Here is a 72,089-nt window from a genome sequence, read left to right as displayed (position 1 = left end):
TTCACTATAAAACTGAAAAATATTCATTAAGATTACAAAAATTGAAAGTACTGGCCTACTAGTGCCATACTAGTTTCAAGTAGGGAGAAAATCTAGAGTAGGAAACTTACAATGCACCTCCTCCTGCTGGACCAGCTGCTTTGAAAAGAGACATTCCAGTCATGGCAATGCCATTAGCAGCTCCTCTTTGGTGTTGATCCTGTTGTTCCATATTTCACCATATTAGGTTGAGATGTATTTCTATTGAAAGAAGAATATTTAGTAGATATTGAAATGAGGAATTTAAACTATGTGAACCCAGAGTGAAGATTTACCACAGCTCGATTTTGCAGAATGAATAATCCAGTTATGATTGACACCTAGTTGTGCAGAAAGACTTAAACAGTTAGAACAGCAGATAAGTTCAAAACAGATGCTTCATAAGACTTAAACTTTGATAATATCGTGTCTGATAAAATTTGAAGTACTACAGAAATCTAAAAGTTAAATGATCAAATCTAATAACAAGTTCATGAAAATTTTTGGTTTCATTCAGCCTCATTATTGATGAATAATCTTTCTCTAAGTACACATGTATCCATGCAAAAAGCCTCTCATCAGTCAGCCAGTTCTTCTAGGATAGTGAGACCAGCTTGCTAGGAGTGGTTTACCTTATGGCCTTTCATATTAAGCAAAACATTCACATTCTTTAATAGCTTAACTATCTGAAAATAAAGTTCTAAGTATATTCACTTACCGATAAAACGTTCTTCAAGATAGATGCACAATTTAATACCAAGCTAAGAGTGAACCCTGACAGCAGGGCTATGTAAGAATAACTTTGTAACAGTGGTATAGTTAAGACCTGCAAGTAGGAAATTATGAACCAGAACAAATAAGATAATATATACTAACAAAATTTAACAAAAAGTAGACAAAAGAGGTAAAGTATACTAATTGTTACAAGGTTTTGGGAACTTACACTTGCAATACGAGACACCATTACAGGTCCAAGAATCCTCTCAACAGTTGGGTATACGGAAAGTTGAAAGACTAGAAGGCTGAAACCTGGAAGTTGAAGAATTGATCAAATGTACAGCTCTACTCTATAGGAAAGACATGGTTTATTTGGACATGATATGATCCAAAGGAAATTGCTAATACAACAGGTAATGAAGTAAAGATTACATAATACTATCTCCTCATCATCTACTATCCATCTTTAACTGCACACTCCTACCCTTGCATTAAAATTACAAAATATAAACATAAATACTATAAAATTTTACTGTGAGCATTAAACTGAAAACCTCTTGATAATAGGTGGAGACGGGAGAGGCTCAGACTATAAATTCAAAGACACAAGAAACCTTAAAGTCAATTGATGTGAGATAACACCGCTTAACAAATTTAATCATGTACTGACATATTTGAGATTGCGGAAGCTGTTTGTACTTTTAATTAATCAAGACTTGGTAGCTGACAGCTTATACATGAAAGTGAAAAAGAGAGGATACTTGCAGGAAAAAGTATTACTATGACACCTCAAATGCACAGAATTGTAGACAGGGTCCTTCATTTTAATCCTAAAAAGGCATGCCAACTTCTAAAGACTGCATAAATAAACAAGATTGTTGAATATGAATTTATGAGGTTGTTACAAGCATATGAACGTGGCTGTTGCACTTGTTATCAGTTGAAGAATGTGCTTTACTTAAAGCCTGGGAATTCCAAACCTAAGAGGTGTATGTGTGTTTTTGTGTTATATGGTGGGGGAAGGAGGAGGGGTGGTGGTGGACTTATGCAAAATAACCTGATTAATCGAAATACCTGAGATTGCAAGAACTTCTCCAACATCCTTTGTGGAATAACTCAAACCTCCAAACTTTCTAGGGCTAACGGCCCATAATGAAAATATCTGCAGAGGCAAGATAATTAATCACAACATATGCAGTCTGATTGGTAGACTTATTAAACCATGACGATATGGTTAGTACCTCTGTGTAGGCCATATCATGAAGGGAGAAAACACAATAAACAATGATAGATGACATCAAAGGCCAATTCTTAAGGAGGCTCTGCTTAGAAGTGGATTCTCTTCCTTCATCTTCTTCTGTTATTTCTTTTGAGCTAGACTCATGAGGTGCAGCTTCCAAAGCATCATACGAATCATCACTTGATCTATCGTTGTCATTGTGTTTATGGAGTGTTTCCTGCAACAATCAGATTTTTTAGAATCTGCAATGGAGTAAATAGCCAACCATGTCAAGCTATTACGACGAAAGGCAAATAGTTTCCTTTCCAGTAATGATTCTAGAAACTCATAACTAAGTTGCGAGTTAATTTTCAAGAAAATTTCTGTTATCTGGTGATAAGCTTAAAAGACTATACAATAAACAAATCTGAAAACAAAAACTTAAACAACTGGGGTATGGGAGATGGCCAAGTTGTTATGTAGCACAGGCAGAGAGTTGGTGTCATGGATCAAATCTCAGAAAATAAAGGCTCTCTGCAGGCATGTACAGGACAGTTTTTGTTAAATTGAATGTCAAATTGGAGCTTGTAAAAACAAGGACAATCGTTCCCTTCACTAACACCTTGTATTCTTCAATTTCAAGTACTAGATATTTAGGTCCACTTTCAAATGGGAAATGCCATTTAAAGAGAAAGAGAAGATAGAATTCATCCATTTGTTTAAGAAATATCATGCACAATTAATGCAGAAACTGCTGCTTATAGATAGAAAAGCATTTTATCCAATGAAGTTACTTGGTGTAACTAGGTAAAATATGAGATGATTACCACACAGGTTCAGTAAGCAGAAACAGTGGCCAAACTGGAGATATTAGTTGACATGTCAAATAATGATTAATTCCTAACAGAGATGATTTGTTTGGAAGACAGATTTGGTATAAAGTAGGAAGAAAAATAATTAGGATATGTACCGGAAGCCAGAAAGTAGCTATGGTTACTCCCAGGGCAAAAAGTGATATAGCGAGGCAAGGTAAGAAATATGGAAATCTGCAACAAGGAATAACATCATTTTAAACAACATAGAAAAATGAACATTGCAAAGTTCTTACATCTAACAGAGTGGGAGAATAAGCAGAAATTCACCTTCCAAACAGAGAATCTTTGGAAAAGATATTCGGGTACTTCTCTGCTGGCTGAATTACAAAATTTTAAGAACATCAAATGCATACTTTGAAGTGAAGAGTGTTACAGATATCAAAATCAGGTTAAATGCAAGTGTATATAGAAGCATTTTTCCAGATAACTAAATTATGTATTTGATACAGATTCAACTGGATACTTGGGTGCTAACTTTTTGTTTCTCTTCTCCGGTATGATGAAGTGATTATAGAAGATCTCTTATAATATCTCAGACAACAACTGATTTACATTGGAAGCCATAAGGGTGAAACTTTGTACATTTTCCTACTAGTTGACTCTATTCAGAACACGTTACTTTGGTCTTGAAGCACATAAGAGAAGAAAGAAATGGAAGTACCTGAGCTAGAAAACCTCCCAGAGCAGGGCCAATAATCAGTCCTATGCCCCATGATGTGCTAACCTGAAATTTAGAAATACTGCTCAAATTGATGTTGAAGTAAAATCTCAAAGAACTCAAAGCATATAAAGGTTGGTAAAGGCTCACAGTTGATAGGCCTAAGGCTTGGTGTTCTTCTCGAAAGATTTCAACTGCATATGCCTGGAGATTGTGCAAGTTAACTATATATGTGAATGGTAAAATTTAATAACATATAGCAATTAGCAAGAGAAGATGTTGGATAGTATTCCAGAAACAAATGAAGGAAGAATCAGAATTTGATTCAACTTGGGATTACGAACCTTTATTGGTCCAAGTAAGCCATTCAAACTTCCAAGAAGAAATCTTGTAGTTACAGCCATGTAAAAATTTACACTGAGGCCAAAGAGAGTGTTGAAAACAACCCTGACAGACATTGGCAGTTATAACAAAGAAATACAGACATGAGAAGTTGAATAAGATTTTAATATTATTTTGGGAATATCAACTAGAAGTTTGAACTTAGGTACGGTTTTCACTCACACTGTAATAGTTCCCATGATTATAACAGGCTTTCGACCATAACGATCAGCAATTATTCCCCATAATACAGATGTCGAAGCTCTTCCAAGCATAAATGCAGATCCTTCAGATATTTAAGCATTGTGTTAGGATTCAGTTCTCAAAGGGATAAGTTTGCTATGATTGAAGAAGACATAAGCTCACCCACATAACCAGCATAGTAGCCAATATCTTCCTCCCTTTTCGAAATATGAAAATCCCTAATCTGCAAGCAGAACAATCAAAGGAAGGAAGACTGCTGGAATAAGCAAAGCATGTTTTAAGTATTCATGGGGAGAATCTCAAATCAGGTTTCTATGAAAAGGAGAAATAGAAAATCAGAAAGGTTTCCATGTGGAAGATTCAGTTGAAAGATAGAGGCAGAGGACTGTGAATTCTAGTATCAGTAACTAGGTAAATTGAGCTAAGTATTGAATACACAAAGAATGCAACCAAGTGATGAATATTAGGAGAAACATAAGAAGGTTTCTTTATGAGGACTAATTACCAAGGCACAGTGTAGGGAATTGTAACAATCAGAGTATCAATTTTTCAGGAGTTCTGCATAAGGCCATGTAGTTTGATGGTTTACCGTTCTTTACAACTGATTTCTTGTTTTCAATGAGTCGTATCGCATAGGCAACCATAGAATTATGAAAATAATTCCCTTTCCAACTAAACAAAGGATTCAAGGAAATTCACTGCAAATTCTAGTAGTTGCCGATATTATATATCAGGCTTTCATCATAGTTTGACACCTCTTATGGACTCTAAGATGATACATCTCTCCGAGGATATTGTTCACTTAAACAGTACAGAGATGGGCTTGAACTGGGTTTGGCTTTGCACATGATGCTGCAGCAATCAAGATGTACATAATCTCGTCACAATATAAAGCATGCCCAGGGTTGGTATTTTGGGGAGAAAACTTCAGTATGCTTCTTTGAATCCTGAAGAAGCTCAGAAATACATCTTCATCGCAAAGACTCAAGTTACTTGCTTGAAGAAGGCAGACCACAGAGCCATTAGAATGTCGGATCTATTTTAAATGGTTTAGACACCGAAACATGTGCTATCTTTGTCAAAGATCATCAGCCTATGTCCAAGTCTTAGTCCTAATCATAAGGTGGAAAAGGTTGCTGCATTAGCACTCAATGTGCTACAGGACATATGCCTTAATCAATCGACTATAAGAAATAAACACCAAAGTAGATATTTATGTCTTGCATGGAAACCAACAACCAGGCTAGCATTTGGGATAATGAAGAACAGGCAGATTAATAAGAATCTTAAACGTTAATAATATGGAGATGGCTTCATATCTAAAATACCTATGATTAACAAGAAGTTAACTCCTCTGTTAAGAGTCAGGGCTGAAGGTGCAGAATCATAAATTTGTTGCATATATAAACTTACAGAAAGGATAAAAACCATAAAGAAGAATTTGTCTGAACTCACCATGAAGTATAGGAATGGAAAGAGAGATGATATCGGCAGAGCTGAAAACATTTAACAGTGGGAAATTAGGACCAATACAGATGAAGGACATCAACGAAAGAGGGCGTTGAGCATAAAGTATTCTTGAAACAATAGCTGTACAAAGCCAATAAGGAGATAACCATGCTACCATAAAAAAGAAATGTGTAATTTTCTTTACCAGCGCATAGCACAACAATCCATATGGAAACGAGTTGGCGAAGCGGTAAGCCTCGCTGCAACTCCTTCATTTGATCAACCTTACATCCAGGGCAGTTCTCATGGTACTTCTTCTTTAACAGCGGCTCTCTATACTCTTGTGCCATGCTTCTTATTGAGCTGAACAGATAATGAGCCCAATAAGCTCTGTCTTCCCCTTTGAAATACGAGTATCCAACCCCTTAAACTTGATCAACAAAAACAATCAATCAAAAAATAAAGAAACAATAGGTATAGGAGTATGACAGAATACAATCCAAGTGCTCTCTAATCAATCATCCGATAAAATATAAAGACGTGCTGCTGCCATGTGGGTGGAGAACAACACAAAAACGCGGGTTTATTTTGATAAGATTCTTCTAATAATTGACCATTGAGCTAGCTCAACAAGCTCCCTTCCCACTTTGAAATACTTGAAAACAAGCAATCAGAAGAAGGCGAGTTAAATCCATGTGTTGTCTGAAAGAAAATCATAAAAAGGGAATATCTATCATTCTCTAGGGGACAAGATGATTAGACTCATTTATGCCTCAAGTCATTTAATAAAATAAACTTGGAAATATTTAGAATATTCAATTCATTCAAGACGCAAAAGAAGAGCTTTGCTTTGACTTAAATTTCTATCTTTAAAGGGCAGCAGCCATGTATCTAAGGCAGGCATCATTGCGCACGTCAAAGTAATGAAGACGACAATAGCTTTTAGATTAACAAATGAACGATTAGCAGACAAAATCATGCAACCTTCGTTTTCTAGTACACTAAAACCAATGCCAAGAATAAAAAACAAGAAAGCTCAGGAATCAAAATAAGAACAGGACTCCTGAAATAAAAGTCCTAACACAAAGATGATTTGTCATTTGTCAGACATAAGTTACGTGCATTGATTTGCAACACTACAAATTTAGAGAAGACAAAAAGGCTTGACTGTATTATTGGAACTAAAATAGGGGTCCAAATCATCTACCCCAGTTGGTGTCCCATCCTGTTTGCCTTCCCGTGAATTATGAATTTGTATATCAGCCTCAAATTCAATATTTAACTTGGTAAAGTACATGTATTTATTGGTTTCCAACTCAGATATACATCCCCACATTTACAGCCAAGCATTGCCAATAAAAAAGAAAAAGAAAAGTTTAAGAAGAAACGTAAACTGTGTGGTTGTTAGATTATGATGATTCCATTTGAACATACCTTACAGTTGTATCCCAGAAACCGAATTCAGCAATTGCCATTCCTGGCATGTAAGAATATATGTTACTTTTCACAATCATCTTTGTTTGCTATTATTATGTTTGCCATCAAATTTAGCAATTCTGAAAAAACGCAGCTTCAATCATAATGTCAAAACAAACTCGAAATTTACTCGTAAATTTAGCAATTCAGCGTCACTTCAGCGTCATGTCATCTTCACCTAAATATAAAATGATAAGTTATATTTTGATTAATTATAATTAGTTTAATATTAATTACAAAAACTTATTAGATAAAAATAAAAAAATATAAGAATTTAATTGATAATAATTAAATAATAAAAATTTATATAAAATTTTTTAAATAATTCAAAAATTTTTTCGAGTATAATGCCAAATAAAGAGAAAACTCTTAACGGAATTTTACAAAGTGCTAAAAATGTTGCAATAATGTATTGCTCGTGTATGTCTAGTTGAATAATTTACCCAAAAGCACGAGTGCGTTGGGGCATGTGACTGCGACGTCAATCGCCATTCACCAATATATATAAAGCATTAAGAATTTAACCCAACAAGGGTTGATGCGGAAGAATCGTTTGCTTTAATTATTTCGGACACATGCAAAACATGCATGTTTGGACCCGTCCACCTATCCACCCAAAGTTCTGTAAACTTTTAGTATTACGTTTCAACCGTAAACAAATTTATAATTTAGTTGCCGTTTGACTTTGCCTTTTTTTTTCTTGGAAAAAAATATATAATTTTTAGTATTTACTATAAATAATTTTATATGAAATGATTTAAAATTATATTTTACTATTATTATTATTATTATTATTATTATTATTATTATTACATGAGAAAACTTAAACTTAGGGATGTGTAGTGGTCGGTTTCAATTGGTTTCAATTCGATTTTGGGAGAAATCAAAACTGTCAGCTTTGGCGGTCCCTTATGATTGACCAAAACTGACCGGTCATAAAGAAAAACCGGTCAATCAAATTATACGATTGGAAATTCATGTTGAGTTTGGGGGTGTGATAATTCTATTTTATAGAACTATTTTACTCCAATTTTGTTATTAAATATTATTTAAGTCCTCAATTTTCAATTATAATTTAGTTATTTCTAATTGTTTTTATAATTAGTTTATTTTTTTAGTAAGTTATTTAAATTTTATGTTATTCCTTTAATTTGATTATTATTTATTAGTTTTTATATTTTTTGAAGGATTAAAAGTGATTGGGCTTAATTTTGAAAAGTAAAGTGTTGAAAGATCCAAAATCTACTTGCATATGCTTCAGTATTTTAGCCATATCTCAAGCTACAAAACTCCAAATAATGTAATTTTTAGACCATTGGAAAGTTGAGAGATAGAGCTACAACTTTTATGAAGATCACTTTACCCATTCCTGCATCGAAGATAGAGAAAATCGTATCGATAAATGGCCGGACGTACTGTGTCAGGAATAAAAATTTGTAAAGACTGAAAATTGATTTTTTGGACCTCTCATTACACTTTTAAGCCCAGTTAAATCCTAGGTCAACTTAAGGAGGTATAGGTCAAGTTGTTATTATAAATAGGATGTGTTTAACAACTTTTGAGAGACAACCTTTGGAGATTCAAGAAGTTAGAAGTTGAGGCTGAAACTTGGAGATCAAGGCAACAAATATTGTTTTGTTTTCTTCCTTGGCTTTTATTGTTCTTGTTACTTTCAATGGCTGAATTTTATACAATGTTATTTTATTTTGCAATTATGAGTAGCTAATTTTCTTTTTCTAGGATTGCAATTGAATTTACATGTAATCTAAGTTTTTAATCTCTTTCTTACTTATTTTTAATGGGATTTGAATTATTTATTCCAATTTGTTCTTAATGCTTTTAATTGCTTGGTCACCAATTAAATTGATCTAAGAACCTAAACAAACTTGGGAAAGGGAGTTTAGAGTAGATTAAAATTGGGATAGCATATGATCATATTAATTGATTTGCGTATAGGATAGGGATATACTTATAGTCCATATGTAGCCAGATTAGAGCCTGCACTTAATGAATTTGTTTTAATTTCAATTCACATTGGGATATAGTATTTTGGTTAAAATAGATATTTTTATAAAATGAGTCGGGAGACCCTTATAAATAATTTAGGACTCTAGGTTAGCAATACACCCCATTGAAATAAGTTAAGGAAAAGAGGTAAGATTAAGATGAAGTGTGAGGGATATTGTAATCCTAGACTTCTTTGATTTGATATTTTTTTCAAGTTATTATTATTTTGATTTTTCTTTTTAGTCTAAATTTTGGTTAATTAGTTTTAGTTAATAAATTAATTTTGATTGTTTGGATAAAATTAAATTGTTCTAATTTTAATACTTAGTAAAGTTTTAGATCAATTCCCTGTGGGATCGATACTCTGCTTGCTAATATATTATCTATTCGATACGTATACTTACGTAATAGGATTTTAACTAACAGTTTAAATGGTCCAAAACTAATAGAACCATGAAACATTTATGTTGAGTTTGGACTTAAATTTGTGTCAAGCTCATATTTTAAATTGAAATCAAGTCCATATTGTTTAAATAAGTAGTCCAACTCATATGATTTATTTTTAAATAAGAACTACATAATTATTTTTTTAGTAAAAAATATTTTCTTAAGCTTAAGTAGACTTTACTTGGTCACTTGTCAAATTGTATCATTACGCAAAATATTCAACAAACGAAGGAAAGAGTTTAGCACAATCTCAAACACTTCCAAAATCATTATTAATCAAATTTCATCACATCGCAAATTAAGTGAGACAAACTATCAAATGACTGATAAGCTAAATTCATAAAAAATGAGAATTATAATCATATCCAAAATGACAGATATTTAAATGAAATAATCATATTCCCATTTGAGTGGACTATGTCTGTGTGGAAACTTCAGAATTCCAACATTGAAAATAAACTACAGCAAACTAACACACATACATATCCACAAAGACCACAACTTAGCTAAAAAATAAACATAGCAGATGAATCAATCAAATGACCCAAAAACACAACAATAGAGTAGCAGATGGGTAAAGAAGATGGCATAATAGCTAACACCAAAATCAAAATTTACCAACCAAACCAAACCTTGAAGATAAATGGTGGTTACGGAAGAAAATAGAGGAGGTTGGCAAGTGCAGCGACAAGTGGGAGCAGCAAATGTAGGTGTAATGGCAAGTGAATGAAGAACTAATGAGAAAGGGGCTAAGTGGAGGTTTTAAATTTAGGGTTTTAAACTTTCAATTCAATCGGGAATGAGGAATGAGGATTAATAAGAAAAGGGGCAATCGGGGAAATGAAGGGAAGGAAAAGGTAAATAGGAGAAGGAAAAGGCTAAGAAGGGATTAATGCGACCCATATTTAGAATTTCAACCCCTTTGATTTTTCGATCTGTTCAATTGGGTAAGAATTATCCCCAATGAGTAAATCATAGTGGCTGAGCAACTGTTGGTTGCAATCAGTGCCACAACTGGCATTGAATAATCGAGTCACTTGTGGCCGTCGGCATCGGTTTTAATCGATTGCAATTGACCTGTAACGACAGCTCCTCATTCGTTATCGACATCGGAGTCTTGCAGGAGAACCCGCCAAGTCCCGAACAAGCCTTAATTGAAACTTTTGTTAATCCGTTATATTCATTCCACCAATTTATATAATTGCTTGGAACTGTATAACTCTTTATAATATGACTTGAACAAAAGTCGTAATAAATTGACTTAACCTTTATTCCACATAATTATAAAAATACATCAAGGTTTATAATTTTTAAATTATACACTTTCACATTTATACAAATGACTATTTACAAACAAATACACTATAATCGACTTGATCTCTAGCAGTGGAGCAACTTGGAATAAAGTGCTATGAGATGCCTTCACCTATCTGTGGTGGACAATATTTGTCGATGAATGCACACTAGGCCGATCAATTATCTGCAAAAGGGGAGATAAAGGGGTGAGTCTCACAAACTCAGTGATTATTGGCTCCGTGAGCAGAGTGTAGATGGGAAACAAGCTTCGAGCAGAACTTTTTGAACAATAAAACCCGAGTATAAAATGACAACCTTATAAAACCAAATAAAGTCCTTATGCTTTGTAAAAATGCCATGTAAATCACAGTGCAAGACTTTCATTAGCAAACAATGCCGAAAACTAGTGCATAATAAAATAGATTTCAATTCACAAAATTGTTCAATATTTGCATAAACACAAATGGGAATATGTAAACACGCACACTCTTAAAAGGTGTGGCATGTAAAATACTTGAGTACATTCACATAAAATAATCCGTAATAAATATGTTAAGCACCGAAAGCTATTGATTAAAAAGGGGAGCTGCGGATAAAGCAGTATCTCTCTATCATGTAAAAGAGTACGAGTTTAAAGACTCTCGAGTAGGTAATCAGCTCGTGGTAATGACATCCGCGAGGCCCCCTTCCACCGGATTCTCTAAGCCATGGCAGTCTTGACGATATTGGCCGACATTGGAGAAATTATGTGGTCACAACCACGTATATCAACTAGTGGCCTAGCCATGTATAACAACTCGTGACCTTGCCACGCATAACAACCCGTGACCTTGCCACGCATAACAACCCGTGACCTTGCCTCGTATAATCACAGACTATGGCTTAACCACGTCTAACAGCCCGTCGGCAACCCAAAAGGTTCTCTAACTAGAGCTCACTTGTACACAAGGGTCACACTATCCCGATGTGACATTCGACCTACTCTCGATGCTCTCAGTTTGTCAAAATTGTTTTCAAAACTGAATCAATATTTTCAAGAGTTTTTCTTTAAATAATTTGAAAACAAGGTTTGATAACTTTTCAAAATTATTTTTCACATTAAAATGCATGATGTAAACATTTGCATAAAGTTCAGACTAAAACCGACTCACAAGAGTTTGCATTTAAGCCATTTATCAAGTGCAATTAACTATGCACATCACACAAAGATACAAGGTGCAGTTTTGATGCAAAACATTACAAAAAGGCTTGTTTCTCGGTTTCTAAAACACTTTACATATATCATATATATATATATATATAGTATACACAAAACACCTTCAAACTCAATTTGCATTCACATATGCCTCTTGTTTCTACCAGCTTATGCTTTCCACAAAAGCAATGTATAATTCATTCCAAACCATGTATTCAAATCACTTGTCATTTTCTAACAACTCATGCTTTCCACAAAGGCATTGAATAATACTATACATATACTTTGATATAGCGTAGAATCTTTTAAAATTGACACCCTTCCTTACCTTACGATGGTGGGATGTTACTTCGCCACTTAGCCAGTTATGTTTCAAATTAAATTAGCTTGCCGGTCACCCCGTTTCTTCCTCCAGTTAATTACCACGGTAATCCTTTTCCACTTGCACACTTCCTAGCAATAAATCAAGCTTAATATACTTAGTGTTAATCATTCCAATTCAGCTCACATTTGCTGCCCTATGTACCACATTCTTAGTTCCTTTCATTTTCAAGAACTCTTCACATTTCAAATAATTTATTTCTCACTATAACCGACCTCACACATTATTTCCAATTTCATGCACATACACAATTATATATGAGCAGCATCTTAACCAAGAATCCTTAATCAATATCCACATTACTGTATTACTTGTTACGATCATGTGCACTTGTACGTAGTCTTTGCTTGTATTTTGTAATTAATTCTGAGTACATTTCACATCACACGAGCAAAGTAGCACAATAACTTTTTTGGCACCATTGTCGAGGATCAAACCTAGGTCACCTGCGTGACAGGCGGGAATACTCACCACTATCACACAACAAGTATGTGGAATCATCATCACATATAATACAACTTAGCATACTTGCATTTCATACATATCTTATTGAAGTAGTGGTTTAGTTTAAATCACATGAAAGGACTTGTCCCCTATTGTTAAAAACTAATACATAGTAAAATATTTACATATACATATGAGTTTAAAAACTTTTTCAAAACTTGGATTCAACTACAAAAATATTTTCACCTTTACAAATAGTAAGAGAAATTATACCAACCAAGTTACTTATCAAATCATGCTTTACATACTAAAATAATTTGGAAATGGTGTATCTATTCCCCTATTTAAAGACTGGAGCTCTATGAATGATCAAGACTTCACTACAGTGAGTCCCTCATAGTTTCCACAACAACTAAAGCAATCAATAATCATTGTAATTAGTAGTTAGACTAAGAATCACATAATAATCCTTCTAAGCTCTTTTTAAGACTACTTGAGTTCATAACTAATTTTCTAGATCAAACCCACTGTTCCATAAGCTTTCAAATTCATAAATCCATCATCCTTACCTTATGTAAGCTTTGATGCTAAAAAAAATACAAAACCTTAGGGATTTAAGATTCAAAATGAATTTGGACATATAAACAATAATTTTTAGTTCTGGAAATCATGGATTAAAGATTTGAAAGTTTGAAAAATATCACATTTTTTTGATAAAACTCCAAAACCAAGCATCAGTCTTCCAAAAAAGATGATTTTTGATAAACATGGCTTAGAGTGGTTGTGAGTTGAGAGAAAATTGAGGAAAAATGACTAGATAAAAGAAACTATCAAAAAATGTGTCTTATTTATACTAGGGCTTGAAAATCCTTTTTTACCTTTTTTATTCTTGAAATCTAATGCTGAAGTATTGATAACATGGGCCTAAGTATCGATACCTTTGAAACAAAATGGTCTTTTCTCAAAAGCCATGATAAAAAGTATCAATACTTCAGATAAAGATATCAATATTTGTTTGGAAAGTCACATGTCTCGATAGCACATGAACAAGTCTTGAGACTTGTTCATTAGAAACCTTTTGGGTTTCAAGTATCAATACCTATGATGAAGAATTGATACCTTTGGTCTAGAACTTTATTTTTAAGTTAAAAGTTAAACCTTTTAGCCTTCTTTAAGCCTCAACTTTTTATTAAACTCATTTGAGAATACATTATGCATTTTTCTATGTTTTAAAACACTTAAACTTATACTTAGAAACTTATATTTTTAGCTCACCTAAGGATTTTCTCAATTTAATATCTTATGTGAGTAGGGGTTTTCACATTTTTGAACCCTGTTAGGTGCTTGAGAACCTTTTGAACTTTGTTAGGTGCCTTTGCACCTTTTGATCTTTGTTAGGTGCCTTAGCACCTATAGAGCTTTGTAAGGTGCCTTAGCACCTATAGAGCTTTGTAAGGTGCACTTTCTGAACTTTGTTAGGTGCCTTAGCACCATTTGACTTTATTAGGTGCCTTAGCACCTTTGGACTTTGTAGGTGCCATAGCACCTATGGATTTTGGCCATGAGCCTTAGCACGAACAAACATGTGCCTTATTACATTTTGATATTGGATAAGTGCATAATCATATTTAGATCATTTGTATTACATGTTTTTTTCATATGTTATGCTTGTTCACATGCCTATTTGGAATGCACACATTATCATGATTGTGTTATATGTTTATAAAGTATGCTTGGAAATTTGATTGTTGAATTGATAGGATTAAATTTCTCAGTTGAAATATGTTTGGTTCACCAAATGTAGAATCATGGTATTTTGGAACTTTTGATCTGAGGGATTGGAAAAGATCATTCATCATGAGGTAAATGAAGTGAATTTGGAAGGGTTTAAGACTGGATTTTGGAAAACTGGAAGTGTAGCCCTAAGGACCAAAAGTCAACCCTTAGCTAGCAAAGCACACAAGGAAGTGTTCTATTTTGGAAGGATTGACCGTTCATCAAGGAAAGGTCGATTACTGCAGTTAAAAGTACATTGTTTATGGCATTTTGACCCTGTTTAAGGAGCTTCTTTAGGCAACTTACACTAGGTTTCTAAGGTACTTTGAATATGATTTTTAACATTTTAAAGGATATATAATTATCCCTTTTTAAGTGCATTTGATCAGATCTTGGACTTTGAATTGGAAAGTGGCATGTTTATTACAAATATGTTTATTCAAAACTTCTATGTTTTGCTTGTTCCATCTCTTGTATTTGCTCATGGGGATTTTATATCTCACCTTAAGAAATATCTATTTTTGTTTTCAGATAGATAGATCTTTGGTTGGCTTATCAAGGGGGGTCACTTCTTTGATAATACTTGGTAAGTGGACTTCAAGGACTCAAGTTGAGGTTTTTGACCTTCTTTTGAGTTGCTTTGCTGAGTCCGAGTCATACTTTGTTTAGTTAAAAACTTTGATAAATGTTTATACATGGCCATTGGTTGGCACATTTTATGTTGGTATCTAAATTTGTAAATTCTTTGGTTTTGATGGTTTTACACATACACGTGTTTGGAAAATGTTATAAAATTTCCAATGAAATATATTCTTTTAGTATAATTGTACGTGTATGCATATTAAATGAGATAAGGAACTCTCTCAAATGTCATATTTGTTTATCCTAATGCAATTTGTATTTGAAGCTTTTTTTGGTCGAGTGGGCTTGCTTACTTGGCCTTTGCGTCAATCATGGCCTAGGGATGGGTTGTGACAATTGATAACTTTATGATATAGAGTTATTTGGTCTTAATTTTAGTTATTAAGTTGCTAGGTTCTTGAGTTTTAGCATAGATTTTAAGTGTTTTTAGTTATTTATTTAATTATAGTAAATTATATTGGGTCAATTGAAATTAGATTATTTTAGGCTAAGTTAAATGTTAAATTGCCTAAGAAAAGTTGCTATTGATTAAATTGTTCTTTTGTAGGTGTGCTTTGAAGAAGGACCTTTAATTGGACTAGGAGAGTGCATTTTAGGTGTAGACTTTCTCTACACATGTTTTGGTTTTTCGAGCCTATATCCTAGTACAAAAGTCCAAATGACATGATTCTTGGACCATTGGAAATCTAAAAGGCAGAGATACAACTTTCATGTTTACCACTTTGCCTAGTTTTGTATTGAAGAAGGAGAACAATGCATCACAAGTCGACGTCGTGGCGGTAGAAAGCCAGTGCCACAGTGCTATGGGTTTGTAAAGAAGCCTTTTAGAAGATGGGAGTCTGAATTAGACCAAAATTATGTTTCTGAGCCCTATAAATGCATCCTTATAAAGCCAAATTGAAGGGAGGTTAGAGGGAATCAATTTTAGGTTATTTTAGGAGGAGATTAACCACCAAGAACTCAAGAAAAACAAGATCAATCATAAAAGAATGAAGATTACTAATCTCTAGTTTTCTTTCTCTCTCTAGTTTTCTTGTTTCTTTTGTTTGAGATGGTTAACCTCTATGATTTTATGTTCTTTATTTTCAATTATGAGTAGCTAATTTCTTTTCTTTAGGATTGCAATTGAACTCACATGTAGTTTAAATTTTTAATCTCTTTCTTGCTTATTTTCAATGGTATTAGATTGTTTACTTCATTCTGTTCTTAATGCTTTTAATTGCTTAACTACCAATTAAATTGATTTGTAAACCTAAACATAACTTAAGAAAGGGAGTTTAGAGTAGGTTAAAATTGGAATACCATATGATCATAATTAGTTGCTTGGATGAATAAATTGATTTGTGAATAAGATAGATATATACCTATATCCTATATGTAGCTAGTATTAGAGTTTGAACCTAATGAGTTTGTTTTAATTTCAGTATAGATAAAGATATAATGTTTTGATTAAAATAAATACTTTTATAAGAGTTTTAAGAAAGCCTTATAAATAATTAAAGACTTTAGGTTAGCAATTCAACTTATTGGAATAAGTTAAGAGAGAGGGGTAAGATTTAGATGAAGTATGAGGGATATTGTAATCTTAGGCTTGTTTGAATTGATTTTTAACCAATTTTATTACTGCTTTGATTTTTTACTTTAAATTCTTGTTAATTAGATTTAGTTAATTTATAATTTATTTAGTTACTTGATTTTATTTGTTTGGATAAGACTGAATTGTGTTAATTTAAGAATTTAGTGAAATTTTATATCAATTCTCTATGGGATCAACACTCTACTTGCCATTAGATTATTTATTCGATATGTATACTTGCGTCGATAGAAAGTTAAACGAAAATAGTCCTGGGATTTGAGTTTTTTTTTTTTTTTGTATTTTTTTACCTAATGTTATTTTCATCATGAACTTCATGCTTTTAATGATGAACTTTTTAGCAAGTCTAGATTAGTTATTTTTATTCTAACACTTTTCACACATACGACAATGTAATTCTTTTTTTTAAGTGCAGGGCATCCTCCAAACCAATCCATTGAGAGAACGACAACTTGACTGCACACTTTTTGCCTACCTGCTCATACTAACAAGCTGTGGAATTTCATTCATAGTTGTATAGCACATTGTCCTATATTTTTGGCGTAGAGGTAGCATGATCAATTTTACACTTTGATCATGATTTTTGTATAGCATTAACATGTTCGCACAACATTGACAAAGTTGTTTAACAACTCTACATACTTTTTCTAATAGCAATCGCACTATGAATTCTAAATTAATCTCAACACATGACACTAGAAGGTGTGTGCTACAAAAGAGCTCTAGAAAAGCAAGCCTCAAAAACAAATACAAGAGCAAATCATTTGTGCAACTTTGCCAAAGAATTATGGTATTTTTTTCGGGATACACATTTTGTTAGCTAGGTGGGGATGAATGTACAAAATTATAAAGCACAAAATTGCCTTCTGTTTTACCTTTTAAATTACAACAACTTTTGTTTATAAATATTTCCGCAAATACTTGTGGCAAAAAATTTATTCCTTGAACAAAATACACAAAGATTTATTTCACCCAAGCACAACACGTGGCGTAACTTATAGTTTATTAATGAAAAGAGTCCATCAATCACAGAAATAAAGAAAAATGTCCTTCTGACCTTATCTTATTAGAATAAAATACAAAAATTGATGCACCTTAAAAATAAGTAAAAAATAAAATTTCAGAGCCAAGAAAAATAATTAACCAGAAATTTTTAGTTGATACTAAAAAATACATAAAAAAGCAAAGAAATTGTTTATATATAAAAGCTAGTAAAACAAAAATGTGTTCAGCTAGAAAATCTTTCCTAGTTCTTCATTTCCTTACTAGTAGCAAGAAACTGACTTGATCTTGGCATTCACAAGTAGAGTTATGAAACTAGGCTCATCTTCTCTTCAAGCCTCTTAATTCTTATTTCATCTTTAGAAGAAATTAAAATAATTACTGTACCTTACTTTTTTCTAATGTATGTTCGAAGGTTTCCCATCAGCATTCATTTGTTTTCCTTCAGAATTGCCAAAGAAATATTGTCTACGTACCTGAAAAATGCTTAATAATTTATAGTAATTACCTCACGATTAATTCCAACAAACAAATAGTTAATTTCAGTAATTAAGATTGAAACTCACCAATGGATATTCATTTGGATTGCATTTATTTTCCTTCTACCTTTTCCTTGGATCAACTTCATATAATATAAAATTCATTACTTCCTTAACTGATCGGAATGACTTCTTGGAAATCTCATGTGTATAATACTGCACATATATAATTCATCATCATTTTAAACCAAAATCATAATAAAAAAGAGGAAAAACTAAAACCACAAGATCTTATATTAATTTATAACATTTTTTTAAAACTTCATTAATTATAAATGATCGTTTAATTTGATATGTAATAGATGTATAGCCCTTTAATCAAACATACTAAACTTCATCCTTTCATTCGATTTTATAACAGTTTCAAATGACAATAATAATAATAATTCTAAAATAGTTTCAAATGATTTAGCAGTTTTGAAAATTCTGCATTTTTTGAAACAATTATGTATAGAAAACTTGAAACAAGAAGTTAAATATAATTACCATATCAAGCAATTTCCCAGTTGCCCGTTTCTTACAATCAATTTTCCATCCATCTAATCTCTCGATGAGAAGCTACTTGAACTCCTTTTCTTTGCCATCAAGTGACATTTGAAAATGCTGCATTTTTTCAAATAATTATTTCAAATAATTAGTTACCTCGCAACTAACTTTGCTTTTCCCCTTTTCTTTTTCATTGTTGGCTCTGAAATATTCAACTACATTGCCAAGTATTACAGTATTAATAATCGCCATGAAAATGCAAAAACCTCTCAATTACACATTTAAAATCATTTCTCAAGGAATGTTATTCATAGAAGAAAGAAACATATCAGTGGGGTTTGGATAAGGGGTGATCCTCCCAAGATTGATTGCAATATGCATTAAGAAATTAGATTATCATGTTTGGTAGGAAGTTGGTCATGATCATCTTAAACTTTTTTCATTTTTAAAACACACCTAATAATTTTATTTTTACTTTTTATATTTCAAAATTATTTTTCATGATTTTATTTTTACTTTTGACATTGAAAATCATAAATTATTGACTTAATAAAAAACATTTAGTATTGTTTGTAAAATACACAAAAAAAGATGGTGAAATAATCAATTTGGATATGGTAAAAACAGCAATGGCCATAAAGTGAGTTATGGTGAGATTGAAAAATAACCATTAAGAATATTAACCTAAAAAAATACTAATTAATGATTTTCATTCATATTATGATTTTATTTAACATTCTTTTATTTTTAATTTTTTATTTATTTAAAAATACTAACAAGTAATATTATTTTATAGTAAAATTAATTAATATATTAAATACTAAAAATATGTATCTTTACAAGTAATAAATATAAAATTACAGTTTACATATATATGAATTATTAGATATTAACTTCTCTACTACTTTCTTTGGTTATTTACTTTATTACTACTAGATTTGGACGCAACCATCACAAGAGTGGAAGAGAAAAAATAAGTGCAAAGAAATGAAAGAAGTGAGCACATATAGGTGGAAGAAAGAGAAGTTTCATAACCATAAAAATGAGTAGTTATTTTTCCAATTCCATGTATGAAAAATTAAAAAATTATCCAAATCCCCATTTTATAGGAATATTGATTGAAATTTATAACCTTCATCCTATTTATTTACTTTGATGTAATTTATTTATTTTTAGTAAATTCTTAATTATGTTGATGAATTTGATTGATGACACCAAACTAAATTTGTGACTTTATGTCTAGTATATATAACATTGGCGAAAAGGAAAAGTACTTTTCAAATCAAGGGGGTATTTTTTGGTCACATCTATATAAATTCAAGGGAAAATAACAAATATAAATGATTAGTTGGGGAGTTATGGACTTGGTACACCATAGTGAGTCTATTGGACCCTTGATCACCTAGTCAACGAAAGTGCAATGCGACCTTTGCATCAAAGGCTACTTACCAAACACTAATGTGCAGCACGATCAGCCTGAAAAAAGAAAGCCCAAATTGGACTAACATTGTGTAAGTGAATAACCTCTAAGAACCAAATATCATGATAAAAAATCATTACTGAGAAAATCACTGTAGATCACGAAAGGAAAACAAAGCTACCATTATGATTAATAAAACCACTAATTTGGTAATCAATATTGTAATTACCTTGCTCCTCGATGGTGTACTAGTGTTGCAGGATATAAGTGTATTCTTCGTTCTATTAATGGGATAAAGACCAAGATTTAATGACTCCGCGCTTTCCTCTTTTGCCTTTGTTTTCACCATTTTAGCCTCTCGCTAGTGCAAGAAATGTACAAGTAAAATCGTTAATGTGTAGGTTTTGAAAATTAGAAATGCCTGAATGCAAGCCATATATATGATCTTGAAAGGAATAAATGGTTAGGATAAGTGAAGAGCGAAAAGCCTTACATGAATTACGTCTTTCAAATCCGTAATGAATGATTAAAAATTTGGAGCAAGATTTTCTCTATTGATTGGAACTTGAGACATTGGTGCTACTGTTTCCATCTCAATAAACTTCAAAGAGGTTATCAAATCAAACAATAAATTATTCAAAAAGCTTAAGTTGAAACATGATAAGAAAAAGAACAATTTTCATATTAAGTATTATCCCCGTAGAATTCGAGGTTGGTTATCATACCTTTTCAACCCTAATTATGGTATTTAGTTTAGTTAATTATCATCCAAATTAGGGTACAACATGCCTATTCATATTTTGAATTGTCTTCCTTACCAACTTCCCATATATAGGATCCATGTAAAAGAACTCTCTACATCTTGAAACTTTTTTGATGACTCATTAAGGTGAAGCTAAGCTACCTTGTAAATGAACTCATGATTGTGGGATCCTTAATTCGAGACTTCATGGAAGAGTTTCATTCGCACTAAAATCTTGGGTTTAGTCATTTAGACTATGTTTGGTAGAAAGAAAGATGATGAAAGAAAGAGAGTGGAAAGAACATAGTATTTTCTTCCTTTCCTTTCTTTCATAAGAAAGAAATAGGAGGAGATAAGGAAAATGCTTGAATTTGCTCTTATTTCTTCCTTTTAAATTTAATTCTTTTCAATTGAGGGGAAAACATTTCTTCTCTTTAATTTAATCATTTTATTTGTAATGCTACCATTAATTGTCCATATTTAGGCAAAACACAATCCTCCCTCTCCTTTTCCCTTTCCTAACTACCATTCATATGTTTATGACAATGACAACTCTTTTTACACAAACATTAGTATTTTAGCTATCGAAAGAAGGAAATATTAATTTCATTCTCTTGTTTTATATCTGTAATTATTATGTGTAAAGGGTTAATTTATGTTTGTAATCAATGGTTTTATTTTTAATGATTTTTTGGATCAATCTTGAATTATTTCTTTATTAATCATGATGTTTTATTGTGGTATATTTTGCAAATTCTCGTTGAGATTGGTTAATGAATTTCGTCTTGTTAGTTCGGTTGGTGGTAAATATAAAATTGTGTCAAAGCTTCTTGTAAACAAGCTTACAGTAGTGTTTAGAGAGGTGATTGCCAATTATCAATTTGCTTTTATTAAGGGTAGACAGAGTACTGATGTGCTCTAATAGCTAATGAAATGGTTGTTTTAGCTAAGAAAATGTTGGATGGTGGTTTAAAACTTAAAGTAAACTTTTAGAAGGCTTATGATTGTATTAGTTGGGAGTTTTGGGATTTAGTTATGAAGAATATGGGCGTTAGAGATACATTGAGGAGTTGGATAAAGGAGTATGTTACCACAGCAAATGTGTCAGTTCTTTTTAGTGGGTGACCAACTTTATTGATTAAATTCAAGAGGGGTTTTAGATGAAGATCCCTTCTTTCACTCTTTCTATTTAGCATGGCGGTAGAGGCTTTGAGTGTATTTGCAGTACGGGTTGTAAAAGTAAACTTGTGTTAAGGATTCCTAGTGGGTATCAATGGGAGACAAATCACTCACTTACAGTTTGGGGATCATACGATGTTATTTTGTATGGCAAAACTAGATGACCTTCTTAATATTAGGGTGCTTAGGTGTATTCAGATGGCCTTAAGTTTTAGAATTATTTTTTAAGAGCTATTTGTATGGAGTTGGTCTTGATTGAGCTGTACTTAATTCTTAGGGGGAGGTTATTCGATGTAGTTGGAGAATTCCCTACTACGTATTTAGGATTACCACTTGGTGCTAATCCTAGATGAGTTAAAACTTGGAAACCAATGTTGGATAGAGTGGAGGCTAGATTAGCTAGGTGGAAATCCAAATTATTATCCATAAAAGATAAGGTAACAATTTTAAGATTAGTGTTTTCCAATTTTTAGCTGCATTACATGTATCTTTTTCTGATCCCACAAGAGGTGATTAAGAAAATAGAGAAGATTAAGAGGAGATTTCTATCGAGTGCAGAAGCATTAAAGTCGAGGATGCATTTGGTGGATTAGGGAACCATATGTATTTATTGTGAGCATGATAGGCTTAGTTTACTTAGTTTTGAGCTTAAGAATAAAGCATTGTTAAGTAAATGGTTGTGGAGATATGGGGGTGAGAAAGGATGCTTGTAGAGGGAGATTGCTGAGGGAAAGGTTGGCGTTGATCCTTTAGCATTACTGTCGAACCTTGTTGTTAATTGAAATTGCTCTATGTTGTGGGCCAATATTATAAGTCCCTTTTTCCTACTAACAAATTTTTTATACAACTAACATCAGGCTTTGGATTTATTGTGGGTGATGGCAAAGTATATCTTCTTGGGAAGATAAGTGGATTGAGGGGCATATATTAAGAGAGCATTTTGCTAAAATGTATGGTTTTTTGGTTAATCAAAAAGGAAAACTGTGTGAGTATGGGAAACTGGATGGGAATAAATGGGTATGGAATATTGAGTTGCATCAAAGAGATTTTCAGTGGGAAATGAGTCATAGAGATATTCTTGTCAGCTTACTTAATGAGTGTCCATTGGAAATAGTTTGAAAGATAAGCTAGTGTCCAAACATGAAACTAGTGCAAAAGTTTCTACAAAATAGGGCAGTGTTGAAAAAGAGTAATGAGAGTGATGAAGTGTGGAAGATAGTTTGGAGTGGGCAAGTACCACATAAAGTAGAAATTTTTAGATGGCAGTAAGGTTGTAGTGAAATGTGAATTAATTAAAAGAAAGTTATTGAGTTGAAGCATGATTATGTGTGTTTTATGTAATGCAAAGTTAAATAGTGTTAAGCATTTGATTCATACTTGTTATGACACTTGGAAATTATGGGGGTTGTGGTTCAACTTATGTGGTTTCTAATGGTTGTATCCAAGGGATGCTATGACTTTTCTAATTGCTTTGGAAGACGGTTTTGATCAAAAAAATAGGAAAAGAGTTACGAGACATGTCTTTTTTTTTTTTTACATTATTTAGTGTGTGTGGTTGATTAGGAAAAAGATAGTATTTAGAGGGAAGCTTTGGGCACTTGATCAAGTATGTGATTTAGAAAAGGTGCTTGTAGCTTATTGGGCTTGTGCTAGATGGCTCAGAATTGCTACCTTTATTATTGATATTTGGCTATGTCCAAATCTTACAAAAGTAACTGGTACGAAACTTAAACCTGAGGGTGGATGAAATTTAACGGTGATGGTTCTACTAGGGCAATATGGGGAGGCTAGTATCAATGGGGTTATGAGGAATGATTTCTCTAAAATTATGGTTATGTTTTCAAAATCTGTAAAGGTACATGAAGCAAACTTTTCAAAACTTAGGGTAGTACTTGAAGCATTTATCATCTTTGAATCTTTTAAATGGTAGCCTTCCCATTCCGAGATAATGAAAGTGATTCTGCTAATGTTGCTAAATGCGTTAGGGATGCAAATAAAGTGCCATGAAAATATTGACTGTGGATTCTTATAATAGAGTCTTTAGAAAGAAAAATGAAGAGTTGAAATGTTATTTGTATGTTGAGAAGTGCAAATGAGGTTGTCGACCAACTAGCTAAATATTGGGTGTTATTAGAGAATGATTTTATTCATATTTCTCCTTAAGGATGGTGCTTTCATTTCTTTCAAGATTTAATTTGAATGGGAATTTGCTTGTCTTGTACATGTGCTACTAGTTGATTTTCTCAATTTCTAGGAGGTGTTGGTAACTGCTAACGACAAGGTTCTCAACTTTCACAATTAAGCCATCACTAAACCGATTACTGGCAATATTTATGGCATGTGGCTATGTGCTTGGTTGTAAGTAGTGCTACTATGTAGCAGGGAAAGTGATTATTGTGGTTTATGTTGTATTCAACTTTGGTAATTGGTGGTTGTGTTCATTGATTTAATATTTCAGGTATTGAAAGACTGATGGTTACTATGTTATCTTTGGTTGATCATTTTAATGATAGACTTCATTTTTGTAATGAGGATACCCCTTTCATTATATGAATGAATAACTTTAAAAAAAAAATTAATTGACGTTGACTAATGTTCAATTGGTTTATTCAGTTTTCGTAGTTTTTCATCATTTTTTCAATAACTTTTAACAAAAATTTTCAACAACATTTTTGACAAAAAAACTGATTAAAAATCTCGCATATAAAAAATGTTTAAACATAAAAAATCAACTAGTTCAATCAGGATTACTTGATATTGTTAAACATTTTATGATAGTTAATTAGATTTTGAGAAATTGGAATTAAAAAGACTATAATCAACTCAAAAGAACTAACATTACATTCAAAGGACTTAACTTGTACATTCAGCGAACCAAAGATAAATGAACCTATTTAAAAGAGAGAGAGAGAGAGAGAGAGAGAGAGAGAGAGAGAGAGAGAGAGAGAGGCATTGCGAACTTATTGATTTTAGGTGTCGGTGGCTTATGGCAATTTGCAAAGAATCGGTGATGAGGTAAAGGTGATGATGGGAAGAATAGAGATGAATCTATTTCTTCGAGTCGTTGACAGGCTTGGTGATTTAGGTGAATTGGTGGTTTTTGAGTGGCTTTTGGCAAATATTCAGATGGTGGGTAATGGTGGTGGAGTGGGATTGTGTAATCGTGGAGTTGGGTTTTTTGGGTATGAGGCAAATAAGGTGGGAATTATGGGGCTCAAGGGAACAAGGGCAAAACTAATATACAAGAATGCAAAATTTTAAATTTAATAATATAAAAAAACTTAAAATAATACATATATTTAAAAAAGTTAAGCTTTTATTATCCATAAGAGATAGGGTAACAATTTTATAATCGGTGTTTGCCAATTTGCTACCGCATTACATGTCTCCTTTCGGATCCCACAAGGGGTGACTAAGGAAATAGAGAAAATTGAGAAGAGATTTCTATGGAATGGAGGACGACCAAAGTCGAGGATGCAGTTAGTGGATTTGGGAACCATATGTATCTATCGTGAGAATGATGGGCTTGGTTTACTTAGTTATGAGCTTAAGAATAAAGCATTGTTAAGTAAATGGGTGTGGACATATGGGGGTGAGAAAGGATGTTTGTGGATGGAAAGGTTGGCGTTGATCCTTTAGCATTGTTGTTGAACCTTGTTGTCAATCGAAACTGCTCCATTTTGTGGAGCGATATTATAAGTCCTTTTTCCCTATTAACAATTTTTTTATACAACTATCATTAGGCTTTGGATTTATTGTGGGTGATGGCAAAGTATATCTTTTTGGGAAGATGAGTGGATTAAGGGGTATATATTAAGAAAGAGTTTTGTTAGAATGTATGCTCTTGCGATTAATCAAAAAGGAAAATTATGTGAGTTTGGGAAAGTGGTTGCGAATAAATGGGTATGGAATATTGAGTTGCATCAGAGAGCTTTTCAGTGGGAAATAAGTCATAGAGATAATCTTTTCAACTTACTTAATGAAGGTCCACTGGGTAATAGTTTGAAAGATAAGCTAGAGTCCCAACATGAACTAGTACAAAACTTTCTACAAAATAGGGCAGTGTTGAAAAAGAGTAATGAGAGTGATGAAGTGTGGAAGATAGTTTGGAGTGGGCAAGTACCACATATGTCAAACCCTGTTCTATAAAATAATTACGACGTCATTTACATGCTCAATAGAATGTTTGCATGTTTAGGAAGTTCAAGGAATCGTTAAAAGACGATATTGCCCCTAATGGTACCATTAAGTCGATTAAGCCTCGAACAAGTTCAAATAGGAATTTTGAGGTGAAATTAAGAGTTTCACAGTTCAGGGATGACTCAAAATGGTAATTCAGAGTTTGAGGATCAATTTAGAGTCAAACTGAAATTTTTACTATCTAGGGGCAAAATGGTCATTTGCCACTTAGGGACAAAATGGAAATTTTGAGAAAAGATTTTTTTGGCCCCATTTAACTTATTGGAGTATGATTTGAGTATTGGAGTATAATCTGAGGGTTTGGTAGTGAAAAAGTTTAATTTCGGTTATTTCTGGAGTGTAGGGGTAAAATCGTAATTTTTCCACCTACAAACAAAATTTGAGATTTTGAGAGAATTTAGATCAAATTTGATAAATTGGAGAATGGTATGAGTATAAGGGATGAAAAATATGTCTATGGGCAATTTTTCAGTTTTTGGGGTAAAAATGTAATTTTTGACTTTCACGGGGGTAAAAGTATAATTTTAAAAAAAATTACTCTACCAAGACTTTGGATAAGTCTGAGAATTTTATCTAAGCTATGGATATGTGGGACAAGTGTATGGTGAAAATTTGGAAATAAATGGATGGCTAGAATTTAAGGAATTAAGAAAACAAAAAAAATGAATAAAATAATATTATATTATTTTAGCCTTTAAAAATGTCAAAATTCCAGAATTCTCATCTTCTTCAGCTGTCCAAACCAGGAGAGAAAAAGGGGGAAAAGAAATAAAAACCCTAGCCGAAAAAATTTGGGGAAAATCAAGAGAAATCAAGAAATCAAGCATTAAAAAGGTAAATTTCATTGATTTTCCTTGTGATTTTCACTACCCATGCATTTTTTTTCTCATTTCCATACAAAATTAGAAAGTGGGTATGGACACCCATGCTGGCCAAACCTCCATGGATGAGTTTTGAGCTTGAGTTTTGGTTGATTTTAATTGAATTAAGTGATTTTAGTTAGGTTATATTGAAATATAGCAAAAATAAGCTAGAGAAATAATTTTCTCCCATTGAAACCCATTATGCCGAATTTTCTAGGGGAATATTGGCTGCTGATCTTGATGTTTATTTAAGGAATTTTGATGAATAATGATGAATTATGAGCCTAGAAAAATAATGGGAATTTTCAGAGCAAAAATATGAATTTTTACTCACTAGGGGTATTTTCATAATTTGCTATCGGGACTGATAATTTGTCAAGCCCGACCTTATAAAATACTTTCCATGTCATTCATATGATTGACAATATGCTTGCATACTTGGAAAGCCCTGAAAGAAAAATCGTTAAAAGACGACAATGTACCAAATGGTACAATTAAGTTAATTTAAGTCTCGAACTAGATCAAATAGAGAATTTAAAATGAAATTAAGAATATTAAAGTCCCAGAATGGTTTAATATGGTGATTTGGAGTTCGAGGATCAATTTGAAGTCAAACTAGAATTTTTACTGTCCAGGGGCAAAATGGTCATTTGCCACCCAAGGACACAATGGGAATTTTTAGAAAAGAATTTTTTTAGCCCCATTTGACTTATTGGAGTATGATTTGAGTATTGGAGTATAATTTGAGGGTTTGGCAGTGAAAAAGTTTAATTCCAGTGATTTCTAGAGTGTAGGGGCAAAATCGTAATTTTGCCACCCGCGGACAAAATTTGAGATTTTGAGAGAATTTAGATCAAATTTGACAAATTGGAGAATGGTATGAGTATAAGGGATGAAAAATATGTCTATGGGCAATTTTTCAATTTTTGGGGCAAAAATGTAATTTTTGACTTTTACGGGGGTAAAAGTGTAAATTTCAAAAATTACTCCACCAAGACTTTGGATAAGTCTGATAATTTTACCTAAGCTATGGATATGTGGGACAAGTGTATGGTGAAAATTTGGAAACAAATGGATGGCTAGAATTTAAGGAATTAATAAAACATTAAAAAAATGAATAAAATAATATTATATTATTTTAGCCTTTAAAAAGGTAAAAAATTCCGGAATTCTCATCTTCTTCAGCTGTCCAAACCAGGGGAGAAAAGGGAAAAAAAAAAACAAGAATCCTACCTGAAAAATTTGGAGAAAATCAAGAGAAATCAAGAAATCAAGCATTAAAAAGGTAAATTTCATTGATTTTCCTTGTGATTTTCACTACCCATGCATTTTTTTCTCATTTCCATGCAAAATTAGAAAGTGGGTATGGACACCCATGCTGGCCAAACCTCCATGGATGAGTTTTGAGCTTGATTTTTGGTTGATTTTAATTGAATTAAGTGATTTTAGTTAAGTTATATTGAAATATAGCAAAAATAAGCTAGAAATATAATTTTCTCCCATTGAAACCCATTATGCTGAATTTTCTAGGGGAATATTGGCTGCTTATCTTGATGGTTATTTGAGGAATTATGATGAATAATGATGAATTATGAGCCTAGAAAAATAATGGAAATTTTCGGAGCAAAAATACAAATTTTTACCCACTAGGGGTATTTTCGTAATTTGTTATCGGGACTGATAATTTGCACCACACTGAGGGACATTAAGTCAATTTGGGTGCAATTGAGGTATAGAAACTGAAAAAAATTAATTTGGAGTTTAAACGGACGCGTATATCAATTTATCGGGTAAAAGACCGAAATAGGCTAACACCGCATTTAGGCAAAAATTTAGACATTTTTGCATTCCATATCAAGCATTCGTAGTCTAAATTAGTTTAATTTCAATTTAGTACCAATGTGGTGAATTTCTCGATTTTGTACTGTGTCAAGGTGGTGAGTCCTCCGATAAAGGCAAAGGAATTGCACCCGAGGACTAGTAGTCTGAGTATTTCAAAAATCCCCACTCTAGACACGGTGAGTAACCTTACCATCATTTTAATTATCTAAAGTATGTTTTTATTCGGTTTTGGTGAATTTTATGAAAATGAGTTCAAATGGTAAATTTTTATGTTTTGTAAACAAAATGAGTTTAAATGAAAATATTTTATAAATTGTCTTGAAACGAAATAACGATTTTGCAAATAGAGTAATTGGAGACCACTGATATGTTGTAAATTTAAAATTGAATTAATGGCTTATGTTATTGTATTGGTATGACTGGCTGGGCTATGTTTTTTATGAATTGTATGAATTGCTTTATTTTACCATTGCAAGCTGGGTAGTAATATATTAGCCCTGTCATGCTGTCAAAATTTTATTGTATGGTGGGTTTGACCTGCTGCAGTGGGCTGGATTCTGTGGACTAGCCTATTAGAGGAGCACAGAATCCTGTTATATTTTTACCTCGGTTGGAGAGGCGAGTAGGGTAACTCCTGAGGTATAACTTTTAGAGTTCACTTCACGCCAAACCACCTCGTGAAGGGGAACTCGGCCAACGTCAAGGAATGGCTATGTTTTCAAAATAAAAACATGACTTTCTAATAGCCTTGGCGGACTCAGTTGGGATAGCCCTCGGCCAAGGTATCCCAAATAACTGAGTATGATAATAATTTTTGGCATGAGCCAAGCTTTTTAAGAAATTCATAAGCCATACTGATTACTTGCTTTAAATAAATTGATTTCATTTGGTTGAAATAAGTTGAAAGATGATAAATTACAGTTTGATGAAATGTTTTAATAGTCTCCTTTTACTCGACTTTAGATATTTTGAGTGATGTTTGTTTACTCACTGGGATTTTATAATCTCACCACCCTCATTTCCACCCATTTCAGGTTCAGAATAGATTGTAGATAACTGATATCGGCAAGGATTACAGTTGAACTTGCCACATCCAAAGACTGTAGGTTCATTTCTTTTGATACTTTTGATCATTCGTGGGCCCACGTGTCACTGTAAATTAAATTCTATACTTTGGTTATCTGTATTACGGTATGTAAGAATTTATTTTGCTTTTACGCTATAAAAATTATTTATGCAGTGTTCTTAAAATATCGTTTTATGTGAAAATTGAATATTTTATTGAATATTTTTATTTTATTATAACAATCATAATTCCATTTTAAACGAATGTTTTAGACATCCAAAATTATTTTTGATTAAGAAATATGTGTTTTCCACTTACATACTATATTTTTAGATGATTTTTTAGATTTTTGGGATAAATGACAAAAATACCCTTGTGAGACGAAAATTATTATTTCATTTGTTTAAGTTGGAAACAGTTTAAAATCTTTTAAAATGTGGTATTTGGAAACAGTTACCCACAGGGGAAATGAGAAGCTGATATTAAAGCCTTGCGGGGTCTCGGTTGACATTTCGGGTAATGAATGTAAATTGAGACGTCGCGGCGGTTGTCACGGGCTCGATGGGAGTTTCGGGTCGTGACAATTAAGTTGGTATCAGAGCTGTTGGTTTGAAAGATTAGAGTTTTAGGTTTAAAGTTATTTTAAAGCTGTTTTAAAAATTTACAGTGTCAGTGTGGCCCCGAGTTAAGTTAGGTTAGGTTGAATAAAATACATGCATAAGCATATAGAGCCTGAGGTTGCCTAAACTCACTTTGTTCCCTCTTGTAGATTATTATGTCTCCTCGACGCAAACAACCACCTTTCACTAGATCAGCTGGGAGGGGAAGAGGTTGTTTTCAACGTCGTCAGTTAGGTGCAATAGAGGAGGAATCGACTGCATCCACCATTCGGGCAGCACCTGCTGCTGAACAAACCGAGACTCCTCCACATCCTCCACCTCCTCTGCCACTTACTAGTATTCTTGCTATGCCTCTTGAGGCAGTTCAGGCATTAGCAACCTTCTTTACTGCTATTGCTGGCCAGGCTCAGGCTGGTCAAGCTCTTCCTACAGTTCCTCTGGCTGCTCCTTCAGTACCACCATCCCCACCTCCTGTCCCACCACCAGTGCTGGATGTTTCTGATTCTAAGAAGCTTAAAGAGGCTAGGCAACATAGTTGTGTTTCTTTTATGGGTGAGTCGGACGCAACCGTGGCTAAAGAGGTGGTGCGAATGGCTATAAGAGCTGAGAAGCTTGCGAATGAAAATAGGAGTTTGCGAGCTGAGTTAGCAAAAAGGAGAAATCTGAGTGTATCTTCTAGTCAACCACCAAACAGGGGCAAAAACTCCTCTGTTTCAGGAAGTTCACGTAGATGCAGAAATTGTGGGAATTATCATGTTGGGCCGTGCAGAGGGCCTGCACGATGTTTTCATTGTGATCAACTGGGTCACATTAGGAGAGATTGTCCACAGTTAGGACGGGCTACGGTAGCTGCTCCATCTCCACCAGCTCATACGGATATACAGAGGAGAGATTCCTCTGGATTGCAACCGAGACAGGGATGATTTTGACATACCACCAAGGGTAGATTAAATAAGTTGAAATTAGTGCTCTAATAAAGTACGTATGATAGAAAGCTAGTTTGTAAGTTGTAGTTTTCATGATCATGAAATATATAAAGATTATCAATATATGGACATACATTTGGAGTTGTAATTTACAAGTTTGAAGTATTTAAGATATGATTAAATGGAATTAGCATTAGTTAGGGTACGTAAATCTTTTAATTAATTTCTATGGAGTATCCATGATAGTAGAATGGAGGAACATCGTGCAGTGATGCTATATGGTGAAATCACTATACAATATGGAAAGGGTATTTTCGAGTGGGATTTATTGACTGATGATAAGTGATGAGCAATTTGAGATACATGTAGCTATGAATAAATTTGGAGATCTTTGCTTAAGCAAACTCGTATTAAATGTTATGGTAAAGATATATGAATGCTAGTGGCAAAAAAAAAAAATACGTTAAATCAATGTTTTGATTTCACACTTGTGATAGAAAGTTAGTCTTGCTAATTGTGGTATAGACTCGAAAGGAAGCCACACGATTGTGAATAATTGAGGTAGTAGCTTTAAAGGTGGAAGAGTTGCTAAGATAAAGTGAATTCAAACCGTTGCAACGCCACAGTACTGACTATCAAACGCTGTCACGTTAAGAACCCCTAATGGCTAGAAAGCAGAGCAAATTGAAAGTGGCATGAAGATGAAACACACGAGTTGAAGAATGGTCATTGGTTTTCATGCTAAGCTTTGTTGTTTGGAGTCTTAAGTGCATTGGGAGGTATTAAGATAAAGATGATGAGTGAAATTACAAAGTTTTTTTTTTTATTTTATTACCTTATATATATTGGCATGTAAGAGGAAGAAAAGTTAGAGAATTTTTGAGATGGCTACATAAAAATAAATTAACATGTGGAGTGTTAAGATGAATAATATGATGACTGAAGTCAAATCTTAAGAAATAAAGAAGACAAGAGATTAAGTCTTGTTAAAGACTAAAGAGGAAGCGAGCGAAAGGTTAGATGAATGTATGAGATACTGATAAGAGATGTCAATAGCAAGTGAGGAAAATGTAAATAAAGATTTCAATAATGATATAGCAAATGAGTTTATATAGAATATTGTTATGAGAATATACTGATCTTGTCTTGACCTTGTTGAAAGGAAAGGATTAGTAACAACACAAGTAAACTAGGTGACATGCTAGAAACCCATGGAGATAAATTGAAGCATGAGTAGTTGGGCATGCCTTTATGGAAATGATATACTTGGTGTATAAAAGAGTAAATAAGTGATTAAGTGTTTCAAGAATGTTTACACGCCCTTGAGAAAGAATTATAAGTTATACATGATGGGCATAAGATGCGTGACTTTGAAACTTGCTAAGGAGCCAAATGGCTAAGTTACGGGTTAAATGATCATATGTTATGAGACATAAATTTAAAATAAATATCCCTAAGGAAATACACAAGAGAAGTTCTGCCATGGATCTTGTGAAAGCAAGCACTAAGTTATGTAGTTATAAAAAGGAAGCTATAAGCTGAGAGTGGTATAAGTATTAACATTAAAAAGTACTTGAGGAGAATTTAGTTTCAAGTCTTGTAATTTCAAGTACAATTTGTAAATTAGTTAAGGAAGAATGATGTTATATTCATATGAAAGAGTGGAATAAAGGATGATAGAAGTTAACCTTGATAATGAAGTCAGATAATGAAACTTTCTTAATATATTATGGGAATTGGAATTCGAAAATGCGTGAGGCATACATGATTCAAATGAATCTGAGTTTTAAGTGACAAATCAATATCGAAATGCAATAAGGATACAATATATAGGAGACATGAAGGATAATCGAGGAATAAGGATGACTTTTAGGAATTGTAGTATTGCATAAGATGCAATGATCAAGTCAAGATAAATTTTTGAGATACCAATGGGATTATAAAACATACACGCATAATAGATTATAATTCAATGGAGATGACATTGTGATGCAATGATATACAGTACAAGGAAACTTAAGCATATAATTGGAAACGATAAGAAGAGAATATAAGTATATAAATGATGAGGAACTATACACAGGCATGATGAGAATTTGTATGAATTATGAAGCTTATTCTATTGAATCTTGATTGTGGATGGGAATGAATTAAGAGAAATTAGTCTGAAGGCATTTGAAAACAGAGACTCGTATACATAATGAGGAATATAGACATTTGAATGTATATGTATATGTATGTGTGGAGTAGTGATGTACCCAACTAAATGAATAATGGTTTTAGTGGTTCAAGATTTGAACTCAATATATTTGATGAGTTGTATAGATAATGTAACGATTAAGAATCTTATCAGAAGACGATTTATGGTGACCTAAGGAATTTTGGAGAAATAGTTAAGGGAATATAATCTATAGTACGATTAAGCCATATGAGATGGATTAATAAGATTAAGAAGATTGAAATTTCCTAAATGCAAAGTAAACATGAAATATGTAGAAATAATTAAAGCCATTAATTTTCCTGAACGCTGAGGATATGTACAGGAATGAGTATGGCGTGTTAATGATGTTGTAAACTACACAATAGTGTATGAGGATAGGATGAATGAATGAAAGTCGAGAAGTTTGATATGGAATGAAGTAATAAGGTAGTGATTGGTATACCTAAATAAGAATAAAATGCGATCGAAATTGGTATGATTGAGATGGAGTTATGGTTCAAGCTTAATGATAGTAATAGAAGCATGCTTAATGTCTCAATATAAGAGATCATAATTGCGAAGGTTATTATTGATATGATTTTAAAGGATAATAATAGACACAAGCGACGTACTTGAGTTGAATTGGAGGTAAATGAGGTGAACAAATCGAAATTCCCTATAAAGGGGAGGACATAAGAAGTCAAGCATTATATGAGAAAACAATACCCCCACATTTTCTCTGAGTTCAGTACATGAAATTTTGAGGTCAAAATTTTATTTTAAGGGGGATAGTGTTGTCAAGCCCGACCTTATAAAATACTTTCCATGTCATTCATATGATTGACAATATGCTTGCATACTTGGAAAGCCCTGAAAGAAAAATCGTTAAAAGACGACAATGTACCAAATGGTACAATTAAGTTAATTTAAGTCTCGAACTAGATCAAATAGAGAATTTAAAATGAAATTAAGAATATTAAAGTCCCAGAATGGTTTAATATGGTGATTTGGAGTTCGAGGATCAATTTGAAGTCAAACTAGAATTTTTACTGTCCAGGGGCAAAATGGTCATTTGCCACCCAAGGACACAATGGGAATTTTTAGAAAAGAATTTTTTTAGCCCCATTTGACTTATTGGAGTATGATTTGAGTATTGGAGTATAATTTGAGGGTTTGGCAGTGAAAAAGTTTAATTCCAGTGATTTCTAGAGTGTAGGGGCAAAATCGTAATTTTGCCACCCGCGGACAAAATTTGAGATTTTGAGAGAATTTAGATCAAATTTGACAAATTGGAGAATGGTATGAGTATAAGGGATGAAAAATATGTCTATGGGCAATTTTTCAATTTTTGGGGCAAAAATGTAATTTTTGACTTTTACGGGGGTAAAAGTGTAAATTTCAAAAATTACTCCACCAAGACTTTGGATAAGTCTGATAATTTTACCTAAGCTATGGATATGTGGGACAAGTGTATGGTGAAAATTTGGAAACAAATGGATGGCTAGAATTTAAGGAATTAATAAAACATTAAAAAAATGAATAAAATAATATTATATTATTTTAGCCTTTAAAAAGGTAAAAAATTCCGGAATTCTCATCTTCTTCAGCTGTCCAAACCAGGGGAGAAAAGGGAAAAAAAAAAACAAGAATCCTACCTGAAAAATTTGGAGAAAATCAAGAGAAATCAAGAAATCAAGCATTAAAAAGGTAAATTTCATTGATTTTCCTTGTGATTTTCACTACCCATGCATTTTTTTCTCATTTCCATGCAAAATTAGAAAGTGGGTATGGACACCCATGCTGGCCAAACCTCCATGGATGAGTTTTGAGCTTGATTTTTGGTTGATTTTAATTGAATTAAGTGATTTTAGTTAAGTTATATTGAAATATAGCAAAAATAAGCTAGAAATATAATTTTCTCCCATTGAAACCCATTATGCTGAATTTTCTAGGGGAATATTGGCTGCTTATCTTGATGGTTATTTGAGGAATTATGATGAATAATGATGAATTATGAGCCTAGAAAAATAATGGAAATTTTCGGAGCAAAAATACAAATTTTTACCCACTAGGGGTATTTTCGTAATTTGTTATCGGGACTGATAATTTGCACCACACTGAGGGACATTAAGTCAATTTGGGTGCAATTGAGGTATAGAAACTGAAAAAAATTAATTTGGAGTTTAAACGGACGCGTATATCAATTTATCGGGTAAAAGACCGAAATAGGCTAACACCGCATTTAGGCAAAAATTTAGACATTTTTGCATTCCATATCAAGCATTCGTAGTCTAAATTAGTTTAATTTCAATTTAGTACCAATGTGGTGAATTTCTCGATTTTGTACTGTGTCAAGGTGGTGAGTCCTCCGATAAAGGCAAAGGAATTGCACCCGAGGACTAGTAGTCTGAGTATTTCAAAAATCCCCACTCTAGACACGGTGAGTAACCTTACCATCATTTTAATTATCTAAAGTATGTTTTTATTCGGTTTTGGTGAATTTTATGAAAATGAGTTCAAATGGTAAATTTTTATGTTTTGTAAACAAAATGAGTTTAAATGAAAATATTTTATAAATTGTCTTGAAACGAAATAACGATTTTGCAAATAGAGTAATTGGAGACCACTGATATGTTGTAAATTTAAAATTGAATTAATGGCTTATGTTATTGTATTGGTATGACTGGCTGGGCTATGTTTTTTATGAATTGTATGAATTGCTTTATTTTACCATTGCAAGCTGGGTAGTAATATATTAGCCCTGTCATGCTGTCAAAATTTTATTGTATGGTGGGTTTGACCTGCTGCAGTGGGCTGGATTCTGTGGACTAGCCTATTAGAGGAGCACAGAATCCTGTTATATTTTTACCTCGGTTGGAGAGGCGAGTAGGGTAACTCCTGAGGTATAACTTTTAGAGTTCACTTCACGCCAAACCACCTCGTGAAGGGGAACTCGGCCAACGTCAAGGAATGGCTATGTTTTCAAAATAAAAACATGACTTTCTAATAGCCTTGGCGGACTCAGTTGGGATAGCCCTCGGCCAAGGTATCCCAAATAACTGAGTATGATAATAATTTTTGGCATGAGCCAAGCTTTTTAAGAAATTCATAAGCCATACTGATTACTTGCTTTAAATAAATTGATTTCATTTGGTTGAAATAAGTTGAAAGATGATAAATTACAGTTTGATGAAATGTTTTAATAGTCTCCTTTTACTCGACTTTAGATATTTTGAGTGATGTTTGTTTACTCACTGGGATTTTATAATCTCACCACCCTCATTTCCACCCATTTCAGGTTCAGAATAGATTGTAGATAACTGATATCGGCAAGGATTACAGTTGAACTTGCCACATCCAAAGACTGTAGGTTCATTTCTTTTGATACTTTTGATCATTCGTGGGCCCACGTGTCACTGTAAATTAAATTCTATACTTTGGTTATCTGTATTACGGTATGTAAGAATTTATTTTGCTTTTACGCTATAAAAATTATTTATGCAGTGTTCTTAAAATATCGTTTTATGTGAAAATTGAATATTTTATTGAATATTTTTATTTTATTATAACAATCATAATTCCATTTTAAACGAATGTTTTAGACATCCAAAATTATTTTTGATTAAGAAATATGTGTTTTCCACTTACATACTATATTTTTAGATGATTTTTTAGATTTTTGGGATAAATGACAAAAATACCCTTGTGAGACGAAAATTATTATTTCATTTGTTTAAGTTGGAAACAGTTTAAAATCTTTTAAAATGTGGTATTTGGAAACAGTTACCCACAGGGGAAATGAGAAGCTGATATTAAAGCCTTGCGGGGTCTCGGTTGACATTCCGGGTAATGAATGTAAATTGAGACGTCGCGGCGGTTGTCACGGGCTCGATGGGAGTTTCGGGTCGTGACATAATTCGCACCACACTGAGGGACATTAAGTCAATTTGGGTGCAATTGAGGTATAGAAACTGAAAAAAATTAATTTAGAGTTTAAATGGATGCGTATATCGATTTATCGGGTAAAAGACCGAAATAGGCTAACATCGCGTTTAGGCAAAATTTAGACATTTTGCACTTTATATCATGCATTAGTAGTATAAATTAGTTTATTTTGGTTTAGTACCAAAGTAGTAAACCTCTTAATTGTGCAATTTGTCAAGGTGGCGAATCCTCTAGCAAGGGCAAAGAAATCGCACTCGAGGAGTAATAGTTGGAGTACCCGAATTTAGTTTTCAGAAACTATGAGTAAACTTATTATCGTCTTAATTATCTAGAGTAGTTTTATACAATTGTGTGATTTTATGAAAAATGGGTTTAAATGGTAAATTGCTATGTTTTAAGAGAAATTGTGATTTATTAAAATGATTTTATAAATTTTCTGGAAAATCGAATACTGATTTTGAAAATAGAGTAATTGGAGACTGCCTGCTTGTATTGTAAATTTATGGTTTTAAATTGAATGCTTATGACAATAAATGAGCATGAATGGCTAAATTGATTTTGGTGTTAGAATTATTTGTACTATGTATTTAGCCTTGAGAGGCTAGGTTGCGATAAATTGCCATGTCATGCAGAAAAAGATTTTATAAATCAGGTGGTAGATAAAAGATTAGCTACTGCAGTGGTGTGGGGTTCCGTGGGCTAGCCTATTAGAGGGGCACGGTAAACTCCTTTATATTCTCACCTCGGTTGTAGAGGCGCGTAGGGTATCTCCTGAGGTGGGCTTTTTGAGTGCACTTCACGTGGACCACCGCGTGAGAGTGAGACTCAGCCAACGCCAAGGAACGGCTATGTTTCAAAATAAAAATATGATTTATGCGAAATATGAATTTTTAACAGCCTTGGCTGGCTCGGTTGGATACCCCTGGTCCAGGTGTCATCGAGTACAGGATTTGGCATGAGCCAAGTTTTGAGTAATTCACGAGCCATATTAATTATTTGGTTGAAATGAATATTCGTGATGTGAAAAATTTGCTGAAGTTAATTATTTTTTAATTGTCTCTATTTACTCGCCTTTAGATAGTTTAGATGGTGTCTGTTTACTCGCTGGGATTTTATAATCTCACCACCCTCAATTCCCCACATTTCAAGTTCGGGATAGCCGGTAGATAGCCGATTGCATCAAGGACTTCAGTTAGCCTTGCATTGTCAAAATTATAGGTTCACAGACTCGCATCTTATTGGTTAGTTGGGGGCGCACGTGTCATTGTAAAAGTAATTTTATACTTTAGTTATGTAATTTAAAATATGTATGAACATATTAAGCTTTTACACCATGTTTTTGGCGAGTTTCGGTATTATCGAAGAAAAATGACGAAAATTCCCCTGTAAGCCAAAAAATAATATTTTATTATTTTGATTTGAAAATGACTTATGATTTTTTTGAAATGCAAGATTTAATAACTGTCGCTCACCGGGGAGATGCAGAAGCTGATGCTAAGCCTTGCAGGGTTCCGATCGGCATTCAGGGTAATGAGTACCTATCGAGACGTCGCGACGGTTGTCACGGGTCCTATGAGAGTTTCGGGTCGTGACAACTTAAAGTAGAGATTTTTAGATGGTGGTAAGGTTGTGGTGAAATGTGAATTAATTAAGAGAGGGTTATTGCGTTTAAGCATGATTATGTGTGTTCTATGTAATGCAAAGTTAAATAGTGCTGAGCATTTGGTTTTTACTTGTTATGACACTTGGAAATTATGGGGGTTGTGGTTCAACTTATGTGATTTCTAATGGTCATCTCGAGGGGATGCTAGGACTTTTCTACTTACTTTGGAAGAAGGTTTTCATAAAAAAAAAATAGGAAAAGAGTTATGGAACATGTTTTTTTTTTTTTACATTTTTTAGTGTGTGTGGTTGATTAGGAATGAGATAGTGTTTAGAGGGAAGCTTTGGGCACTTGATCAAGTATTTGGTTTAGAAAAGATGTACGTAGCTTATTAGGCATGTGCTAGATGGCTCGGAATTGCTATCTTTGTTGTAGACATTTGGCTATGTCCAAATCTTACGAAACTTAAACCTAAGGGGTGGATGAAATTTGACATTGATGGATCTACTAGGGGGAATATGGGGAAAGGAGTATCAATGGGGATATAAGGAATGATTTCTTTAAAATTATGGTCCAAATCTATAAAGGTACATGAAGCAAACTTTTCAGAACTTAGGGTAGTACTTGAAGCATTTATCATCGTTGAATCTTCTAAATGGTAGCCTTCCCATTCCTTGATAATGAAAGTGATTTTGCTAATGTTGCTAAATGCATTAAGGATGCAAATAGAGCGCCATGAAAAATCGATAGTGGATTCTTATAATAGAGTCTTTAAAATGAAAAATGCAGAGTTGGAATATTATTTGTATGTTGATAAGTGCAAATGAGGTTGTTGACCAATTAGCTAAAGATTGGGTGTTATTAGAGAATGATTTTATTCATATTTGTCTTTAAGGATGGTGTTTTAATTTCTTTCATGATTTAATTTGAATGGGAATTTGCTAGTCTTGTACACGTGCTATTGGTTGATTTTCTCAATTTCTAGGAGGTGTTGGTAAATGCTAATGACAAGGTTCTCAACTTTTACAATTAAGACATGACTAAACCAATTACTTGCAATATTTATGGTATGTGGCTATGTGCTTGGTTGTAAGTAGTGCTGCTTTGTAGCAAGCAATGTGATTATTCTGGTTTATGTTGAGTACATGGAGACAATAAAGTAAATCATCGTAAACTGGGTCACAACATTATAATACATTTCATTTAAAATACGTAAAGAGGCTTATGAATCTCATAAAAACTAGGCTTGTGCCATAAATCTATTCTCGGGGACACCTTGGCCGAGGCATCCTACCGAGACCACCAAGGCTATTAAAATTCACATTTCACATAAATCATGTTTTTGTTTTGAAAACATAGCCATTCCTTGGCGTTGGCTGAGTTCCCTCTCACGTGGTAGTTTGGCGTGAAGTGAACCCTAAGCTTTACCCCAGGAGATACCCTACGCACCTCTCCGTTCGAGGTAAGAATATAATGGGGTTTACCGTGCCCCTCTAAAAGGCTGGTCCACAAAACCCCTTACTATAGTGATTAATTAATATATATAATCCACCATACCATAAAACTCAATAACATGATATGACAATTTTGTAATTCACAGTCTTTCAAGGCAACCAAACAATTCGCATTTCAATACAATTGCCAACTAGCCAATCATGCCCGATTTATCATAAGCCAATCAATTTAAACAATCAAATTGCCACAATTAATGGTCTCTGTGTACTTCTATTTTTCAAAATCACTATTAATTTCAAAACAATTTATAATTTAATTTCATTGAAACACATTTATTCATAAAACATGAAAATTTACCTTTTTAAATTCCTTTTTCCATAGAATTCATGAAATCATCTAAAAACCACCCTAGATAATTAAAATGACAGTAAGTTTACTCACAATGTCTAGAATGCAGACTTTCGAAGCACTCTGTCTACTGGTCCTCGGATGCAATTTCCTTGCCTTTATCGGAGGACTCACCACCTTAACACAGTACAAAATTGAGAAACTCACTACGTTGGTACTAAATTGAAATTAAACTAATTTAGACTAGTAATGAATAATATGGAATGCAAAAATGCACTGGTAACTATCTAAACTCGGTAGTGGCCTAATTTGTCTTATCACCTGATTAAATTACTAACGCGTCCAATTTAATCCCAAATTAATTTTTTTCAGTTTCTATACCTCAATTGCACCCAAATTGACTTAATGTCCCTTAGTGTGGTGCAAATTATCAATCTCTACAGCAAATTACAAAAATACCTCTAGTGGGTAAAAATTCATATTTTTGCTCTGAAAATTCTCATTATTTTTCTAGGCTCATAATTTGTCACGACCCGGAACTCTCCATCGAGCCCGTGACAACTGCCGCGAGGCCTCGACAAACATTCTTCACCCCGAATGTTGATCGAAAGCTCGCAAGGCTCTCGTATCAGCTTCCACACTTCCTCGGTGAGCAATAGTTATCAAATATCAAAATTCGAAAGATTACAAATCATTTCCAAATCAGAACATAACATATTGTTTTCTGGCCCACAAGGGCATTTTCGTCATTTTTTTTCGAAAATCTCAAAACTTGCTAAAAATGTAGTAGGTAAGCAGAAAATATATATTTAACGATTTAAAAATAAATTAAGTATCTAAAACGTTCATTTGAAGTGAAAATTTGACCATTTGAATATAATAAAAATATTCAATAAAATAACTATTTTCTTGTAAAATAATTTTAGTAAAACTATCGGAACATAATTCTTATAGCGTAAAAGTTAATTATATTCATATATACTATAAAGCAAATAACCAAAGCATAAAATTTCTTTACAGTGACACGTGGGCCCACCTCTAACAGAAATGCATTGAAAGTTGGAAACCTACAACTTTTATCGATTCAAGTCCAAATGAAAGTCTTTGTCAAAGTCAACTAACTATGGAATTCCCCGAGCCTGAAATGTGAGGAAATGAGGGTGGTGAGATTATAAAATCTCAGTGAGTAAACAGATACCATCTAAACTATCTAAAGTCGAGTAAATGCAGACAATTAAAATAAATCATCATACTGTAATTTCATTACCTTTCAACTCATTTCAACTAAATAAAATCAATCCATAAAAAAATCGAGTAATCAACTTAGCTTATGAATTTCTTAAAACTTTGGCTTGTGCCAAAACTCATACTCTGTGATACCTTGCGCAGGGCATCAAACCGAGTCTGCCAAGGCTATTAAAATTTCATATACACTTAAAATATATTTTTAGTTTGAGAAAAATACAACCGTTCCTTGGCGTTGGCTGAGTTTCCCTTCACGTGGTGGTTTGGCGTGAAGTGAACCCTAAGCTTTACCCCAGGAGATACCCTACGCGCCTCTCCGTTCGAGGTAATAATATAATGGAGTTTACCGTGCCCCTCTAATAGGCTGGTCCACGGAACCCCCATCTGCAGTAAATAATTAATATATAATCCACCAATCAATAAAATTCATTCTAGCATGACATGACAATTTATCGCAACCTAGCCTCTCAAGACTGAATACACAATATAAATAATTCTAACACCAAAATTAGTTTAGCCATTTATGCTCATTTATTGTCATAAGCCATTCAATTCGAAACCATAAATTTGCAACACAAGCAGACAGTCTCCAATTACTCTATTTTCAAAACCAGTATTCGATTTTTCAGAAAATTTATAAAATCATTTTATAAAATCACAATTTCTCTTAAAACATATCAGTTTACCATTTTAAACCCATTTTCCATAAAATCACACAATTGTATAAAACTATTCTAGATAATTAAGACGATCATAAGTTTACTCACTGTTCTAGGAGTCGATGTACTCCTAATCCCAATCTCCAAGCACAATTTCTGTATTTTTACTAGTGTACTTTGCTCACCACCTATCCATAATGTACAATACATAATTCACCACATCAATACTTGACCATTATAAAATCAATTCAGGCTCGGTATATATGCATGATATGATATACAACTTATCCGACTACCGCTTAAATGCGGTGTTGACCTAATTCGGCCTATTATCTCCAATTTAACTCCAAATCAATTCTTCTCACTTTCTACACTCCAATTATAACTAAATTACCTCAATGACTGCGAATGAGATTCAATTTATCACACTCGATAGCAAATTACGAAAATACCCCTAGTGGGTAAAAATTCGTATTTTTGCTCCGAAAATTCTCATTATTTTTCTAGGCTCATAATTCATCATTTCTTAACCAATTCTCCTAGAATGAAAATCAAATTTATCCTCACTCAACACATGATAAATTCAGCCATTAATGATTGTGGGAGAAAATAAGTTCTTTTCTTGTTGTTTTGTTTCTAAATATGCTAAACTAACTTAAAACACTAACATAACTTAAAATCAAATTAATCTAACAATTTTCTCTCTCCTAACCCATTTTTCAGAATTGAATTCATCATAATAACTCAATATTCAATCATAAAAATCAAGAACAAAAGCATGGGTAAGCTAGGTATCAAGGAGAACTAAAGAAATTCTAACTTACCTAGCTTGTTTCCTTGATTTCTTCACTTTTTCTTTAAATTTTCCACCTAGGTTTTCTTGTTTTTCCCTTTGTTCTTCCTCTCTTTCTCTCTCTTCCTTGCTTGGCCGGCCATATGAAGAAAATGGGCTGATTTTATGCCTTTTTATAAAGAAACAATAAAATAATAAAGGTATGACACATGGCATTTTCTTATTGGTCAATTTTTAAAATTTTAAAATTTTAATCCTTTTTATCTCTACCACACAATTAGTCAATGGTCAAAAATGAGGATAAAGGAAGACCATGTGGTGGAAAAATGTCCTGGTGGTGGAAAATTACCATTTTGCCCCTGGGGTGGCAAAATTACCATTTTACCCATTTACTCCAAAGTATACCGAAATTAAAATTTTTCACTTCTAAACCTCAAATCTTACTCCAATACGGCAAATTATACTCCAATAAGTCAAATGGAGCCCAAAAAAATCTTTTCTAAAATTTCCATTTTGTCCCCAGGTGGCAAATGACCATTTTTCCCTTGGATAGCGAAAATTTCGGTTTGACTCCAAATTGATCCTCGAACTCCGAATCACCATATTAAACCATTATGGGACTTTAAAATTCTTAATTTCATCGTAAATTCTCTATTTAATCTAGTTCGAGGCTTAAATCAACTTTGTTGTACGTCTAGGTACAATACCGACTTTTGTAAATTTTTCGAGACTCTCCTAGCATGCAAACATGCTATCCATCACATGTATGTCATGATAAATGTTTTTATAGAGTCGGGCTTGTCATCTTTTCCCCCACTTGGATCAACCATATGATCCTTCTTCTTGATTGACTTCGACATCAGGCTAAATATTAATATTTTAATATTATTTTATTAATAAAATATTATTTTATTTTAAAAATTTTATCTTGTCTCATTGGTACCCGAAGTACCTTATTATGCCTCACTTGACTTCTGAATCGCCTTTTATCTCACAAATTTTCCTCCGATAAAATTATTATTATTTTATTGTTATTTTCTCACTTGCGAAATATTTTATCCTAAACTACTCCTTTCATCTCTTATCACTTTTAAACATTTTAATTGACCTCAATTTGCATTCGATAAACTTTATTTATCACCATATCAAAGTATGGGGTATTTCAATCTCCCCCACTTAAATAGAATTCGTCCTCGAATTCCCGTCGATGTTGCGTTATCAATCTCCTTCTATGATCCTACTCCTTGTTCCTTCTATAGGGACATTCAACTTATTCACCTCGTTCACCTTCAGTTCAATTAAATGCTTTATTTATGGCAATTATTATCCTTTGGAACTGAATCAGTAATACTTTTCACAACCATGATCTCTTATATCGAGACACTAAGCATGCCTTTATCACGATTATTAAATTTGAACCATAACTTCACCTCAATTATACTGATTTCGATCACATATCATATTTACTTATGTATACCTAATCATCATTTTATTAATTCGCTCCGTACCAAATTTCTCAACCTTGATTCATCCATCTTATATTGGTCCATACCCTTCCTTTAATAGAGTTCCATTAAGAACTTAAACAATTCAAGGTTTACCTTCAAAGTCATTCATAACTTTAATCGTTCATTACATGTTCGTTAACACTTTAGCTCACTAACCTCTCTGGACACTATTTCAAAATCTCCCAATTACCGAGAACCATTCTTCACTTCAGTTAGTAAAATTATCAATTTCGTATATACATATATACATGCATTTTCAAATGTCAACATCTCTCTTTATAGATAGGAATCCATGTGTTCACATGCCTTGGACTACATTCCCCCTTTATTCATCCATATCCCAATCCTAGTTTCAATATAATAATTCTTATAGTGCATGTCAACCTTCTTATTATACTTGTGTATAACTTCATATCATTCATATCATTTCCAACCATATGTTTGAGTTTCCTTATATTATATATCATTCATCACAATGTCATCTCCATTGAATTATAATCTATTATGCGTGTATGCTTTATAATCCTATTGATGCCTCAAAGATTTATCTCAACTTGATCATTGCATCTCATGCAATACCACAATTCCTAAGAGTCATCCTTTTGTCCTTAATCATCTTTCATGCCTCTATATTATCTTGTATCTTTCTTGCATTACGATATTGATTTGTCACTTAAGACTCAAACCCATTTGAATCATGTATGCCTTAAGCATTTTTGAATTCCAATTTCCATAATATATTAGGAAAGTTTCATTATCTGACTTCATTTTCAAGGTCAACTTCTATCATCCTTTGTTCCACTCCTTCATATGAACATAACATCATTCTTCCTTAACTAATTTATAAATTGTACTTGAAATTGTAAAACTTAAAACTAGATTCTCCTTAAGTATTTTTCAATATTAATGCTAATATCACTCTCAGCTTACAGCGTCCTTTTTATAATCACATAACTTAGTGCTTGCTTTAACGAGATCCAAAGTAAAACTTCTCTTGAGTATTTCCTTGGGAATATCTATCTTAAACTTATATCTCACAGCATGTGATCCCTTAACTTGTGATTTAGCCGTTAGGCTTCTCAGCAAGTTTTAAAAATTTTACGTTTCATACTTGTTGTGTATGATTATAATCTCTTCTCAAAGATGTTTATGTATTCCTAAAACATTTAATCTTAAAGGTATATAAAACGTACTCATCCATTCAATCCCTAACTCATCTTCATAGGTTTCTAGGGTGTCACACAATTAGCCTCATGTTGTTCCTAACTCTTGTCATTTTACTGTATCAAAACAGATATTACAAATTCTCGTAATGATATTCTATATAAACTGATTTTCTATACCAGTCTCATAATTCTTCCTTCACACTTTCATTACTTGGTATCTCATCCCAATATAGTCATTTCAAGAATCTTTCAATTTTTTTCTTTTAATTATATGCCTATATACAAGGCAATAAAGAAGTTTTTCAATTCATTTGGGTAAACATTCTCCAGAATATTTAAGACTCCCAGATAACAAAACTGAAATACCCCATACTTTGATATAGTGATAAATAAAGTTGATCGAATGCAAATTGAGGTCAATTAAAATGTTTAAAAGTGATAAAAGATGAAAGGAGTAGTTTAGGATAAAATATTTCGCAAGTGAGAAAATAACAATAAAATAATAATAATTTTATCATAGGAGAATTTGTGAGATAAAAGGCGATTCAGAAGTCAAGTGAGGCATAATAAGGTATTTCAAGTACCAAGGAGACAAGATAAAATTTTTAAAATATTAATATTTAGCCGGATGTCGAAATCAGTCAAGAAGAAAGATCATATGGTTGATTCAAGTGGGGGAGAAGATGACAACCCCGACTCTATAAAAATATTTATCATGACATACACGTGATGGATAGCATGTTTGCATACTAGGAGAGTCCCAAAAAAAAAAAAATTAATTACAAAAGTCGGTATTGTACCTAGAGGTACAATAAAGTTGATTTAAGCCTCGAACTAGATCAAATAGAGAATTTACAATGAAATTAAGAATTTTAAAGTCCCAGAATGGGTTAATATGGTGATTCGGAGTTCGAGGATCAATTTGGAGTCAAACTGGAATTTTCGCTATCCAAGGGCAAAATGGTCATTTGCCACCTGGGGACAAAATGGAAATTTTTAGAAAATATTTTTGGCCCCATTTGACTTATTGGAGTAAGATTTGAGGTTTAGAAGTGAAAAATTTTAATTTCGGTATAATTTGGAGTAAAAGGGTAAAATGGTAATTTTACCATTCGAAATTGAAAATTTAATTTTTTGAAAGGATTTTGATCAAATTTAATTATTTGGAGTGTGAAATGATTATGAGGAGTGAAAATTATGCATTATGGAAAATTTTCAATTTTTGGGGTAAAAATGTAATTTTTGAAAAGTTTAGGGGCAAAAGTGTAATTTTGAAAAATTTGCTCCATCAAAACTTTGGAAAAATCTGGAAATTTCACTTAAGACTTGGATAAGTCAAAGGGAATGCATGGTGAAAAAAATAGGACAAGTGGATGGCTAGAAAAAAAAATGAATTAATAAAATATTTAAAATATGAATAAAATAATATTATTTCATTAAACAATAAAAGGCATAAAAAAAAATCAGCCCACCCATTCTTCTTCTTCAAAATTCGGCCAAGCAAGAAACAAGAGAGAGAAAGGAGAAAACAAAACCCTAGAGAGAGAAAATCAAAGAAAAAGTGTGAATTTTCAAGGAAATTAAGTGAAAAAGGTGAGATTTTTTCTATTAAGCTTGAGTTTTCTTATTCCCAAGCATTTCTCTTTATTTTCCATGATTAAATTACATGTTTTCATGATGAATTCAATTCTGAAAAAATGGGTTAGGAGAGAGAAAGTTGTTGGATTTATTTGATTTTAATTTATGTTAGTGTTTTTAGTTAGTTTAGCATATTTAGAAACAAAACAACAAGAAAATAATTTATTTTCTCCTCCAACCATTAATGGCTGAATTTACCATGTAGTGAGTGAGGATGAGTTTGATTTTATTCTAGGAGAATTGGTTAAGGAATAATGAATTATGAGCCTAGAAAAATAATGGGAATTTTCAGAGCAAAAATACGAATTTTTACCCACTAGGGGTATTTTCGTAATTTACTATTGGGACTGATAATTTGCGTCACACTGAGGGACATTAAGTTAATTTGGGTGCAATTGAGGTATAGAAACTGAAAAGAATTAAATTGGAGTTTAAACGAACCCGTTAGGAATTTAATCGAGTGATAAGACGAATTAGGCCAATACCGGGTTTAGATAGTTACCAGTGCATTTTTGCATTCCATATCATGCATTGGTAGTCCAAATTAGTTTAATTTTGATTTAGTACCAACTTAGTGAAATTCTCGATTTTGTACTGTGTCAAGGTGGTGAGTCCTCCAATAAAGGCAAGGAAATTGCATCCGAGGACCAGTAGACAGAGTGCTTCGAAAGTCTACATTCTAGACATTGTGAGTAAACTTATTATCGTCTTAATTATCTAGAGTAGTTTATACAATTGTGTGATTTTATAGAAAATGAGTTTAAATGGTGAATTGTTATGTTTTAGGAGAAATTGTGATTTTATAAAATGATTTTATAAATTTTCTAGAAAATCGAATATTGGTTTTGAAAATAGAGTAATTGGAGACTGCTAGTTTGTATTGCAAATTTATGGTTTTAAATTGAATGGCTTATGACAATAAATGAGCATGAATGGCTAAACTGATTTTGGTGTTATAATTATTTATATTGTGTATTCAGCCTTGAGAGGCTAGATTACGATAAATTGCCATGCCATGCTAGAATGAATTTTATTGAATTGGTGGAGTATATATTAATTATTTACTGCAAAGGGGGTTCCGTGGACCAGCCTATTAGAGGGGCACGGTAAACTCCATTATATTATTACCTCGAACGGAGAGGCGCGTAGGGTATCTCCTGGGGTATAGCTTAGGGTTCACTTCACGCCAAACCACCACGTGAAGGGGAACTCAGCCAACGCTAAGGAACGGCTGTATTTTTCTCAAACAAAAATATATTTTAAGTGTATACAAAATTTTAACAGCCTTGGCGGACTCGGTTAGATGCCCTGCGCAAGGTATCACTGAGTATGAGTTTTGGCACGAGCCAAAGTTTTAAGAAATTCATAAGCCAAGTTGATTACTCGATTTTTATGGATTGATTTTATTTGGTTGAAATGAGTTGAATGGTAATGAAATTACAATATGATTATTTATTTTAATTGTCTCCATTTACTCGACTTTAGATAGTTTAGATGGTATCTGTTTACTCACTGGGATTTTATAATCTCACCACCCTCATTTCCTCACATTTCAGGCTTAGGGAATTCCATAGTTAGCTGATTTTGACAAGGACTTTCATTTGGACTCGAATCGGTAAAAGCTGTAGGTTTCCAGCTTCCGATACATTTTGGATTGATGTGGGCCCACGTGTCACTGTAAAAGAAATTTTATGCTTTGGTTATTTGCTTTATAGTATATATGAATATAATTATCTTTTACGCTATAAGAATTATGTACCGATAGTTTCATGAAAATTATTTTACAAGAAAATAGTTTATTTTATTGAATATTTTTATCATATTCAAATGGTCAAATTTTCACTTCAAATGAACGTTTTAGATACTTAATTTTTTTTTCTCATTAAGTATATATTTTCGGCTTACCTACTACATTTTTAGCAAGTTTCGAGGTTTTCGACAAAAATGACGAAAATGCCCCTGTGAGCCAAAAAAAAATGTTATGTTATGATTTTGAAATGATTTGTAATCCTTCGTATTTTGATTATTTGATAACTATTGCTCACCGGGGAAGTGCAAAAGCTGATACGAGAGCCTTGCGAGGTTTCGATCGACATTCGGGGTGAAGAATGTTTGTCGAGGCTTCGCGGCGGTTGTCACGGGCTCGATGGAGAGTTCCGGGTCGTTACAATTTAGATTGGTATCAGAGCATGGTTTAAAGATCATATATTTTGATTTTAAAGCTTTGAATTTTAAAGTTTTTGATTTTAAGGTTGTTTTAAGAAATCTACACTGACACTGCGTGGCCCCAAGTCCAGTTAAGTTAAGTTAAGTTAGGTTAGGTTAGATTGAATAGAATGTATGCATCTACATATAGAACTCTACCTATTTTTGAGATGCATAAATAATTAAACAATTACTATTTGATTGCATATAGGTTTTGAGGTGCACTGGTGACACATACACCATGTCTAGGAGAGACGGTAGTCCCGACGCCTCTCATAGTATTAACGAGGGATCGCTAGATTCTACTGCTAAGAGCCGGTGGCAACCCGAACCGAGTAGTCCAAAAAGTGCAGATAGTAATAATATTAATGTAAGCATAAGAGGTTCCCTTTTGAGAAAATCTAAGGAACATGTTAAAGAAAGGGGGAAATTAAGGATAACCGAAGGAGGTATTCATTCTAGGAAGAGCGTGACAGTAGTCTAACATTTTCCACCAGGCTGTGGGAGAAATGTAAGGTGACAACCAGAAAAGGATAAGAAGAAAGTAACAGTGGCAAGTAGACCCCTTAGAAAAGTGTCAGGTGTACGACATTTTCCTCCCGGTTGTGGAAGAAATGCTACACCGGTGAGTGATGAAGAATATAAGAGAATACAACAAGCCTGGATTGAAGAACAAAGGAGAAAATCTCAGGAGGAAGAGGATCCATTGATGTGCCCAGATCAGGACAATGAGGAACCTAAAGATGTTTAATACTTTAGTTGAAGTTGTATTGTCATAAATCTAGGCAAGTGTCGTTTAAGGGAAGATGTAGTAGTTACCTGTGTAAAGGAGTTAGGAGTGGCTTTTATTTTGTATGACTCGAACGGAATGTAAAATAGCAGTTTAAATAATTGGATATGTATGGGAATCTTTTAGTATGATAGAGATAAATTGGTAATATAATTATTGAGGAAGGTTATAGAAGGAAGCAATAAGGTTATAAATGACATTCGGAATGGATAATGTGATTACGTTAATGATTGTAATTTAAGCATGAAGGGGATTATTCAGTGATGTTATGACACTATGAGATAATAGTTGGGCACAAATATAACCCAATGAAGTTAAATTATGGAATATGGGGAATATAAAATTTTGATTCAGTAAGGATTGTGAGAATAAAGTGAGGAGGAAGCCGGGCTATTTTCGTAGTTAATTATACCGAAAGTCAAGAAGATTATTGGAGTATAAGACAAAGAAGATAATTGGATAGGGATGACAATAAATTTGAGGAAAGTTGTAGATAGTAAGCAACTTATGTGTGGAGTGGTATATTTATCATGAATTTATTACACTGTATGGAAAGGATGTTTTGAGGTGGAATTTTATGAATGTTGATAAAAGTCAAAAGATGACATGAGATGGAAGTATTAATCTGGCTTAATGTGTATGATAAGAAAATAGAAGGTACCTATACTTATGGAACTCATGATATATATCTAAAAGGGAAACCACTGGTTGAGAATGATTGATGCGGTGACTTTGAATGCAAACAAATAGCTTTGATGAGAAAATTTCTAATAGCTACAGTACTTCAACATTGATTGTTCAACGCTATAATGCTCCGAATACTTCACGCTTATGATGCATGAGTAAGATGGGAGTGACATGATAATGAGCTTACAAATTGAATTTTGGTTGTTGGTCATTGTGTTTTGTTATCTGGGAGTCTTAAATATTCTGGAGAATGTTTACCCAAATGAATTGAAAAACTTCTTTATTGCCTTGTATAGAGGCATATAATAAAAAAAAAATTTTGAAAGATTTTTAAGATGACTATATTGAGATGAGATACCAAATAATGAAAGTGTGAAGGAAGAATTACGAGACTGGTATAGAAAATCAGTTTATATAGAATATCATTACGAGAATTTGTAATATCTGTTTTAATACAGTAAAATGACAAGGGTTAGTAACAACATGAGGCTAATTGTGTGGCACCCTGGAAACCTCTGAAGATGAGTTAGGGATTGAATGGATGAGTACATATTTATATACCTTTAAGATTAAGTGTTTTAGGAATACATAAACATCTTTGAGAAGAGATTATAATCATACACAGCAAGTATGAAACATAAAATTTTTAAAACTTGCTGAGAAGCCTAACGGCTAAATCACAAGTTAAGGGATCACATGCTGTGAGACATAAGTTTAAGATAGATATTCCCAAGGAAATACTCAAGAGAAGTTTTGCTCTGGATCTCGTTAAAGCAAGCACTAAGTTATGTGATTATAAAAAGGAAGCTGTAAGCTGAGAGTGATATTAGTATTAATATTAAAAAATACTTGAGGGGAATCTAGTTTTAAGTTTTACAATTTCAAGTACAATTTATAAATTAGTTAAGGAAGAATGATGTTATGTTCATATGAAGGAGTAGAACAAAGGATGATAGAAGTTGACCTTGACAATGAAGTCAGATAATGAAACTTTCCTAATATATTATGGAAATTGGAATTCGAAAATGCTTAAGGCATACATGATTCAAATGGGTTTGAGTCTTAAGTGACAAATCAATATCGTAATGCAAGAAAGATACAAGGTAATGTAGAGGTATGAAGGATAATCAAGGAAAAAGGATGACTCTTAGGAATTGTGGTATTGCATGAGATGCAATGATCAAGTTGAGATAAATCTTTGAGGCATCAATAGGATTATAAAGCATACACGCATAATAGATTATAATTCAATGGAGATGACATTGTGATGAATGATATATAGTATAAGGAAACTCAAACATATGGTTGGAAATGATATGAATGATATGAAGTTATATACAAGTATAATAAGAAGGTTGACATGCACTATAAGAATTATTATATTGAAACTAGGATTGGGATACGGATGAATAAAGGGGGAATGTAGTCCAAGGCATGTGAACACATGGAGTCCTATATATAAAGAGAGATGTTGACATTTGAAAAGGCATGAATATATGTATATATGAAATTGATAATTTTACTAACTGAAGTGAAGAATGGTTCTCGGTAATTGGGAGATTTTGAAATAGTGTCCAGAGAGGTTAGTGAGCTAAAGTGTTAACGGACATGTAATGAACGATTAAAGTTATGAGTGACTTTGAAGGTAAACCTTGGATTGTTTAAGTTCTTAATGGAACTCTATTAAAGGAAGTGTATAGACCAGTATAAGATGGATGAATCAAGGTTGAGAAATTTGGTACGCAGCGAATTAATAAAATGATGATTAGGTATACATAAGTAAGTATGATATGTGATCGAAATCGGTATAATTGAGATGAAGTTATGGTTCAAATGTAATAATGGAGATAAAGGCATGCTTAGTGTCTAGATATAAGAGATCATGGTTGTGAAAAGTATTACTGATCCGATTCCAAAGGATGATAATTACCGTAAATAAAGCATTTAATTGAACTGAAGGTGAACGAGGGAAATAAATTGAATGTCCTTATAGAAGGAACAAGGAGTAGGATCATAGAAGGAGATTGATAACGCAACATCGACGGGAATTCGAGGACGAATTCTATTTAAGTGGGGGAGATTGAAATACCCCATACTTTGATATAGTGATAAATAAAGTTGATCGAATGCAAATTGAGGTCAATTAAAATGTTTAAAAGTGATAAAAGATGAAAGGAGTAGTTTATGATAAAATATTTCGCAAGTGAGAAAATAACAATAAAATAATAATAATTTTATCATAGGAGAATTTGTGAGATAAAAGGCGATTCAGAAGTCAAGTGAGGCATAATAAGGTATTTCAAGTACCAAGGAAACAAGATAAAATTTTTAAAATATTAATATTTAGCCGGATGTCGAAATCAGTCAAGAAGAAAGATCATATGGTTGATTCAAGTGGGGGAGAAGATGACAACCCCGACTCTATAAAAATATTTATCATGACATACACGTGATGGATAGCATGTTTGCATACTAGGAGAGTCCCAAAAAAAAAAAAAATTAATTACAAAAGTCGGTATTGTACCTAGAGGTACAATAAAGTTGATTTAAGCCTCGAACTAGATCAAATAGAGAATTTACAATGAAATTAAGAATTTTAAAGTCCCAGAATGGGTTAATATGGTGATTCGGAGTTCGAGGATCAATTTGGAGTCAAACTGGAATTTTCGCTATCCAAGGGCAAAATGGTCATTTGCCACCTGGGGACAAAATGGAAATTTTTAGAAAAGATTTTTGGCCCCATTTGACTTATTGGAGTAAGATTTGAGGTTTAGAAGTGAAAAATTTTAATTTCGGTATAATTTGGAGTAAAAGGGTAAAATGGTAATTTTACCATTCGAAATCGAAAATTTAATTTTTTGAAAGGATTTTGATCAAATTTAATTATTTGGAGTGTGAAATGAGTATGAGGAGTGAAAATTATGCATTATGGAAAATTTTCAATTTTTGGGGTAAAAATGTAATTTTTGAAACGTTTAGGGGCAAAAGTGTAATTTTAAAAAATTTGCTCCACCAAAACTTTGGAAAAATCTGGAAATTTCACTTAAGACTTGGATAAGTCAAAGGGAATGCATGGTGAAAAAAATAGGACAAGTGGATGGCTAGAAAAAAAAATGAATTAATAAAATATTTAAAATATGAATAAAATAATATTATTTCATTAAACAATAAAAGGCATAAAAAAAAATCAGCCCACCCATTCTTCTTCTTCAAAATTCGGCCAAGCAAGAAACAAGAGAGAGAAAGGAGAAAACAAAACCCTAGAGAGAGAAAATCAAAGAAAAAGTGTGAATTTTCAAGGAAATTAAGTGAAAAAGGTGAGATTTTTTCTATTAAGCTTGAGTTTTCTTATTCCCAAGCATTTCTCTTTATTTTCCATGATTAAATTACATGTTTTCATGATGAATTCAATTCTGAAAAAATGGGTTAGGAGAGAGAAAGTTGTTGGATTTATTTGATTTTAATTTATGTTAGTGTTTTTAGTTAGTTTAGCATATTTAGAAACAAAACAACAAGAAAATAATTTATTTTCTCCTCCAACCATTAATGGCTGAATTTACCATGTAGTGAGTGAGGATGAGTTTGATTTTATTCTAGGAGAATTGGTTAAGGAATAATGAATTATGAGCCTAGAAAAATAATGGGAATTTTCAGAGCAAAAATACGAATTTTTACCCACTAGGGGTATTTTCGTACTTTACTATTGGGACTGATAATTTGCATCACACTGAGGGACATTAAGTTAATTTGGGTGCAATTGAGGTATAGAAACTGAAAAGAATTAAATTGGAGTTTAAACGAACCCGTTAGGAATTTAATCGAGTGATAAGACAAATTAGGCCAATACCGGGTTTAGATAGTTACCAGTGCATTTTTGCATTCCATATCATGCATTGGTAGTCCAAATTAGTTTAATTTTGATCTAGTACCAACTTAGTGAAATTCTCGATTTTGTACTGTGTCAAGGTGGTGAGTCCTCCAATAAAGGCAAGGAAATTGCATCCGAGGACCAGTAGACAGAGTGCTTCGAAAGTCTGCATTCTAGACATTGTGAGTAAACTTATTATCGTCTTAATTATCTAGAGTAGTTTTATACAATTGTGTGATTTTATAGAAAATGAGTTTAAATGGTGAATTGTTATGTTTTAGGAGAAATTGTGATTTTATAAAATGATTTTATAAATTTTCTAGAAAATCGAATATTGGTTTTGAAAATAGAGTAATTGGAGACTGCTAGTTTGTGTTGCAAATTTATGGTTTTAAATTGAATTGCTTATGACAATAAATGAGCATGAATGGCTAAACTGATTTTGGTGTTATAATTATTTATATTGTGTATTCAGCCTTGAGAGGCTAGATTACGATAAATTGCCATGCCATGCTAGAATGAATTTTATTGAATTGGTGGAGTATATATTAATTATTTACTGCAGAGGGGGTTCCGTGGACCAGCCTATTAGAGGGGCACGGTAAACTCCATTATATTATTACCTCAAACGGAGAGGCGCGTAGGGTATCTCCTGGGGTATAGCTTAGGGTTCACTTCACGCCAAACCACCACGTGAAGGGGAACTCAGCCAACGCCAAGGAACGGCTGTATTTTTCTCAAACAAAAATATATTTTAAGTGTATACAAAATTTTAACAGCCTTGGCGGACTCGGTTAGATGCCCTGCGCAAGGTATCACTGAGTATGAGTTTTGGCACGAGCCAAAGTTTTAAGAAATTCATAAGCCAAGTTGATTACTCGATTTTTATGGATTGATTTTATTTGGTTGAAATGAGTTGAATGGTAATGAAATTACAATATGATGATTTATTTTAATTGTCTCCATTTACTCGACTTTAGATAGTTTAGATGGTATCTGTTTACTCACTGGGATTTTATAATCTCACCACCCTCATTTCCTCACATTTCAGGCTCAGGGAATTCCATAGTTAGCTGATTTTGACAAGGACTTTCATTTGGACTCGAATCGGTAAAAGCTGTAGGTTTCCAGCTTCCGATACATTTTGGATAGATGTGGGCCCACGTGTCACTGTAAAAGAAATTTTATGCTTTGGTTATTTGCTTTATAGTATATATGAATATAATTATCTTTTACGCTATAAGAATTATGTACCGATAGTTTTATGAAAATTATTTTACAAGAAAATAGTTTATTTTATTGAATATTTTTATCATATTCAAATGGTCAAATTTTCACTTCAAATGAACGTTTTAGATACTTAATTTTTTTTTCTCATTAAGTATATATTTTCGGCTTACCTACTACATTTTTAGCAAGTTTCGAGGTTTTCGACAAAAATGACGAAAATGCCCCTGTGAGCCAAAAAAAATGTTATGTTATGATTTGGAAATGATTTGTAATCCTTCGTATTTTGATTATTTGATAACTATTGCTCACCGGGGAAGTGCGAAAGCTGATACGAGAGCCTTGCGAGGTTTCGATCGACATTCGGGGTGAAGAATGTTTGTCGAGGCTTCGCGGCGGTTGTCACGGGCTCGATGGAGAGTTCCGGGTCGTGACAAAAACACAATGACCAACAACCAAAATTCAATTTGTAAGCTCATTATCGTGCCACTCCCATCTTACTCATGCATCATAAGCGTGAGGTATTCGGAGCATTACAGCGTTGAACAGTCAATGCTAAAGTACTGTAGCTATTGGAAATTTTCTCATCAAAGCTATTTGTTTGCATTCAAAGTCACCACATCAATCATTCTTAACCAGTGTTTCCCTTCTAAATATATATCATGAGCTTCATAAGTATAGGTACCTTCTATTTTCTTGTCATACACACTAAGCCAGATTAATACTTTCATCTCATGTCATCTTTTGACTTTTATCAACATTCATAAAATTTCACCTCAAAACATCCTTTCCATACAGTGTAATAAATTCATGATACATATACCACTCCACACATAAGTTGCTTACTATCTACAACTTTCCTCAAATTTATTGTCATCCCTATCCAATTATCTTCTTTGTCTTATACTCCAATAATTTTATTGACTTTCAGTATAATTAACTATGAAAACAACCCAGCTTTTGCCTCATAGTGTCATAACATCACTGAATAATCCCCTTCATGCTTAAATTACAATCATCAACTTAATCACATTATCCATTCCGAATGTCATTTATAACTTATTGCTTCCTTCTATAACTTTCCTCAACAATTATATCACCAATTTATCTCTGTTATACTAAAAGATTCCCAGACATATCCAATTATTTAAACTGCTATTTTACATTCCGTTCGAGTCATACAAAATAAAAGCCACTTCTAACTCCTTTACACAGGTAACTACTACATTTTCCCTTAAACGACACTTGCCTATATTTATGACAATACAACTTCAACTAAAGTATTAAACATCTTTAGGTTCCTCATTGTCCTGATCCGGGCACATTAATGGATCCTCTTCCTCCTGAGATTTTCTCTTTTGTTCTTCAATCCAGGCTTGTTGTATTCTCCTACGTTCCTCATCACTTATCGGTGCAGCATTTTTTCCAAAACCGAGAGGAAAATGTCGTACAACGTTCACCCCCTTCCTAAGACGAATATCTCCCCTTGCAATTGCCTTCCTCGTATGTTCTCTATGGTACTCTTCGGATTGTTTCAAAAGGAAATCTTGTTCAATTTTCGGTGTATTGGAGCTACTCTCACTTTCAAAATTCTCGCTACTCTCGAAGCTCCCCTTATTATGAACCCATTCTGCTAAGTTTAGAGGAATTCTATTATTAGGAATTCGGGATGGACCACCTTTTGAATCACCTATATCAGGGTGCCATTTGCTTATAGCCGTAGAATCTAGAGATCCCTCGTTATCATTATGAGAGGTATCGAGACTACCACCTCTTCTAGACATGGTGTGTATGTCACCAATGCACCTCGAAACCTATATGCAATCAAATAGTAATTGTTTAATTATTTATGCATCTCAAAAGTAGGTAGATTTCTATATGTAGATGCATATATTCTATTCAATCTAACATAACTTAACTTAACTTAACTTATCTTAACTTAACTGGACTTGGGGCCATGCAGTGTCAGTGTAGATTTCTTAAAACAATTTTAAAACCAAAAACTTTAAAATCCAAAGCTTTAAAACCAAAATCTTTGATCTTTAAACCATGCTCTGATACCAATCTGAATTGTCACGACCCGGAACTCCCCATCGAGCCCGTGACAACCGTCGCGAGGCCTCGACAAACATTCTTCACCTCAAATGTTGATCGAAACCTCGCAAGGCTTTCGTATCAGCTTCTGCACTTCCCCGGTGAGCAATAGTTATCAAATATCAAAATTCAAAGGATTACAAATCATTTCCAAATCAGAACATAACATATTGTTTTCTGGCCCACAAGGGCATTTTCGTCATTTTTTTTTTCGAAAATCTCAAAACTTGCTAAAAATGTAGTAGGTAAGCAGAAAATATATATTTAATGATTTAAAAACAAATTAAGTATCTAAAACGTTCATTTGAAGTGAAAATTTGACCATTTAAATATAATAAAAATATTCAATAAAATAACTATTTTCTTGTAAAATAATTTTCGTAAAACTATCGGTACATAATTCTTATAGCATAAAAGTTAATTATATTCATATATACTATAAAGCAAATAACCAAAGCATAAAATTTCTTTACAATGACACGTGGGCCCACCTCTAACCAAAGTGCATCAGAAGTTGGAAACCTACAGCTTTTACCGATTCAAGTCCAAATGAAAGTCCTTGTCAAAGTCAACTAACTATGGAATTCCCCGAGCCTGAAATGTGAGGAAATGAGGGTGGTGAGATTATAAAATCCTAGTGAGTAAACAGATACCATCTAAACTATCTAAAGTCGAGTAAATGCAGACAATTAAAATAAATCATCATACTGTAATTTCATTACCTTTCAACTCATTTCAATCAAATAAAATCAATCCATAAAAAAATCGAGTAATCAACTTGGCTTATGAATTTCTTAAAACTTTGGCTCGTGCCAAAACTCATACTCGATGATACCTTGCGCAGGGCATCAAACCGAGTCTGCCAAGGCTGTTAAAATTTCATATACACTTAAAATATATTTTTAGTTTGAGAAAAATACAGCCGTTCCTTGGCGTTGGCTGAGTTTCCCTTAACGTGGTGGTTTTGCGTGAAGTAAACCCTAAGCTTTACCCCAAGAGATACCCTACGCGCCTCTCCGTTCGAGGTAATAATATAATGGAGTTTACCGTGCCCCTCTAATAGGCTGGTCCACGGAACCCCCCTCTGTAGTAAATAATTAATATATAATCCACCAATCAATAAAATTCATTCTAGCATGACATGACAATTTATCACAACCTAGCCTCTCAAGACTGAATACACAATATAAATAATTCTAACACCAAAATTAGTTCAGCCATTCATGCTCATTTATTGTCATAAGCCATTCAATTCGAAAGCATAAATTTGCAACACAAGCAGGCAGTCTCCAATTACTCTATTTTCAAAACCAGTATTCGATTTTTCAGAAAATTTATAAAATCATTTTATAAAATCACAATTTCTCTTAAAACATAGCAATTTACCATTTTAAACCCATTTTCCATAAAATCACACAATTGTATAAAACTACTCTAGATAATTAAGACGATAATAAGTTTACTCATTGTTTTAGGAGTCGATGTACTCCTAATCCCAATCTCCAAGCACAATTTCTGTATTTTTACCAGTGTACTTTGCTCACCACCTATCCATAATGTACAATACATAATTCACCACATAAATACTTGACCATTATAAAATCAATTCTGGCTCGGTATATATGCATGATATGATATACAACTTATCCGACTACCGCTTAAATGCGGTGTTGACCTAATTCGGCCTATTATCTCCAATTTAACTCCAAATCAATTCTTCTCACTTTCTACACTCCAATTATAACTAAATTACCTCAATGACAGCGAATGAGATTCAATTTATCAGTCTCGGTAGGAAATTACGAAAATACCCCTAGTGGGTAAAAATTCATATTTTTGCTCCGAAAATTCTCATTATTTTTCTAGGCTCATAATTCATCATTTCTTAACCAATTCTCCTAGAATGAAAATCAAATTTATCCTCACTCAACACATGATAAATTTGGCCATTAATGATTGTGGGAGAAAATAAGTTCTTTTCTTGTTGTTTTGTTTCTAAATATGCTAAACTAACTTAAAACACTAACATAACTTAAAATCAAATTAATCTAACAATTTTCTCTCTGCTAACCCATTTTTCAGAATTGAATTCATCATAATAACTCAATATTCAACAATGGAAATCAAGAACAAAAGCATGGGTAAGCTAGGTATCAAGGAGAAGTAAAGAAATTCTAACTTACCTAGCTTGTTTCCTTGATTTTTTCACTTTTTCTTTGAATTTTCCTCCTAGGTTTTCTTGTTTTTCCCTTTGTTCTTTCTCTCTTTCTCTCTCTTCCTTGCTTGGCCGGCCATATGAAGAAAATGGGCTGATTTTATGCCTTTTTATAAAGAAACAATAAAATAATAAAGGTATGACACATGGCATTTTCTTATTGGTCCATTTTTAAAATTTTAAAATTTTAATCCTTTTTATCTACACCACACAATTAGTCAATGGTCAAAAATGAGGATAAAGGAAGACCATGTGGTGGAAAAATGTCCTGGTGGTGGAAAATTACAATTTTGCCCCTGGGGTGGCAAAATTATCATTTTACCCTTTTACTCCAAAGTATACCGAAATTAAAATTTTTCTCTTCTAACCTCAAATCTTACTCCAATAAGTCAAATTATACTCCAATAAGTCAAATGGAACCGAAAAAAATCTTTTCTAAAATTTCTATTTTGTCCCCAGGTGGCAAATGACCATTTTGCCCCTAGATAGCGAAAATTTCGATTTGACTCCAAATTGATACTCGAACTCCGAATCACCATATTAAACCATTGTGGGACTTTAAAATTCTTAATTTCATCATAAATTCTCTATTTAATCTAGTTCGAGGCTTAAATCAACTTTGTTGTACGTCTAGGTACAATACCGACTTTTGTAAATTTTTCGAGACTCTCCTAGCATGCAAACATGCTATCCATCACATTTATGTCATGATAAATATTTTTATAGAGTCGGGCTTGTCATCTTCTCCCCCACTTGGATCAACCATATGATCCTTCTTCTTGATTGACTTCGATATTAGGCTAAATATTAATATTTTAATATTATTTTATTAATAAAATATTATTTTATTCTAAAAATTTTATCTTGTCTCATTGGTACCCGAAATACCTTATTATGCCTCACTTGACTTCTGAATCGCCTTTTATCTCACAAATTCTCTTCCGATAAAATTATTATTATTTTATTGTTATTTTCTCACTTGCGAAATATTTTATCCTAAAATACTCCTTTCGTCTCTTATCACTTTTAAACATTTTAATTGACCTCGATTTGCATTCGATCAACTTTATTTATCACCATATCAAAGTATGGGGTATTTCATAATTCATCATTTCTTAACCAATTCTCTTAGAATAAAAATCAAACTCATCGTCACTCAATACATGGTAAATTCGGCCATTAATGGTTGTGGGAGAAAATAAATTCTTTTCTTACTGTTTTGTTTCTAAATATGCTAAACTAACTAAAAACACTAACATAACTTAAAATCAAATAAATCCAACAACTTTCTCTCTCCTAACCCATTTTGATCAGCCAACAATTCATTATAAAAACATGTAATTTAAGCATGGAAAATAAGGAGAAATGCTTAAGGAAAATAGATTTCAAGCTTAAGTTGAAAAATCCGACCTTTTTCACTTGTTTTCCTTGATTTTCCACACTTTTTCTCTTGAAATTCCCCACCAAGGGTTTGTTCTTCCTTTCTTTCCCTCTCTTCCTTTCTTGGCCGAATATTTGGAGAGTAATGGGCTGATTTATACTAATTTTTAAATTAAATAATAAAATATCTTAAGCTTGACACATGGCATTTTCTTATTGGTCTATTTTTAAAATTTTAAAAATTTAAACATTTTATCTTCACCACATGATTAGTCAAAGGTCAAAAATGAGGATAAAGGAAGACCATGTGCTGGAAAATTGTCCTAGTGGTGGAAAATTACAATTTTGCCCCTAGAGTGGCAAAATTATCATTTTACCCCTATACTCTAAATTATACCGAAATTAAAATTTTTCACTTCTAAACCTCAAATCATACTCCAATACTCAAAATCATACTCCAATAAGTCAAATGGGGACAAATAAATCTTTTCAAAAAATTACCATTTTGTCCCCAGGTGGCAAATGACCATTTTGCCCCTAGATAGTGAAAATTTTGATTTGACTCCAAATTGATCCTCAAACTCCGAATTGCCATTTTGAGTCATCCTTGGACTGTGACGATCTTAATCTCACCTTAAAATTCCTATTTGATCTAGTTCGAGGATTAAATCAACTTTGTTGTATCTCTAGGTACAATGCCGACTTTTTTGTAAATTTTTCGGGACTCTTCTAGCATGCAATCATGGTATCATCACATGTATGTCATGACTAATATTTTATAAGGTCGGGCTTTACAGAAAGAGAGAGGGAGAGAGAGTGAGTGAGAGGCATTACTAACCTATTGATTTTAGGTGTTGGCGGCTTCTAGCAATTTGGAAAGAATTGATGATGATGGGAAGAACAGAGGTGAATCTAGTTCTTCAAGTCATTGACAGGCTTGGTGATTCAACTGAATCAGTGGTTTTCTGGTGGCTTTTCGCAAATATTCTAATGGTCGGCTAATGGTGGTGGAGGAGGATTATGTAATCGTGGAATACAATTTTTTGGGTATGAGGCAAATGAGGTGGGAATTATGGGGCTTAGGGGAATGAGGGCAAAACTAATATACAAGAATGCAAAATTTTAAATTTTAAATTTAATAATATAAAAAAACTTAAAATAATTTATTTTTTTTTTAAAAAAGTTAAGCTTTTATTATCCATAATAGATAGGTTAACAATTTTATTATCGGTGTTTGTTAATTTGTCGCTGCATTACATGTTTCTTTTTTGGATCCCGGAAGAGGTGCTTAAGGAAATAGAGAAAATTGAGAAGAGATTTCTATGGAGTAGAGGACGACCAAAGTCGAGGATGCATTGGATGGATTAGGGAACCATATGTCAAACCCTGTTCTATAAAATAATTACGACGTCATTTACATGCTCAATAGAATGGTTACATATTTAGGAAGTTTGAGAAATCGTTAAAAGACGATATTGCCCCTAATGGTATCATTAAGTCGATTAAGCTTTGAAATAGTTCAAACAGGAATTTTAAGGTGAAATTAAGAGTTTCACAGTTCAAGGATGACTCAAAATGGTAATTCGGAGTTTGAGGTATAATTTGGAGTCAAACCGGAATTTTTACTATCTAGGGGTAAAATGGTCATTTGCCACTTGGGGACAAAATGGGAATTTTTAGAAAAGATTTTTTTGGTCCATTTGACTTATTGGAGTATGATTTGAAGTTTAGAAGTGAAAAATTTTAATTCCGATATAATTTGGAGTATAAGGGTGAAATGGTAATTTTGCCACCCCGGGGGCAAATCGGTAAATTTTCACCCCCGACACTTGTCAAGATCAAAGGATTTTATTCATCATGGAAATGGATAAACATGAGAAATGTGTGGTGGAGAATTAAAGAATTAAAAGTCAAATATTTAAAATTTGAGCCAATAAGGAAATGCCATGTGTCATGTTTTTATTATTTTATTATTTCTTTATAAAAAGGCAAAAAATCAGCCCATTTCTCCCATAGTGATCAGCCAAACCAGAAGAGAAGAGAAACCAAGGAAGAACAAACCCTAGGTGGGAAAAATCAAAGAGAAAGTGTTGAAATTCAAGGATTTGATCAAGCAAAGGTAAAATTTCTTTGATTTTGCTAGTGATTTACCTTACCCATGCATTTTTCCTTAATTTCCATGGTTAAATTACATGTTTTCATGATGAAATTATGGCTGGTCAAAATGGGTATGGAGAGAGAAAGATGTTGGAATTGTTTGATTTTGAGTTATGTTGGTGTTTAGAGTTAGTTAAACATGTTTAGAAACAAAACAACAAGAAAAGAATCCATTTTCCCCATGAACCTTCAATGGCCGAAAGTTCCAAGAAGAAAAGTGAAGATAAATTTGCCTAATTGTGTGTTAATTAGTTGTGCTTGGTGAATTGAGGGATTGGAAAAGAAATGGAGAAAGTTGGAGTGAAATTGGACGCATTGGCCAATTTATGGGATGAAAAATCGACTTAGGTCAATACCGGGTCTAGATGGCTACTTGTGCATTTTTCATTTCATATCATGCATATATATCGAGCCTGAAATAGCTTATGACTGTTAGACACAATTTAATTGAAATATGTGCCATGGATTATGGCTAGGTGGTGAGCCATTAGATACGGGTAAATGATTGTACCCACGGACTGAAAATATGAGTATATCGACTCCTAGAACAGTGAGTAAACTTACTATCGTCTTAATTATCTAGAGTAGATTTATTTAATTGTGTGATTTTATGGAAAAATGGTTTAATTGGAAAATTATTGTGTTTTATGGGAAAATCGGATTTTATAAAATAATTTTATAAAATTTTTAAAAATTTAATAATGATTTCAAAAATAGAGTAATTGGAGACCTATACTATGATTGTGTTGTTTATCTATGATTTTACATTAAATGGCTTACGATAAATGTGGGTATGACTGGTTATTTTTATGATTTAAAGAATATGTGAACTGTTTTGATTTGCCTTGAATGTGTTAAGTGAGCCATGTCATACTATTGTGATTTTATTGGTTGGTGGATTATAAAGTGGGCACTGTAGTGACGGGGGTTTCATGGGCTAGCCTAATTAGAGGGGCACGGTTCCCAATTATTGAGCTTACCTCGATTGGAGAGGCGCGTAGGATAACTCCCGAGGTAGGATTTGAGTACACTTCACGTTGGCCACCACGTGAAATTGGGACTCAGCCAACGCCAAGGAACGGCTGTATTGTCAGAGGTGAAATGTGTTTGTGTGTGTGACAATAAACAGCCTTGGCGGTCTCGGTAAGATGCCTCCGCGGGGTATCCCCGAGAATGGATTTTTGGCAAGGGCCAAGTTTTTGAAAAGTGCATAAGCCATGTTGAGTAATTGGATGGAATCCAATTATTTATATGGGTTGGGATGAATTATTTTAATTGTCTCTTATTACTCGACTTTAGATTATTTTGATGATGTCTGTCTACTCACTGGGATTTTATAATCTCACCCCTTCTTCCTATACATTTTTCAAGCTCAGGACAATTTGTTGATAGTTGATTAAGACGAAAATTAATCTCGGAGTTGCATCTTAGAAAGTAAGGGTTCGTAGCCCAACATCTTCTTAGTCAGTTGAGGGCCCACGTGTCATTGTAAAAGAAATTTTATTCTTCAGTTATTTAATTTAAAATATGTATGAATATATTTAGCTTTTACACCATATTTTTGGCGAGTTTTGGTATTTTTGAAGAAAAATGATGAAGATGCCCCTATGAGCCAGAAAGTAATATTTTATTGTTTTGATTTGGAAATGACTTATGATTTTTTTTTGAAATGTGAGATTTACTAACTGTCGCTCACTGGGGAGATGCAGAAGCTAATGCTAAGCCTTGCGGGGTTTCGATCGGCATTCGGGGTAATGAGTGCCTATCGGGACGTCGCGGCCGTTGTCACGGGCTCGATGGGAGTTCCGGGTCGTGACACCATATGTATTTATTGTGTCAATGTTGTGCTTGGTTTACTTCGTTATGAGCTTAAGATTGTTAAGTAAATGGTTGTGGACATATGGGGGTGAGAAAGGATGTTTGTGGAGGGAGATTGTGGATGGAAAGGTTGGCGTTGATCCTTTAGCGTTATTGTTGAACCTTGCTATCAATCGAAACTGCTCTATTTTTTGAAGTGATATTATAAGTCCCTTGACCTTACTAACAAAATTTTTTTTCAACTAACATCAGGCTTTGGATTTATTGTGGTTGGTGGTAAAGTATATATTTTTGGGAAGATGAATGGATTGAGGGGTATATATTAAAAGAGAGTTTTGCTAGAATGTATGCTCTTTTGGTTAATCAAAAAAGAAAACTATGTGAATATGGGAAACTGGTTGGGAATAAATGGGTATGGAATATTGGGTTGCATCAAAGAGTTTTTCAGTGGGAAATGAGTCATAGAGGTAATCTTTTTAGCTTACTTATTAAGTGTCCATTGGGTAATAGTTTGAAAGATAAGCTAGTGTGCAAATATGTAACTAGTGCAAAATTTTCTACAAAATAAGGAAGTTCTAAAAGAGAGCAATGAGAATGATGAAGTGTGAAAGATAGTTTAGAGTGGCTAAATACCACATGAAGTAAAGATTTCTAGATGACGGTACGGTTGTAGTGAAATGTGAATTAATTAAGCAAGGGTTATTAAGTATGAGCATGATTATGTGTGTTCTATGTCACGACCCAAAACTCCCCATCGAGCCCGTGACAATCGCCGCGAAGCCTCGACAAACATTCTTCACCCCGAATGTCGATCGAAACCTCGCAAGGCTCTCGTATAAGCTTTCGCACTTCCCCGGTGAGTAATAGTTATCAAATAATCAAAATACGAAGGATTACAAATCATTTCCAAATCATAACATAACATATTGTTTTTTTTTTGGCTCACAGGGGCATTTTCGTCATTTTTGTCGAAAACCTCGAAACTTGCTAAAAATGTAGTAAGTAAGCCAAAAATATATATTTAATAATTTAAAAACAAATTAAGTATCTAAAACGTTCATTTGAAGTGAAAATTTGACCATTTGAATATAATAAAAATATTCAATAAAATAAACTATTTTCTTGTAAAATAATTTTCATAAAACTATCGGTACATAATTCTTATAGCGTAAAAGTTAATTATATTCATATATACTATAAAGCAAATAACCAAAGCATAAAATTTCTTTTACAGTGACACGTGGGCCCACATCTATCTAAAATGCATCGGAAGCTGAAAACCTACAGCTTTTACTGATTCGAGTCCAAATGAAGATCCTTGTCAAAGTCAGCAAACTATGGAATTCCCCGAGCCTAAAATGTGAGGAAATGAGGGTGGTGAGATTATAAAATCCCAATGAGTAAACAGATACCATCTAAACTATCTAAAGTCGAGTAAATGGGGACAATTAAAATAAGTCATCATACTGTAATTTCATTACCTTTCAGTTCATTTCAACCAAATAAAATCAATCCATATAAATCGAGTAATCAACTTGGCTTATGAATTTCTTAAAACTTGGGCTTGTGCCAAAACTCATACTCGGTGATACCTTGCGCAGGGCATCCAACTGAGTCCGTCAAGGCTGTTAAAAATTTGTATACACTTAAATTATATTTTTAGTTTGAGAAAAATACAGCCGTTCCTTGGCGTTGGCTGAGTTCCCCTTCACGTGGTGGTTTGGCGTGAAGTGAACCCTAAGCTTTATCCCAGGAGATGTCCTACGCGCCTCTCCGTTCGAGGTAATAATATAATGGAGTTTACCGTGCCCCTCTAATAGGCTGGTCCACGGAACCCCCTCTGCAGTAAATAATTAATATATAATCCACCAATCAATAAAATTCATTCTAGCATGACATGACAATTTATCGCAACCTAACCTCTCAAGGCTGAATACACAGTATAAATAATTCTAACACCAAAATCAGTTTAGCCATTCATGCTCATTTATTATCATAAGCCATTCAATTCAAAACCATAAATTTGCAACACAAACTAGCAGTCTCCAATTACTCTATTTTCAAAACCAATATTCGATTTTTCAGAAAATTTATAAAATCACAATTTCTCTTAAAACATAGTAATTTACCATTTAAACCCATTTTCCATAAAATCACACAGTTGTATAAAACTACTCTAGATAATTAAGACGATAATAAGTTCACTCACAGTTCTAGGAGTCGATGTACTCCTAATCCCAGTCTCCAAGCACAATTTCTGTACTTTTACCAGTGTACTTTGCTCACCACCTATCCACAATGTACAATACATAATTCATCACATCAATGCTTGACCATTATAAAATTAATTCAGGCTCGGTATATATGCATGATAGGATATACAACTTATCCGACTACCGCTTAAATGCGGTGTTGACCTAATTCGGCCTATTATCTCCAATTTAACTCCAAATCAATTCTTCTCACTTTCTACACTCCAATTATAACTAAATTACCTCCATGACTGTGAATGAGATTCAATTTATCAGTCTCGATAGCAAATTACGAAAATACCCCTAGTGGGTAAAAATCGTATTTTTGCTCCGAAAATTTTCATTATTTTTCTAGGCTCATAATTCATCATTTCTTAACCAATTCTCCTAAAATGAAAATCAAATTTATCCTCACTCAACACATGATAAATTCAGCCATTAATGATTGTGGGAGAAAATAAGTTCTTTTCTTGTTGTTTTGTTTCTAAATATGCTAAACTAACTTAAAACACTAACATAATTTAAAATCAAATTAATCTAGCAAGTTTCTCTCTCCTAACCCATTTTTTCAGAATTGAATTCATCATGAAAACATGTAATTTAATCATGAAAAATAAAGAGAAATGCTTGGGAATAAGAAAACTCAAGCTTAATAGAAAAAATCTCACCTTTTTCACTTAATTTCCTTGAAAATTCACACTTTTTGTTTGATTTTCTCTCTCTAGGGTTTTGTTTTTGTTTTCTCTCTCTTCTTGCTGGTTTGGCCGGCCATGGGGTGGAAGATGGGCTGATTTTATGCCTTTTAAAAAGGAAAATAATAAATTAATAAATGCATAACACGTGGCATCATGTCATTGGCCCGTTTTTAAAAATTTAAAAATGTTAATCCTTTTTATCTCCACCACACAATTAGTCAATGGTCAAAATGAGGATAAAGGAAGACCATGTGCTGGAAAAATGTCCTGGTGGTGGAAAATTACAATTTTGCCCCTGGGGTGGCAAAATTACCATTTTACCCTTTTACCCCAAATTATACCGAAATTAAAATTTTTCACTTCTAAACCTCAAATCTTACTCCAATAAGTCAAATTATACTCCAATAAGTCAAATGGGGCCAAAAAAAATCTTTTCTAAAATTCCCATTTTGTTCCCAGGTGGCAAATGACCATTTTGCCCCTAGATAGCGAAAATTCTGATTTGACTCAAAATTGATCCTCGAACTCCGAATCACCATATTAAGCCATTCTGGGACTTTAAAATTCTTAATTTCATCATAAATTCTTTATTTGATCTAGTTCGAGGCTTAAATCAACTTTATTGTACCTCTAGGTACAATACCGACTTTTGTAAATTTTTCGAGACTCTCCTAACATGCAAACATGCTATCCATCACATGTATGTCATGATAAATATTTTTATAGAGTCAGGCTTGTCATCTTCTCCCCCACTTGGATCAACCATATGATCCTTCTTCTTGATTGACTTCGACATCCGATAAATATTAATATTTTAATATTATTTTATTCTAAAAATTTTATCTTGTCTCCTTGGTACCCGAAATACCTTATTATGCCTCACTTGACTTCTGAATCGCCTTTTGTCTCACAAATTCTCCTCCGATAAAATTATTATTATTTTATTGTTATTTTCTCATTTGCGAAATATTTTATCCTAAACTACTCCTTTCGTCTCTTATCACTTTTAAACATTTTAATTGACCTCAATTTGCATTCGATCAACTTTATTTATCACCATATCAAAGTATGGGGTATTTCATTCTATGTAATGCAAAGTTAAATCTTGTTGACCATTTGGTTTTTACTTGTTGTGAAACTTGGAAATTATAAGGGTTGTGGTTCAGCTTATGTGGTTTCTAATGGTTAACTCCAGGGGGTGCTAGGACTTTTCTACTTGCATTGGAAGGGGGCTTTGATCAAAGAGGGAGGAAGAGAGTTGTGGGACATGTTTTTTTTTTTTTACATTATTTAGTGTGTGTGTGGTTGATTAAGAATGAGATAGTATTTAGAAGGAACCTTTGGAAAGTTGAGCAAGTATTTTGTTTAGTGAAAGTGCACATAGCTTATTGGGCTTGTACTAGATGGCTCAGAATTGCTACCTTTATTGTTGATATTTGGCTATGTCCAAATCTTACGAATGTACCTAGTAAAAAACTTAAATCTTTTATTGTTATTAATTGGGTTGCTCATCCTAAGGGGTGGATGAAATTTAACATTGATGGATCTACTAGGGAGAATATGGGGAGGCGGGTATTGATAGGGTTATGAGGAATGATTTCTTTAAAATTATGGTTATGTTTTCAAATTTTGTAAGGGTACATGTAACAAACTTTTCAGAACTTAGGACAATATTTAAAGCATTTATCATCTTTGAATCTTCTAAATGGTAGTCTTCCCATTCCTTGATAATGAAAGTAATTCTGCTAATGTTGCTTAATGCATTAGGGATGTGAATGGAACGCCATGATAATATTGATAGTGGATTCTTATAATAGAGTCTCTAAAAAGAAAAATGAAGAGTTGGAAGATTATTCATACATTGAGAAATGCCAATGCGATTGCTGACCAACTGACTAAAGATTGGGTGTTATTAGAGAATGATTTTATTTATATTTCTCCTTCAGAGTGGTGCTTTCATTTCTTTCAAGATTTATTCAAATGGCCTTAAGTTTTGGAATTATTTTTTTAAGAGTTATTTGTATGGAGTTGGTCTTGATTGAGCTGTACTCAATTCTTGGGGGAAGGTATTCAATGTAGAGTTGGAGAATTCCCTACTACGTATTTAGGATTACCCATTAGAGCTAATCCTAGACGAGTTAAAACTTGGAAACAATTGTTGGATAGAGTGGAGGCTAGATTAGCTAGGTGGAAATCTAAATTATTATCCATAAAAGATAGGGTAATAGTTTTAAGATTGATGTTTGCTAATTTTTTGCTGCATTACATGTATCTTTTTCAGACCCCATAAGAGGTGATTAAGGAAATAGAGAAGATTAAGAGGAGATTTCTATGGAGTGGAGGAGGACTAAAGTCGAGGATGCATTTGGTGGATTGGGGAACCATATGTATTTATCGTGAGCATGATAGGCTTGGCTTACTTAGTTATGAGCTTAAGAATAAAGCATTGTTAAGTAAATGGTTATAAAGATATGGG

General features: G+C 33.1%; 1 protein-coding gene and 1 long non-coding RNA gene across 3 annotated transcripts in view; one reads left to right on the top strand and one right to left on the bottom strand.

Annotated features, from left to right (window-relative positions):
• Positions 1 to 6,403, bottom strand: part of LOC18586762 (protein ZINC INDUCED FACILITATOR-LIKE 1-like) — a 7,237-nt gene extending 834 nt beyond the window's left edge. Inside the window, exons 1-15 of one of the 2 annotated variants that reach the window (XM_007010309.3) lie at positions 5,727 to 6,375; positions 5,528 to 5,568; positions 4,235 to 4,295; positions 4,052 to 4,154; positions 3,832 to 3,934; positions 3,638 to 3,691; positions 3,491 to 3,553; positions 3,097 to 3,146; positions 2,925 to 3,000; positions 1,977 to 2,192; positions 1,810 to 1,897; positions 962 to 1,047; positions 737 to 844; positions 315 to 359; positions 111 to 199 (exon numbers count right to left, since the gene is read on the bottom strand). In XM_007010309.3, coding sequence (XP_007010371.1) covers positions 111 to 199; positions 315 to 359; positions 737 to 844; positions 962 to 1,047; positions 1,810 to 1,897; positions 1,977 to 2,192; positions 2,925 to 3,000; positions 3,097 to 3,146; positions 3,491 to 3,553; positions 3,638 to 3,691; positions 3,832 to 3,934; positions 4,052 to 4,154; positions 4,235 to 4,295; positions 5,528 to 5,568; positions 5,727 to 5,871 — 1,328 coding nt within the window. In that variant the 5' untranslated portion in view covers positions 5,872 to 6,375. Of the gene's footprint in view, positions 1 to 110; positions 200 to 314; positions 360 to 736; positions 845 to 961; positions 1,048 to 1,809; positions 1,898 to 1,976; positions 2,193 to 2,924; positions 3,001 to 3,096; positions 3,147 to 3,490; positions 3,692 to 3,831; positions 3,935 to 4,051; positions 4,155 to 4,234; positions 4,296 to 5,527; positions 5,569 to 5,726 lie in introns of both variants that reach the window. The other variant, XM_088802538.1, reaches the window with a different exon arrangement.
• A 48,700-nt stretch (positions 6,404 to 55,103) lies between these two features.
• Positions 55,104 to 56,886, top strand: LOC148760395 (uncharacterized). The gene is made up of 3 exons (XR_016023221.1): positions 55,104 to 55,224; positions 55,874 to 55,957; positions 56,827 to 56,886. It is a non-coding gene; the product is annotated as an uncharacterized LOC148760395 (long non-coding RNA).
• The last annotated feature ends 15,203 nt before the right edge of the window (positions 56,887 to 72,089 follow it).

Source organism: Theobroma cacao, chromosome 10, assembly GCF_053813885.1.
Source record: "Theobroma cacao isolate CCN51 chromosome 10, ASM5381388v1, whole genome shotgun sequence".
Taxonomy (NCBI): Eukaryota; Viridiplantae; Streptophyta; class Magnoliopsida; order Malvales; family Malvaceae; genus Theobroma; species Theobroma cacao.
Note: the sequence above shows the minus strand (reverse complement) of the source record. Positions and strands in the feature narration are given on the sequence as shown.